The sequence below is a fragment of the Coffea arabica genome, chromosome 1e (genome assembly GCF_036785885.1).
Source record: "Coffea arabica cultivar ET-39 chromosome 1e, Coffea Arabica ET-39 HiFi, whole genome shotgun sequence".
Taxonomy (NCBI): Eukaryota; Viridiplantae; Streptophyta; class Magnoliopsida; order Gentianales; family Rubiaceae; genus Coffea; species Coffea arabica.
This window is the reverse complement of record NC_092311.1, coordinates 54,886,777-54,948,142: the sequence shown is the minus strand read 5'-3', so window position 1 is coordinate 54,948,142 and position 61,366 is coordinate 54,886,777. Positions and strand designations below refer to the sequence as shown.

Here is a 61,366-nt window from a genome sequence, read left to right as displayed (position 1 = left end):
GTTGGTCCCTAAGTTTTGAAAGCACCTATTCAGTTCCCAAGGTTTCACGTTCAGTATTAATTGGTCCTTGATTCAAAATCTGTCCTTGTTTTGTCGTACGATAAAATCTGTCCAAATTACTATCATCACGTGAATATCGCAAGGGGAATTGATAGAAGGATAAAAAACACAAGTTTAGTTGGCTCTCATTCAGAAAAAGAGTGAGTCGCCTTTTAGAAAGCTTGTATCACCAATTAGACAGGCAGCAAATCAGAGAGAAATCAATAGAAGAGATATCCCCATTCCCCCAAAGGTTCATACCTTCCTTACAGCCATCGGTGCACAAGTATCCTCAATCATTCATCTATGTATGTATATTTTTTTTCACGGTCGCAACGATAAAAATTTCATTTCATACGTAAAATATTTATGAGCAATCTGGACAAATGTCCGATTAGCAATCCGGACAAATGTCCGATTAGCAATCCCTTCTCCGACAAGGACTTCACAAGCCACACTGGAAAATCATCGATCATGTATCCAGCAAATATCCTGTGCTAAGCCTCTTGCAAACTTCGCTAGTTTGGCTACATTAATATTAAGATCCTCCCTTTTTATATCTTCAAATTCGCAGCTCAGGAATAATACTACTATATCCTGTAATACTGTACCTGAAACTGCATTGTTACCATTCATTCGTGTTCTCCAGTAGCTTTGGTGATGTTCCGCTGCTTTAGTTGCCTCAGCTACCTCCAACTGCAACTCCAACTCCAACTCCAACTCTTTCTGTTCACCGCCTCTTGATCTGGCATTGCCCGTACAGCTTTCCCGCCCAACCAGTTGCTGTAATCCCCAGTTATTATAATATGTCTTTGTTTGGGCATGGACTTGGACAATTCAAAGCCCGGCCATTAGCTCCAATTGACAGGCTTAAACTATGGTGATGATACTTTCAAAAGCAAAATATAAAGAAAAAAAATGTTTAGAGGGCTTGATTGAAACAAAAATGTTTCGGATGAACTTGATCGAAACGTTTCAATTCGGAAGATTTTGACCAGAAATGAATGAAAGAAGTACTGGAGTATGAGGTTACTCTAGAGAGTAGAGACCGGTTGGACGGGTCGTATTAGCGTCGTTTTCGTCAGTTTAGTCTCTTTTTAGAGTATAAACTATAAAGCAGGAGGGTCCCATTTGTGGCGGATCGTCCGGCGGAGAGGTATTATTATTATTATTATTATTTTTTTTTTTGGTCAAAGTCCGGCGGAGAGTTAATGAGTGGTAGAATTTAGCCGAAGGAGAGAGTGAGAGTGAAAGAGTCGTCATTTCTCCTCAAGGTCAAGGCTCAATCAAGGAAACCCAGCTACCAACGCAATTCTTTGTGTACAATTCTGTCGTCTGTTCCTCGACGACGGCCGCTAGCCAAAAGAGACCCACCCTCCCTCCCTCCCTCCCTCGCATGGACAATCTTGATTCTCGATCTTATCGACGCCTCCACCGCTGACCGCGTAAACTAAACAAAATCATCGTTCTTTCATTTCACTAAATTTCGATTACTTACGACAACAACGCTCGACCAGGGTTACGCATTTAGCTGACTTGCGAAACCCTAGAAATCGATTTTGCTTAATCACCTGGTATTTTGCTCGGGATTAGTGGATTTTTAGATTGTACTGGAGTGTCTTACGCACTGGCCATGCGACGCTGGTTCTCTGCGATCGCCCTCTCGAGAGAGGACTCCTGGATTCGAGCCTCAGTTTTTTATACCATCGCAGCCTCCACCTCTGCACCAGCTGCCACCGTTCTTTACCGAACCTCTGATCGTCGTACAAGATTCCATAATGACCGGCGATACTACTCATCTCTCTAGTTCCAGGGGCCTCCTATGCAACGCTGGCGCTGGTGCTGCCGCTGGTATGCTCTCTTATCTGGATAGCAATTCATGTATTACTACTAGTATGGGTAACTCCGGGGATGTCTTGTATTACATTTTTTTTCTCCCGCCCTTCAAGTCAATCGTTTTAAATTAGTTCCAGAATATAATTTTTCAAGTTTAAAAGGTGTTTTAATGATTTCGTTCTGTTCTTTTAGTCAGTGAAGTTAGCGTTTTAAACTTAAAAGCTCGAAGTTAATGCTAAAAATTGAATAATTGTTGTGCTGCAGGAGTAATTGCAGCTACCTTCGTCTGTCCTTTAGATGTTATTAAAACTAGGTTGCAAGTTCATGGGCTGCCAAAGCTCGCCGGTGCGAATATTAAGGGTTAGTAATTGCTGTTTTCCAGCATTGGCTATGTTCGTTGCTTACCAGCAGATGTTACTAGCTGCCAACTGTTTTCATGAGGAGAAATTGTTTTGTTTCCTTTGAAGGGCCTGAAACTGATGAACTGAGATTCATCTTTGTCAGATTCTTCTGGCTGTTCTTGCATAAGATCATTTAGTCCTCCTTTTATTCTTGATAGGCAGCATAATAGTTGGGAGTTTGGAACAGATATTTCAGAAGGAGGGATTACGTGGCATGTATCGAGGGTTGTCACCCACTGTGCTGGCACTGCTTCCAAATTGGGCTGTGAGTCATATTTCATCTTTAAGTATCTCTTTATGTTGCCTATTATTTTTATAGTGTTAAGCTAGTCGGATACTTAAATTGTCAGGTTAAATCGTTTGAAACATTTGGGGATGTGATCCCCCCCCCCTCCCCCGGGGTATGCATAAATAAGATCAGGTTTCACATGACTCATTTCCTCTTGTGCAGGTATACTTCACAATTTATGAGCAGCTGAAGAGTTTACTGTGCTCTGATGGTTAGTTAATCAACTAATATTTTTTTTAAGTGCATAGCTGGTTTAGACAGTTTGCACGATCAGTATCCATAATTACAAGTTTAAGAGTTCTTTTGTCACCTAAAAACTAATATTCTTCCTATGCTGTCCAAGCATATAATGAAGTTAAAAACAGGTGACTGAATCAGTTCTTTGAGATACTTCACATAGCTTAAATCAGATATGCATCTTATTTCTTGATGTCATGCTGATTCCTTTCTTTGTTAGCATTTGAGCTTGCCCTGACTTGACGGTCATTTATGGTGTGGCCACGACAGGTGTAAATCATCAGCTCTCCATTGGTGCCAATATGTTAGCTGCCACTGGTGCTGGAGCTGCAACAACAATTGCCACAAATCCTCTTTGGGTAGTCAAGACAAGACTTCAAGTATGTCTTTTTGGTGCAGTTTTATGTTATCTAACTGCATTTTACCATGTTTTGCCATGAAATTTTTGTGTTTTGGTAGAGTGCCAGAAAATAAAGGCTAGTTAAAAGTTTGCTGTCTGTGGAAATGAAATGCAACCTCATCCTTATGCTGATCCATAAAAAACAAAAATTAGCGAGTGAATCTAGTCAATGAACTGTGTAAAAATGTCTTCTTTTTTTTTTTAAATAGTTAGCTGTTGTTTTACGCAAAAGTGTGTGACATTTGTGAGGGTGTTGTTAATGTTCAGTGCTTACAAAATGGAAAATACAGAGGAGCTTGTTGTAAATTTTATCCTACCTCGTTGCTGATAAGTTTCAGGAGAAATATGTGGTGAAAACAGTTTGAGCTGGAATTTCCTATAATTGAAGGTTACTTATAGTTGTTGAGAGATGATTAGATGAGTTGCTGCAATCAGCATGAACCTAAGATTCCTTGTGAAGTTCCTTTCTTTGTGAGAATTAAACACAAACCTGTTTAATTAGTTAGACATATGTGAATAAAAGAAGAGATAATGATATGTGAAAAACGTGGTGGTGTAGGTCTTCTAGCTTACAATGCATTGATACATCCTTACTCTAGAACCACTTAGCACTTCTGACTAATATTTCCTAGTTTTCTTGTACCTCCATGGCTTCATCTTGATCTGGTGAACATTCACTTGCGGCTTCTATGATATCTAGTGTTTGGTTAGAAATAAGCAGCAAACTTTTGTTTTGCTGGGTGTTTCTTCTGTAAGTTGAGATGTCATTCAAATCCAGTATTATTCTGCCATTACAACTGTTATAGATATGGGACAATTTATAAGCTAACTTCTTGAAGTCCTGTATGAATTAATAAACACATAACTGACATTCTTTTAAGCGTGTGATCTTGTTTACCCATTGTCACGTGGTTGATGCCAACGAAGTTTGGTATGAGTAACATCTTCAGTTGAACAACATACATTCACCATCAGCAACATTTTAGCTTAAAGGGAAGTTTTTTGCACACTGCAAATCCACATTCTACTTGTAGTCCCATCTACGTTGTGCTCTTCTTTATTGTCACTTCTTTTACTCTTTTTGTCCCTTCTTCTCTCTTTCCTCTCTTTACTGGTCAGCTCCTTTCTTTGTTTGCATATGTTGTATGCTTTTGTGTCCTTTCTGTCCTTTTTTTAATGCTTGATATTTGACAAAATATATGGACTACTCTAGAACCTAGGAGTTATTTATTCATTTATTTTTTAAGTTAATGCTAATGGAGAAGGCATATGCATTGCTTTTTCTATTTGTTACTTTCCTTGAAAATTACGACTGACAAGGCAAATGTTAAATCGTGAGCACTTTTCTCTTCATGCAGACTCAAGGAATGAGAAATGGGGTGATGCCATACAGGGGCACTTTATCTGCCTTGAGGAGAATTGCACATGAAGAGGGAATTCGTGGTGTGTACAGGTACTTAGCAATTGGAATTGGGGCTTTTTTTGTTGGTGAATACCATCTAACAAGTTTCTGATTTTCTAATAATACCAGCGGTCTTGTGCCGGCTTTGGCTGGAATTAGTCATGTTGCCATCCAATTTCCAGCATATGAGAAGATCAAGTTATACCTGGCCAATCGAGGTGATGATTGTCTCTGTGTGTGTGCCTGTTTATTTTTCATCCTGGGTAGTTATGAATGTATCTCCAATTCCAATCCACTCCCTCAGTGCCCTGCCCGAAAAAAGGAAGTGGTTTTGGGCTGAGGGGGCTTATTTGGTGCCGGGGAAAGTGAAAGCACAAAAATGCATCCTGGTTGATATGCTTTTGTGGTTGCAGAGAACACTACGATGGATAAACTTACTGCACGTGATGTTGCTGTTGCCTCATCAGTTTCTAAAATATTTGCTTCCACATTGACATATCCACATGAGGTATTCAAAAATGCACTTTCAAAAAATTTACATTTTCTTCATGGTATCTGATGGCTTAATTTGTTCGTTTGTGAATTCTGTATAGAGCTTCTCTATATGTGTTCATTTTTCTTGGTCTTGTGAAGTTTACATGTATAATCAATCTGTTGGTGATATCTTGTACAAATTCATAGACTGCTTTACAGTGTGCTCTTTTGCCATATCTGGGCATCTTTGATCTTGCATTTGCACTTTTGGCATGGTGGGTTTTCTAGCTTTAACCACAAACCCCCCCCCCCCTTCTTTTACCCAATGGAAAAAAATTCCAAAATGTTGACCTAAATTTGGACATCTGATGAAGTTGTAAATGCAAATGAACAACAGTTGATTGACCTCCTTGCGATTCACGTACATTTTCTTCCATGCCATTCATTTTTTGGCTTTGATTATACTTCAGCATTGAGATATATTCTTGAAAAGCCAAAAACAATCATTTCATATCCCCCATGCTGTTAAAGGCCTGACACATTGATTGCCGGGGCGTATGAATGTAAAATTATAGGAGTTTTTCCAGGGGACACTGATCTTCTTAAATGGGGTCTACAAGAAAAACCTTTTTGAGTATTGTACTTTATGCCATGTGACAAATGAAAGATGAAGGGGAACTTAAAATTTTCTCGATTCGAAGAACTGCATGATTTATTTAGGTTTAACACTTGACGTGCAGGTTGTACGCTCTAGGCTTCAAGAACAAGGACGCCACTCTGAGAAGCGGTATTCTGGGGTAGTTGACTGCATAAAGAAAGTTTTTCAGCAAGAGGGTGTCCCTGGTTTTTATCGTGGATGTGCAACCAACCTAGTCAGAACTACTCCAGCGGCTGTTATCACATTCACCAGTTTTGAGATGATTCATCGTTTTCTGATTAATAATTTGTTTCCACCCGATCCGCAACGACATCCATTGTGAAGATGAAATTACGTGTGACCTGGGATCAACAGGATTCCTACAGGCAGCTTGACGAGCCAGTGTGCTCATTGTTGGATAATTGGATAACGATCACCTGCAATTGCAGCTTCACTAAGTATTTGCGGTGACCGGCAATTGAGAACATGCATGACTGACAATGATAATGATGATAAAGCATTTTACTCAAACTTACGGAAATTCTTCTCCTCCTTTTTGGACTTCGTTGATATTTACTCAAGCTTGCCTAATTTATCTATTTTTAATTGGTGGGATGTTAGAAGGGAACGGGACTTTTTCCTAAAGCAAGTGCAACGAGTCTTCTAGCCAGTGCTCTTGAATAAGGGAGCAGTTATCTTGAAATTGAACTAAAACCTGATTGCTAGGCAGGCTCCTCATTGGTCTGGCGGGAAGGTTTATTTGCCATTTCAAGCTTGGTGAGCATTTCAGTAACATACCATGGCTTGACGATTCAAAAATCTATGCTGAATGCTGCGTGATGGATCTGCCAATAGCTATTTGGCATGGGTTAGCCCCTACAGCAGGCCCATATTGCAGACAAACAGTTGACACTGCAATTGGAATGACGCATGCCTAACTGCTTCTTAAAGCTATTAGCTGACACAAAATCTCGCAAATGTTAATCCCACTTCCGAGGCTTTGGTCCCAAATCAAATTTGTAGATCATTTATCTACTGCCTCTCTCAAAATAAGCAAACTTACATATTGTGAGTTTAACAAAATCGCTCTGCCATTGACACGTGAATCTAACACATTGAATCGAGATGGGCTAAAGAAATAAAATAAATTGAGAATTAGCACTAATAAGGCTCGCATAGGATACTGCCGCCTTTTTTTTTTTTTTGGGGTCAAAAGATGCACACAGGATATGGACAAGTTTCTTAGGATACCTTGTGCACTTCCTAAATTGTAAGTAAATATTTAAGAATTACATCTAAATTGCAATTCTGATGGCTTATGTAAATGAAAATTTATGAAGGTTGGGAGGAGGAAATATTATTGTCCGCTAAATGAAGTAAAATTTGTCCAGGAGAACATAACACACCGCAAAGGATTTGGGATTGGGAAACAAGCCTATTTCATTTTCATTACAGCGTCACCTCATTGGCTCATTCCGACCTATAGCAAGAACAGCAACATTCCAGAGAATTAAAGTATAAAATAGGGTTAATAACACTTTGCCCTCTCGACGAAAACAATGGGCATTTTACCTATCTGAGAGTATTTCATTTGGTGTTTGTGTCAAGTATTCCATTCCAAAAAGTAAAAAACTAGATTGCTTAAATATATTGATAAGCAATCTAAAAAAAAAAAAAACCTATTGATAATTTCACCCCTTATCTTGTAATTTTATCTTCAGTCAAATTGATCATATACAAATATAAGTTATAGCTTATAACACCATTTATATAAATAGATTTGTCCGTGATATATATCAGTAGGCAATATATGTTAACATATAAAATTCGATAATTTGGTCGGTAATTGGGAATCAATAATCGAATTTTAATATCCATTCTCAAACTATTTTACTAAATTTTAATCAAAAATTCGATAATCGAATTTGAATATCTATTCTGAAACTATTTTACCAAACTTTAGAGTTTAAATATCAATTGATTTTTGTCGACTTCTGTTTGATCGATATCCAATCTAGATTGGATTGGCCGATTTTCGATTTTTTTTCAAAATTTGAACACCCCAAAATATGTGTTGTTTCTGAAGAAAGCCTTTGGCGTTACATATGGCTTATATTCCTCAATAAATATCCTTTATAAATCACTATTATTTATCAACAGCATAAGGGTATGTTTTTTATCAATAGCATAAGAGTGAAATTGTCAACATGTTTAAGCACTTTTATTTTCCCAACAAATGTCCTTTATAAATTTGAATTAATCTTTTATGCATTTACAGTGTATACACCACCATTATTGGATGCATGACGATTTATCTGAATTTAAAATATATATATTATTTATGTGTTATGTATCCAATCATGATGATAGTGTACATACTATCAGTGTATATAAAATTAATTCTATAAGTTTTTGTTATTTACCAACAATGTAGGGTAAAAGTGTCAACTTAATTAAGCAATCCATTTTTCTGCATTTTCAAATAGAATGCTTGCTGCAAATATCAATCAAATATCCATTTTTTAGCAATCCACGAGTCTTACGTAAATTACTGCACAGAACCCTTTGCAAAGCATCGTCATCGAACTCAAAAGTACCTCAGGTCAGTACACTGGAAAATATATATATAGAGAGAGATATATATTGGTTCTTTCTTCAGTGGGGATGTTCTTTGGAGCCAATACTCAATAGGGGTATATTATAGCATTCGCACTTTGCTTAGCTGATCTTAGAAAGGGTTGAAATGCATATAATTGAAGTCACTGATGGTATGGGAGGATGGTTTGAAAAAAAAAAAAAAAAAAAGGCGCAGTTCAAGAAAGAAATGTAAAAAAGAGCAGCAGCAGGCGCAGTAGGACGGCTTAATTCTCACTCTTTTGGGTTTTGGCTGAGAATGATGATTAGTAAGTTGCCCTCTTTTGGCTCAGAAAGTAAAAGTCCGCAAAAAATGAAAAACCGAAAAGATATAGGAGTGGCGGTGCTTTCATGATTTTATTGGTTGTGTCGTGGACCCCTAGTGTCATCATCACTGAGTATAGCATCAGCATATGGTTATTTTTCTTTTCCTCCTTTTTCAACCTTTTCCCGGTCAGACACTTCACTTTGGTTGGTTTACTGTAGCATGGAATATGAAACCCAAAAAAGATAAAAGAAAAATATGTATGTCGAAGCATCCTTTCTTTCCATACGGAAAAGAAAGAAAAAAAAAAATCTCCCGGCAAGTCTGTAGTTGTATTCAAAATATCCATTCGCTATTCTCTGATTTTTAACAATCCATACTTTGCTTTCTTCTTTTGTTTTTGGTGGGGGCTGGCATCCGAAGTGGGAAGCATATTTTTTGCCTCTGGAGAATTTGTTAAAGTTGCTGCCAACCCAAAAGGAATAATGACGAGGGAAATACTACTGATACATACACGGCCATGACAGCATCCGACCGGAACGAAAGGGCTGCGTGAGTACTATGATGACAATTATCAAAGTAACTAAAAACAAAAATAAGAACATTTAATTACCTTTTTGGATCACAAAAGATTCCTCGTGCGGCTGCCGATTCACCTAAGACTCACATTAATTAGGATTTCAACAACAGCAATAACATAACTCAGCTCCCTAGAGTACAAGAAAATTCTCTCTTCAGCAGCAAGGGAACTAAGAAAATTCTTCTTTTTTTTTTTCTTTTTAATGCAGCAGACACATAAAATTGAGTGGGATGATCTTGTTGTTGTTGACGTTGAGAGAGATGTGAAACGTGGGATTGTCGGGCAAGTGCGGTTAGCTGTGCTGTGCTCTCTTAATTTGTTATCATCGCTGCTGCACCAAGGGCTAATGGACACGAACAACCCATTCTGGCATTTTCTCGATCCGATGCTGCTCTGCATCTTCATATATTGGAACTAATTACTCCATCAACTTAACTTCTTCATCATCATCATACAAATATTGGCCCAACGCTTATGATCACCCTTCCTTCAACTTCAGCTCACCAGTCGTTCGTTCGTACGTGCTTGCATGTGATTTTAATCGTCGTTATTATTATTAATTATTATATGGCCAAAGCTTCTTCCCGTGAAATTATGACGACCAAAACAAATTTTTTTTAGTCAGATTAGATTATTAGGGCTTATGTATGATGAATCAATCCACTTAATCCTCATATGCGGTTGTGCTGATGCGGCGCCCCCCTCCCCCCTCCTAAAAAATCAGTACCGTACTGAGTGTGTTTGGATTGAAATATTTTGAGATAAAATAATTTACTTCACAGATTTCAATCTTTTTTTTTTATCTCACATATATTATATCACATCACAAAAAAATATTATAGTAATTATATCCCAAACAAATCATCTAAATAAACTCTTATCCGAACAAATTCAGTGACTCAATTTATCTTCTTTTATTACTACTATTTTATTTTTAACCAACAAAGTGGTATATTAATATAACCTTTGGGATTAGCAGCATCTGTAACCACCATTCTCAGTTTTCCCAAGACTACTACAGCAAATGCAGTGCTAAGTGCTAACGCGTTACGCGGGACGGGAGGGAGAGGAGAGAGTGACGCCATCCACTCCTCCAAAGTCCAAAAGACAAAAGCGAGATCGTAGAGCGAGTAGCATTTCCTTTTAATCCTAAAAATAAAATCGCGCGTTGGACCATCCGCGTAAGCATGTGGAGTGTCGTGCCAATCGTTGGTCGACACGTTGACATGACGAGTAACTTTTGTAGGACCTAAAAAAATTTACGTGGTGCATGTTGACTGGATTCCTTCAAGATTCTGGTATCCCGGTCCCGGGTTGTCAATTTGACCAATCGGCTGTTCCCTTCATCAGTAGGCCCCAGGTCCCAGACTCCCGACACCTACCTACGCTCCCCGCAGGCCCCCCACAGTTATCCCAACCACTTAGCTTCGGTTCCAAACCATGTATTTGAAATTTTCGAACGTTAGCTGAAATCAAGTGCTCCAATTCACCGTAATAAAATAAAATGATGTCCTCTATAGAATATCTATAGATACGCTTCCACTTTTTATGTTCAGAAGAAAAGAATACAATAATAAAATAATTTTTTCATTCATCTGCTCCCAGTAGCATCCTTTGTCCGGGGAAAAAGAAATACACGGCGGCAGATGAAGATGAAGATGCGGCAGAGGCAGGGGGATAAGAGTTTTGCTTGCATCTTAATTTAAGCAGCGTCGACCAGTCCCCAGGTAAATAAATACTCCTAGTAGATTAAAACCACCCCACCCGCATTCGTTTTCGAGTTCGTATTGGTTTAGTTTGGTAATAATTACTTCATGCGACTGCTTGATCACAAGCTAACCGTTTCCAACAAAACAGTTCATCATCGGAAAATGACCCCTAGCCTACTACTTACTATTCATTTGGTTGGTGGGCCTTTTTTTTTTTTTTTTCTTTCTTCTCTAAATCAAAATAAAAAAAAAAAAAAGAAGAAGAAAAACTGAAACTGATAGAGTAGAAGAAATTGGATTTACGGTGTCTAGTGTTTGTTATTGGTAAGGTCGAACACCCAATCAAATGCTGCATGAATCAAAAAATCCTCCGTTTTCTGTATTTTCTTTTTTGTTTCTACTTTTGCCGATAAACCTTTTCATTTCAGTCCCTTCTCCTGCTACTTTGGTTGATACTAATTAGGAAGGAGGATGAGGACGTGCGCATGTGATCACGGTCCCAATAAAATATTGTGCCTTTCTATCACTTCCCTTGATCCATACTTAAAACCTATAACTGGAAATTACAATCAATTGAGGACTTTAGAGGCATTTCTTTGTCTCCGTCAACAAAGGGTTAGCTGAGGTGTCCTCCACTTCCCCGCATATATATATATATATATATATATATATATATATATATATATATATATATATATATATAGATATGACTGCATCATCATTGGGAATAAGTAGCTGGAGTATATTTTTGATTAATTACTTGTATCAAAAATTTATGCGCACGTAAAGTAATCGAAACATGGAGGAGTAATTAATTACTTGAATATGGATATGAAAATCTAATTTCAGTACACTACTGACTCCCACTTGTTTCATTTTGATTTCTCCGAAAAGCTTAGAGTAACTACTGTCCTTCAAGCAGTCAACAAATGATGTGGATGTCTTGGGCCGGCTCTAATTAAGCAAGGATCCCAACTCAAAGCTACCTCGATCGACAAATGACATGATGATGATATATGCATGTATATCTTGGCCTTCAAGAAAACTCATTGCTCTGGCTGACTCTGCAAATAACTCAGATTCTTTTTTAACTCTTCAAGCAATAATACTACTGCAAGGTTGTTTTGTAAACTACGAGAAAGTCTTTACTGCAACCCATTCCAAGGTTGTTTAGTACAGGAACTCGGCGACCTTGTGCTTCGAAGAAAGGTATTCGACGACGTGTCATTTTGGCTGGCTCATTTTTAATTTTATCCTTACCCTTATAAATCGTACATTACAAATATTTCATCACAAACCACTCGCATTGGACTAGTGGCCACTACCAATACATAAAAGTTTGGTGGGGTGGAAGGCGAAGGTTCCCACCAATTTGCCACCTTAAAAGTGGCTTTGTTTAAAAAATTCAAACGGATGCATCGGTTTGGTCCAATAGTGATTAAGTCCCTTTTGAATTATCATTTGATCTCTTGAGATCCTCCTCGTCCCCTCCCCTGATGTAAAATAATCTATCGTATCGACAAAAAAAAAAAAAAAATCAACTCCCTGTACATTAGCTAGCGGAACTTCTTTTTCATCTGTTTCTTGAAACGTCCCGTAGAAAACAAATGAAGACAATTCTTCTATTCAGTATAGCAGAGGACAAAAACATCTACATCCACCTACTCTTATTAATTTTTTTTTTCCATTTTTCTTTCAAAGATTCTTTTTTTCCTTCTACCTTCAACAACTAATTTGAATTCTGCTTAATTAAGGAGAGGCGGGAATTTTTTTTTTTTTTTTTTGCTCTGTGGTTTAGTTTTTATTTGTTTTACTACGGTTTCTTCTTTTACTTTTTCCCAAATTTCTGGGATAATTTGCTTTTGACGAAGAGGTGAATAGTTTTTGTAACACACTTAGGCATTATTTGCCAAGTTGAAAAATATATTTATATATATAGATTAATCTTAGATACGCAATTAGTATATGCATTACTTTTACTGTTAGATACGTGACATTATTCAACCTCAATTTTGATAGGTTGAATTGTTGAAGAGTGACAGTGGATTGGTGGGATATTCACATATTAGTACTTTCAAGGTGGAGTCGACAAATTAACATGCAAAAGGCATAAAAACTGCTTAAATCCATTCGAGTCACCTATTTTGACAATTTTAATAGTGATATATTTCATTAGTACTTTTGGGGTGAATCGACGGAATTAATATGCAAAAGGCACAAAATCCGTTCAAATTTATTCGAATCACCTACCTTGACAACTCGAATAATGGAACATTCAATGAGCACTTTGGAGGTGGAGTCGACAAATTAATAGACAAAAGTCACGAACTATAGATGAGAGAATGGCATTGGATGTGGGTTCCTAAATATTGCCGTTGTTTTTAGTAGCCAGAGATTAGTCGCATCAGCGAGTCATTTTAAAAGAACGCTTGAAGCACCTAAGATTTGAGGTAACGAGGATTGGGAGAAGGCTTTGTCAATGGTTGAGACTTGAGAGTAAGATCAAAAGAGTTGATGAATTATGTGGTTTTTGTTTGAAATTTCAAACTTGCGCCAGCTTATTCATCTGTTAGTTGAGAAAATTCGGGTGGATAATAGACTGTGAAGTAGCCCCCTCATTGGATTCTTGCCGAAAAGTGGACCTTCATAGGAAGGAGGCGAGGATGCAGCTCAAAACCATCAGCCAAATATATATATATATATCTCGATCCGTTTCTTATAGTACAAGAAGAGTGAAAAAGCATGAGAACCGATTGCATTTTTTTTAAAAAATTTCCACATAAAGAAAATGAAAAAGGAAGAAACGCATACGAACGCGTTGATGAGTGTCGCGTGGGATTAACGCGCTAAGAAATTATAGGGATTTTTGTTCACACTGAAGAAGTCCGAAGCAATAGATACGGAATGAGGTTCGGAACATGGTAGCGCAGGGAGGGAAGAATTAGATATTCAAAAGTAGCGCAGAGAGACGTTTGTTGCTTTGGTTTGGTAGCAGTTTGTATCTGCGTATCTTAGTTCATGTATGTGTATGTATATGCATGAGTACTACATAATCTTACAGTCAGTCTCTGAGCGCGAGAAAGAGAAGAAAGAAAGGGTGGGGGCGGTGGCGTAGTGGAATTGCAGCAAAAGCGAAAGAAAAGCAGCAGCAGCATCATCATCTTCATCATCATCAAAAATTAAAAGCATGCCCAACTCCCTCCTTCTGCTGATCTAATCAAATCAATTACTACTGCTGCTGCTGCTACTTACCGGTCTGCTACACCATTTCATTTCGGCCATCCCCCAACCGGGAAAAAAAAGAAAAGGAACAACCTACCTTGATTAAAAAAAGTCTAAAAAACTGCATATTAGAGAGGAGTGCATTATCAACAAAGCAACGCTCTAAAATAACGAGTACTTTTTCCTCACACCAGTTCTTTCCAACTCACCCCTCCTTCCTCCTCCTCCTCCTCCTCTTTTCTCTTTTTCTCCTTTCCACCCATATTTTTATGTTCCCATCCTGTCATCTCAATTCCTAGGTCTCTCTCTGTATTTCATCCTAATTGGTTCGTTCTGCTGCACTTCGACAATTTCAGAGACTTTGATTGATGGTACTAGTTTGAAAGTTGTGCACTTCTCTTTTTCTTCCCTACATTTCTCAAAGAATTGGGAATGGCAACGGCTGCGGCGCCGGAGGGTGGAGGAGGGGCTGCATTGGCATTCTCGGTGGCGTCTGTAGTCGAGGACGTTCTTCAACAGCACGGCAACCGATCCCGAGATCTTGATTTGGATGCCCGCAGAGCAGAGGAAGCCGGTATCTTCATTCTTCTGCTCCGCTCTTTCTTAAATTTCTATTGCTAATCCAGAACCAAGATAACCTTTTTTTTTTTTTTTTTTAAACAATAACAAAAAAAGAGTGTGAAACCAAGCTGTTTGGTTGAATTCCAAATTCTCCCGACTTTTCAGGAGCGTAGTCAATTACTATTCCCACTTGGTATTCTTGAGATCGAACTTGAATTTGAATTTTAACGGTTTCTTTGTCAAATTTCTGTTCGATGACTCCTAGTATAAGTAGCACTAGTCAAAATACAAGTTTCACAATTTTTTAGTCGAATTGTAGGTTCTCTCTCTCTCTTTGAATAATGTGGAGTGAAGGAGCCCGTTTTGGTTTTGCAGCCATCCGAAGATACGAGGCTGCTGCTTGGCTGAGAAAGATAATTGGGGTCGTTGGTGCAAAAGATCTGCCAGCAGAACCTTCTGAGGATGAATTCAGGCTCGGCCTAAGAAGTGGGATAATTCTCTGTAATGTGCTTAATAAGCTCCAACCTGGAGCCGTCCCAAAGGTGAACCTCAATTTTCCTCTGATGGCTAACAAATTCAGTGGGTTGAAATTAGGAGTTTCAGGCCTGGTATTTGTTCCGGTCTTTTTACCTTGCTCCGTCCATTCAGGTTGTCGAAAGCCCTTGTGATGCCGCACTTATTCCAGACGGAGCGGCTTTGTCTGCATACCAGTACTTCGAGAACGTAAGGAACTTTCTGGTAGCTGTACAGGAGTTGGGGATCCCCTCCTTTGAGGCATCTGATCTTGAGCAAGTAGGTCTAGTTGCTGTCATAATGCTACAGAAGACTATTTTCTTCATTTTAAATTTCGGAGCGATATTTATTGGAACATAACATTGAATCTCCTGCAATGTCATCTCAGGGAGGGAAATCCTCAAGGGTTGTTAATTGTGTCTTGGCACTTAAATCCTACGCTGAATGGAAGCAGGCAGGAAGCATTGGAGTTTGGAGATTTGGTGGAAATGTGAAGCAGGTGACATCTGCAAAACAGTTTGGGCGCAAGAACCCCGAGCCATTCACAAGCTCACTATCAAGGACTGCATCACTGAATGAGAAATCTGTGAACTGTGCATCAACTGAAAATGAACCTAACAAAGAGGTAGCTATTCCATCTTACAGCATTTTTTATGCCTCCTCTACCATTTCTCAAAATCTGGGGGTTATTCATTGCAACGTCCCTCTTTACTTCTGCAGCACAACTCTTCCTTGAGTATGCTTGTCCGTGCAGTTTTGTTAGATAAGAAGCCTGAAGAAGTTCCAAACGTAAGAGTTTTAATATTATGTACATGTGACATCTGGTACTTTATTTATTTATTTATTTTTTAAAAAGATAATTTTCGTTCTGTAAATTTCTGCTTGCGTTGATATTTATCTTGGACGTTATGTCTTCTACTTGCTACAGCTTGTGGAATCTGTGTTAAATAAAGTTGTGGAGGAGTTTGAACAGCGCATCGCAAGCCAAATTCAACTGGTAAGTCTATCTTGTGAACATCATTGTTGTCTTTTGTATGTCGTTCAAATCTTTGTTCTTTGGTAACTACTTATGATTTTCATCTAGATTTCCTTCATCTTGTTTTGAATCACTAATGTACTCCGACCTACTAGATATCAGCTGCTTTTGGAATGATAGTAATTGCGGTTCATTTCTGATCTCATTTTGCTTCATCTTCTGACATCTGAAGATACATTTGGAACTGATGCTTCACCTTATCGTATTTACATGTCCAAACAGCAGAAAGCAACTTTAAAAGATTCAACTATCTGTCATGCCAATAAACCATTCTTAAACAATGCTTCTGGCAATGTAAAGGTAATTTATGAATGTTATATTTCATATAAGTAGCATGGTGGTTTATGAACTGATATAATTTATCATATAGAAAGTTTTATCAACTGATACTGATGAAATGTTTGAAACCACTAAGGTTGGAAATAAAAATGCCACATTGGTGAAGAAGGATAATTGCTTTCAGAAAAGCTATAACCCTGATGAACAGTTGAAAGTATCCATGAAGCAGCAAATGATTGTTGACCAACAAGAGAGAGATATTAAGGTAAACATTAGAGTCTGAGCCTAAATAATCTTTCTAATGTCTAAGTTCTTCAAAAATTTCTTTTGGATTTGACCAGAATTATCTTTTGTTCATTTTCTTCTAGGAGCTAAAGCAAACTCTTTCTACAACAAAAGCTGGGATGCAGTTCATGCAGTCCAAGTTTCATGAGGAAATTCAAAATCTTGGTAGGTGAATTTTTATCCTGGTTCTGTTTGGCCAATGTAACTTCTCAAAGTTTGTACTTCTTGCGGGATTTGGATAAAGGGGGGGGGGGGTGTGGTGGTGGTAAAGGCAAACTCTTTCAGGCGTACATTATTTGCGGCTTAGCTCATGTTTCTACTTGGTGGTTTTATGTAGGCCTGCACATTCATGGGCTAGCTCATGCTGCTTCTGGTTATCATAGAGTTCTCGAAGAAAACCGCAGACTTTACAACCAAGTGCAAGACCTTAGGGGTAAAATTTTAAATTTTCAATAAATCTCCTAGTCGTTGCAATGACATTCAGGTAAAAAAAAAAATCACATTTAGGCCAATAACCATATGAAGTTTAGCTTTTACTTGTTCAACCAGGAAGCATCAGGGTCTACTGTCGAGTGAGACCATTCTTGCCACGACAAAACAATCATATTAGCACTGTTGATCATATAGAAGAAGGAACTATTACAATAAATACACCAGCAAAGCATGGAAAAGGGAGGAGGTCTTTTAATTTCAATAAAGTGTTTGGGCCCTCAGCCACTCAAGGTTTTACTTTACTAGAATAAGGGCTTTTTTTGTTGTTAACATTTTTAATGAAATTTTCAGCTCTGCTAATAGCTCATTTTGCTATTGGTTTGTGGCAGAGGAAGTCTTTTCAGATACTCAGCCACTGATTAGATCAGTTCTTGATGGATACAATGTTTGTATATTTGCTTATGGGCAAACAGGATCAGGGAAAACTTACACCATGGTATGGCAACCAACATATAAATGTTTTTCCTCATTGTTGGGCGTGCAGAAGCATGAAACTATGTGATTTTCCTCTTTTCCTTTCAGAGCGGTCCTAAAGATTTGACAGAGGAAAATCAAGGGGTAAATTACAGGGCATTGGGTGATTTATTCCTTCTTGCTGAACAAAGAAGGGATACTTTCTACTATGATGTATCCGTTCAGATGATCGAGATATATAATGAGCAAGTTAGGGATCTCTTGGTTACTGATGGAATTAACAAAAGATATCCTTTGTATAATATCCGTGTACTAGTACAGTTTAATTATACTTGCAGTCCTTGACAACTGGAGCAATATATGTTCATTTCCTCATGCATTGGTATCTGAATTGCATTCTCTCCAGGTTCAGACTAAGGTTTTCATATTCATTTCAAATAGTTTTCATTAACTTTAATTACATTAGAAATTCGAAACAATTCTCAGACAGGACTAAATGTTCCTGAGGCAAGCCTGGTTCGTGTAACATCAACTTACGATGTTATTGATTTGATGAACCTGGGACAAAGGAACCGTGCAGTGGGTGCAACAGCACTGAATGACCGTAGTAGCCGCTCTCACAGGTGTAAATTCATTGCCACCTTACATGCTCTGTAGTTGATTTGCTAAATGCTGACCCTTCTTAACAAAATTTTTGTAGTTGCTTAACGGTTCATGTCCAAGGAAGGGACTTGACTGCTGGAAACATTCTCCGTGGCTGCATGCATTTGGTTGACTTGGCAGGAAGTGAGAGAGTGGACAAATCTGAAGTGACTGGAGATAGACTAAAAGAGGCACAACATATCAACAAATCACTTTCTGCTTTGGGTGATGTGATCTCTTCCCTTGCTCAAAAGACTGTGCATGTCCCTTACCGAAACAGTAAACTCACCCAGTTGCTCCAAGACTCACTTGGTAAGGGCAGACAGAAAATGATCAAGCCTGTAATTGTTTCATCTTTTATTCCTATAATGTAACTCTGGTTCTGGGGATGGGTTTTTTTAGGAGGACAGGCCAAGACACTAATGTTTGTTCACGTAAGCCCTGAGCCTGATGCCATAGGGGAGACAATTAGTACACTCAAATTTGCAGAGCGTGTAGCTACTGTTGAACTTGGTGCTGCACGAGTGAACAGAGATTCTGCTGATGTAAAAGATCTTAAAGAACAGGTTACTTCCATTTTCTCGTTGAATGTTAAACTTCCTCCACAACATGGTTGTGCTGACAGGGGTGTGTTTTCAGATTGCCAGCCTGAAGGCTGCATTAGCACAGAAAGAAGGGGATACAGAGATGAAGCAGCTAAAGATATCTAGTAGTCCATATGCTATGCGGCCTCAAGAAAGAGACATGTCAACCAATTATAACAGCCAGAGGAAACCTATGGGGGATGTGGGCAATATAGAGGTAATGTTTTTGGACCATTATGTTGCATTCACTTTCTATTTCCAGCCATTGTTGCAATTCTTGGCTTGTTGCCCTCTGCTGTGAGAACAAGTAAACAGCTAATGTTCACTATGCAGTGATGTACTAAAGTATGCATCTCCGTCTAGATAATTATTCATCTCTGGCATTGTTTGAAAGTAACAGTGTTACCTGGGGCCATGGCCTCCAACAAACATTTTCAAAAATTAGTTCCATATAACTACAGACTATGAGTTAGGATCAAATCTGGAATATACTTTTCCATCCACTGGTAGTCTTAAATTTTCTTCTTTACTCATTCAGGTTTTTATTAATCCTGATAAGTCATTCTTCTGACACGTTTACAGGTTTGTAGCAATTCGGCATTAAGGCAAAAAAAGCAAAGCTTTGATCTTGACGAGCTACTGGGAAATTCTCCTCCCTGGCCCCCAGTCACTGATAGTCGTGTAGACTACATGGAGGATGATAAAGAAATGGGCTCAGGCGAATGGGTGGACAAGGTCATGGTAAACAAGCAAGATCCTATAAAGGGGGCTGATAGCCCATTAGAGTGCTGGGAAGAAAATGGCACCAATGATTTTTACCAGAAATATCTTTCAAATTCTTCTGGTTTGTATTCGGATAAAGCTTATAAATTGCTTCAAGGAAACGGTCGGTTAGAGGTTGCTGCTACTGATGATTTGGACGAGCTTGATGCTGCAACTAGTGATTCATCTGAGCCAGATTTGCTTTGGCAGTTAAATCATTCAAGACTGAATAGTTTCACCAGTGAAAGTGGAACAAAGATCCAGAAACAAAATCCAAAGCAAGCAAACAACTCAAACTTAAGGTATTTGTCTGACCTTAGTACCAAAACCAAATGATATTACTAGTTTCCAGAATGCTAATCTTAAATTCTTTGATGATTTCGTGTGACAGGAGCTTGGTTCCAAAACTAGGCCCTTCACCATCACGAAAAATGAGTAATGGGCTTAGTCACCCACCTTTACAGAATGGGAGGCAGGCGGGTGCTCGTGAAGTGAAGAGAAAGAATGGGACAAGGAAGTAACGAAGGTGTTTGAGGCCCTTGCGATTTGCAAATATGTAATTCATGATTTTTTATTTTTTTTTCAATTATTTGTGTGTTTTGAGAGAGAAGAGAGTTTTATTGAAATTTTCCTTTCTTTCATATTTCTGAGGCTACCTTCACTATGTACATTAGTGCAGCAATAATTCCAGTTGCTTGCTTAATTCACTATACATTGTGTACAAGACCAAAGAAAAATGGAACAATGAATACCAGCTGTTGGAAGCAGAAAAGTAGATAGCAATTTTCAGATTCTGCAGCCCCATCCTAGATTTCAGCTTTTGTTTGCAGTGTTTGCAATGGTAACTTGCATCAGTGCTTCACTAGGATCGACTCTCCTATAAAGGGAACAGTAATGTCCAGATGCAGCAGAAGAGGAATGAGTCCTGACTCCTGACTTAAAATTCCTGCACATGAGATATTTGGATTAAATTTTTGGGAGGGGCTAAATCCACACCCCTTCCTACTAAATCCATGCCCCCATGCACTCATTGGAAATTGCTCTAATATATTAACCACCCGTTTGGTGTACACTACCGAATGGCAATGACAATCTCAATAAAAAATCCCTCAACGGCAATCGGTATTGGCGAACTTTAACAGTTGTTTGTTGTTGCAACTAGGGCCGCAAATAAATCGAACTACTCGAGAGTTCGAGTTCGAGCTAATCAAGTCGAATTCGAGTTTAAAAATATTGAACTCATTAACTCGCGAACCGGCTCGAGTTCAATTATATATATGGAACATGGATGTGTCGAGTTCGAGCTGATCAAGTCGAATTCGAGTTTAAAAACATTGAACTAATTAGCTCGCGAACCGGCTCCAGTTCGATGATATATATGGAACATGGATGTGTAAAAATCCAGCATTACTTGTGGAGATATCGGTGATAAATCAACCTTAACTCACAAGCGGGAATTTAAAAATAGAAGAAATGATCAAAATAGAAATAATTTTTGAATTTTATTCCATAATAATTCAAAAAGAGTTTCATTTTTGAATAATTACCACATCAAAAAAAATCCTTTTATACACAAAGTCAAAGTGACATTAAAATGCCCAATCACATATGGTGTTAAAATCAGAAAATTGGGGAAAAAACACCAATTTAATTTACTAGTTTTTGCCTATAAATTGCAAGAGCTTAAAGCCTCTGGGTTTACCCAGAAAAAAGATTGAAATCACAATGATATTTTCTGTTCTCACAAGCTGATATGTGTAACAACAATTGGTAATAAATTTATTTAAATTGAGTTGAAAGAACACTCAGAACGTAGTCACGTAAAGACGCAAACTCAGGCCATGTCGAATGGATGAGCTCTTGCTTCCCAAAATTTCCCTCACGAATTATAAAAAGAAAAAAAGACCAGAAAAGCCATCAACTCTGCCTCATGGTTTACTCCAAAAAAAAAAAATCTACCTTATGGTTTGCTTGGTTGAAATCCATTAGAAAACAATACTCAAAGAAGGCGTGAACGTACGAACACACCGTGTCACGCCTTCTCTCTCTCTCTCTCTCTCTCTGTCTTATTTTATTTCATTTTTCTTTTGCTTTCTTTTTCTGGTTCATGGGGGGAATAAAAATCAGCATAATCCGTCCGTCAGGATGATATGCCACGTCGTCGTTTCCGTGGTTCTTGTCGCGACGAAAAACCCTTCGAGGCCCATATTTCACATAAACCTCAGCTTACTGCGGTGCAGCTGTGAATTCCATCCCCACCCCCGGTTCAATTACTCATTTACTCTATACCCTGTCTCGGGCCTTGACCAGCAACACAGAAACCAAACATCGGCTATAGAAACGTAATCTCTCATTTGTCTTAGTCGAGCCGGCACGGAATAAAGGGTTCCGGTACGGGGCTTTAACTTGCCTGTAAAACAGTGGGACAATTGAGAGATAACTTAGCTTCGTCGTTCAGAATCTGTTGTAGCAAAATTAACCACCTTTGCAGTTCTCTTCATCTAGGAGAGGGGAGAGAGAGAGAGAGACCTTTCAGCTTTCTGCAATCAAATTTGTGCAGAGTATGTCGGAAGGAGAGTATGACAACAGCAGCGGCGATCCTTCAGAGAAACTAAGGACTCTGAAAATCACCAGTCTTGACGAGGAAGAAGATGAAGAGGATGCTCCCATGGTTGATGATGTTTATGAGGAGGAGGACGACGATGAGGAGGAGGAGGAAGGTGAAGAGCCGGTGTCCTTGGGCTTTGTGGAGAGCCCTAAACATTCGTGGTCGCTATCTCGGGAGTTGTTTCCTAGTGTAGCTGGTGGTACTCCTGTATGTTGTTCAAAACTACCATTACTTGATACTAATATCTAACACAAAACAACTTTCTCAAATTACCGTTTTGATTTTGTTTATATGCAAAATTTGCTAATATTTTATTGTTTGATTACGGGATAAAGCAATTACCTGTTGAAATGCAGGCATGGTTGGATCCGACAAATTTACCCAGCGGGAGGTCTTGCCTTTGTGACTTTTGCGCCCAACCTTTGCAGTTTCTGCTTCAGGTATCCATATTTCTCGATTTATGTTCCTCACTTCTGCAAATTTAAGAATGCCGTTAGACCGCCAAAAGTAGATAATCTCTTGATATTATTGTTTTTCTTTGTACTCAGGTTTATGCACCTCTTTTACACAAGGAGTCAACATTCCACCGCACCTTATTTGTTTTCATTTGTCCATCTATGTCTTGTCTTCTTAAAGACCAACATGATCAATGGAAACGGCAGCCCGAGAAGGCATTTCGAAGGTACCTTCGGTCTCCCCGCCCTCCTCCCCCCCCCCCCCACCCCCAACCACAAACAACAACAAAAAAGGATGATGTTATTCTGAAGAATTTTCGTATAATACATCTATTAAATTGTCCTCTCTTCACAAAATGGTGGCTTTCTGCAGTGTGAAGGTCTTCCGTTGCCAATTGCCTCGTTTCAACTCGTTTTACTCTAGTGAGCCTCCAAGACATGATGGTAGTGACAGACCTACTAGAAATGGAGGTTAGTCATAACTTCTGTTTGCTTCTTCCTGGGGCTACAATGAAGATAGATTGGTAACTAGCTCATTCCTGCAAAAGTCTTTTATTGTTTTATTCCTCCTAACGATGATTTATGAAGTACTTTTCCTGGCGGAGGGGAGCGGCAGAGTGGGCCTTACATGCTCAGCTTTAATTGTGTTTATCTTTTAGTTTTACCCCTGTTCATGTAAAAGTTGGAGTGCAGCTTATGTTTTATTAACAAAGGCAAGATCGTATCATTTAGATATTAATGGGACTTCCTGCTCCAAGAATGAGTGCATACATGTTCATTTGTTAAATGCAATACATTTATGCTGCATATATGTTCATTTACCAAATGCTATACGTTTATTGTGCATAGAGCTAGAAGAGAATTTCCTTTGTGGTTATGTTTTACTATGGTGTGCAAGGAACATCCAATCCGTTCTAGTTGCATTTTATTTCTTGACTGTGATGTTGAGATATTTTTTTGTCTCAGCCATACTCTGTAGCTGGTGCGGTACATGGAGAGGAGATAAAATTTGTAGTAATTGCAGAATAGCGCGTTACTGCTCTGAGAAACACCAGGTGATTTGGACACGAAGATTTACTCCTTTTTCATCTTTGAACTCTTTTGGATTTGAGTTTTAACACTAGTCGCCTCTTCGTGGACCGACTATATCCAGACAGCACACTGGCGTTCAGGTCATAAAATTGAGTGCCTACAGCCCTATATGGTACCAGTGGCTTCTGCATCAACCATTAGTGATTTACCTGCAGAAACACAAAAAGGTAAGAAGAATAATTACAGCTAAACGTCTTGTTGGTTGCCCCTGGATCATGAAGTATATTGACTTGTACTGCAGAAGAGGTCCTGATGTGATTTTAAAATGCCTGGGTCAAGCCATTTGCTTCCTGATCGAGTTAAATTAAGTCTGAAAACAAGTCCCAGGTAGAGTCTGTTATTAGAAGGTACTTATTGGCTTAAAATATTATAAGCCAGAGTCATAAAATGGTACAACCACACTTTCCTTATCCTATTGGAGGCTTTAGCTTGCAGGACTTGTAGTACCTGATGGTGTGGAATGTGCGCGTTTTGATATGTAAATTTCATTTTACTTGTTTGAAATGATATACACATCTCATAGAGTTTCCCATTGCATGCAGTTGCTAGCAATCACCTGTGGCCACAATTTGAGATTGTAAATGAAGATGAATGTCGAGATAAAAAGTCTGAGTATGATGGATTTGATAAGTCATTGGTTTCACAAAGCCAAATGGATGAAGTCAAGTCATTACTAGACACCTTTGAGGTTAGTGTTGTTGTTTAGGTAATGTGGTGTTATGGATCGGTGAATGATCTTATATAGCCTCCTTTTCATTGCTCCTGACTAGGTGGGTGGTGACAAAAGATCTTGGGCAGCTTTTCAAGAGCGAATATCCCGTGAACCTGAGCAAGTATTGAGGTTAATAAACATGAATTTATTTCTAAGCATATACATATCCATGGGAAGTGGAACAAAAACATTTATAGGTCAATCATATGGCTCAAGTGGGGTGGCAAAAAAATTTAGGAAAATTTTCCATCTCTTATTTCTTTTTTTGATAATAAGAAAAATTTCCCATATCTTGCTCTATCAAATTTTCTCACTTCCAAGAGGGGTGTCATTGCATCTGAAGTTCAGATTTTGTTGTGAAACAGGTACTATAGACTGGCAAAAACCAAACCACTATGGCCCATATCAAGTGGCCGGCCATCAAAAATGGATATTCCAAGGTGCAACTATTGTGGTGGGCCTCGAGCTTGTGAATTCCAGGTGCAGTGCTTTATTTCAGCTATGCATATGCTTTTCCTCAGCAGAAAGCTCTATAGCTGCTCGATCACTGGCCCATTAATTTTGGTGCCTGTTGCATATGTAGACGTTTTACCTGTCCAATAATGCCATACCTGAAAATTCCTGGCTTTAAACTATGATCTTATCTTTTTTCCCTTGGTTACAGGTATTGCCGCAACTACTATATTACTTTGGAATTGAAAATCATGCAGATTCTCTTGATTGGGCAACTATTGTGGTGTATACGTGCGAAGCCTCGTGTGAGAATAGAGTTGTTTACAAGGAAGAATTTGCCTGGGTTCAGCTTTTATCTCAATCAGCTGCAACATTGTGATAAATGTTATGATCCTCCCGTTTTTTCTTGTTATCTGTGTTTCCGTTTCTGTGTGAATCAGAGAGAAACAACCATTTTTTTTCCTTGGTGCACTTTTTTGCTTTCGCCACAGGGAATTAGCAAAGACGCGAGATTTATGAACCATTGTGTGTCTGCATGAGATGGTGCAACGTGGATCTAAATGCAGTTGCTGCATACCTGATCAGGGTCTCCACCTGGGATTAATTAAGAGTGTGATAAAAAAGACCACTAAAACAGTGCGATGAGAAAAACCGTTGTCTTTTTCTTTTTCTTTTTTTTTTTCCGGTGCTCAACAAAAAGCAAGCCTTACGAGCATCCGGATTCAGGAATGTTACCTTAGATTTGTCAACTAATTGATCCCGTCGGGTGTGAATTGTGTGATGACAATAATAATGTTTTCCAATGATAATCTCGCTGCAGAGATGAGGTTCGTTCATTTTGTGCATCTATTGGGGGAAATGGCGTGTTTGAAGGGTTGAAATTATGTCACGGTTTGAATAATTATCACGGGTTTTGTTAGAAGGCTGCAGAAGCATTTGGCTGCCTCGTTTTGGAATTCTCAAGGCTTAATCTCTTTTGATTAACCAATTTCCTTGAGCTACACATCATAGACGTGAGGAGGGGATACGATAGAGGAATGTACCCTACACTCGGACGATGTGCACCATAACAAACAAAATATTGCAAATGAGAAACTTCCATTGCTCGCAGCCAAGACACTGCAAATGAGAAACTTCCAGTGGGCGCAGACACCAAGCCATGAAGCGCTTGAAATTTGTCGGGAAGAAACTTCCAGCTGGCCCAGGCACGCATGAAGATTGCAGACAGGGTGTCTCTGTCTTAGCCCTTTCGGACTTGCACTAAAAACGGGACACCAAAATGCACAAACAATAGTGGAAGGTTATAGTTTTAAAGATTAAAATGTTAGTAGACTTCAAGAACTATTTAGCAAGTTGCCATAACTCTATTCGGTTGTCATGTTGGCCTGTAATTCAATCAGATATAACAAGAAACTTTATTTGGAAAAAACAATCACTCCACTCTATAATGCCCCTTTTTTATCCATCTGGACAAAACCAATCTTGAACTAGTCTCCGGTGCAGAACTTTACAATGTAAAATAATGACAAAATGAAAATGAAATAACACTAGACCACAATGTATCTGAACCGTACTGCACTACCAAAACTTTTTCTTACAAAGTGAATGAAGAAATTGATGCTGTACAAGAGGAGACAGATTTGACAGGTAACACCGCTTGGGAGAGTTTGCTCACTGGAACACCAATGTTAACCAAGCAAAGCATGAGACCGAAGTATCTAGCTCGCATCTTATTGGAAGATTATACACCAGAATCAGAGGAGTTGCACCCTCATAGAATCAGAATCGAACGAGATAATGTAGTTTTTGACACTTATATCATGAAATTGCAACTTGACTATTTGAATATAGCTGGGAGAAGCAAGTGGTTGAATTAGGAAATATTTCCTGGAGGTCTGGACAGGGTTCAGGTGAGACATTATCAGATGATCCTGACACGCTAGAGCAAATCCATGATGCAGAAGGATCAGAAGTAACAGAAAAAGAGATGTTTGAGAGACATAATGAAGTGAAAGGAGATTCATTTATGCCAGTGAAGCTTCCCGCCACGGTTATGTTTGTGCCTCTTATGTCCTTAAAAGTGATTGCACTGATAGTTGGTAAGGCATGAGGATCAAATTTGTCATCAGGATGTGAATCACACTGCCCTGTTGCTTTCAATCCTATCTGCACATTTTCCATTATCACATCTGATATCAGGATGTATTTAATATAACCACCCCTCCCTATTGAGGTCTTCAGCTCGATGCCAACAAACGAGTTGTGAATATCAAGATGCTCAACTAGTATGTTTGAAATGCCTCCAGACATCTCACTTCCAAAAGCCACACCTGATCCTGTGCCTGATTGCAAGCGGATCCCACGGATATGAACATTTGTAGTAGGCTTTCCATAGGCAATTCCATACTCATCCCAACCGCTCTTGAGTGCAATTGCATCATAACCCATACTAATGTTGCTATTCTCAATACAAACATGTTCTGAAGAATCTGAAACTCAAATTGCAGATTTATGTTTCATTGAACATCGTCACAAACATAGAGATAGACTTACTATGCGTAAGAAGATTATAAGTAGCAAATAAATTTATAACAAACCTGGGACTATTCCACTAGTATATGGAGACTCGGGAGGAGAATGAACTGTTATGTTCTGAACTAGCACATTACTGCATCATATTTTAGAAACTTATAAGTTTCATGTTCTAGCTTTCCTCTAAAAAAAGTTATAAAAGTAAAGAATTCAAGGGTACCTGCAATATGCCGGGCGTATATTCCAGGCAGGGGCATTTAAAAAGGTCAAGTTGGAAATAACAACATCATTAGAGCCAACAAATTCTACTAAATGTGGTCTACTGTAGTTTAACAAGTGGGAGTTGAATTTCTCCCACCAAATTGAACCTTGACCATCAATAGTTCCATTGTTGCCTGTATCAAATAAAAACACATAAAACTTGCATGAGAATACTGAGAAGATAATCTATACACCTAATAAATTGACGCATAAAATTAAACAAAAATGTTCATACCTGTAATCACCACGTCAGTCAAATTATTTCCACTAATTAAGCTGCGATATCTTCCACCTGAAACTTCAATAGCTCGACCGTACGAAGGTAATGGGTCAACTATATCCCAGTGAGTATAATCCTAAAGAACAAAATAAAATCCATAAGAAACTAAAATGTATATCAAATGTATAAACTTGAAAACTATCCTTGTTTATAGGCAAGTAATTGATCCTATCACGACATAAGCAAATGTGAAACTAAATGTTAGGAGAAGTAGACTAACAAGAGAACAATTTTGAACTTTGGTTTGCTATCTAAGTTCACCATGTATACTTACTTGAAATGCTGAAAAAGAATGTGTTGCAAATACCACAAGAAAACAAGTTAAAGCAACGACAAAAGTAAACATCCATAAGTTCACATTCAACCAAACGAATTAGCTAGAGGAATTCTACATGGAGTAACTATATGTGGAGGTTCCCACCCCAGCAAGACTATCACTCTAGAATGTTAAATTGTGCACCATGTTTCATCTAAGACAGGTGGCCAAATTAGAATACCAGCTGTAAAGGTTTACATCGACAAACAACGTGGCTTTTTACATTCAACAAGTTAGAAATAGAAGGCAACCTGAGATCCAAGAATAACAGCCTCTCGTTCCAGGAATAGAGTTAGGTGGCTCGTGAGATTAATGCATCCAGTTAGCCACCTACCACGGGGGACATAGAGTTGGGCACCCCCCTTGTCCGCAAAGGACTTAAGATAAAATATAGCATTCTGGAATGCTACAGTATTTGATGTTTTTCCATCCCCAACTGCTCCGAATTCCAAGACTGACACACTGTGTGGCCGAGGTTTGAGGGGCCTAATAAACTGGCATTCTCCATCGTATTGAGTCCCAATGTGCTTAGTTGCATCACAAAAAGCCAAAAGCAAAAGAAGTACTGCCTGAAGAGAAGAAAGCCAGTAAGGAAAGAATTAAAGGTCGTATATGTCAAACGTCGTTAACTAACATGCATGAATTATGATTTATGAGTACCGCTTTCTAGTGTTTCATGGAAGCAAAAACTGGTCAATCAAGCAAAAACATTTAACTACTAGATTCAATGGATGTGTAAAAGAAAATTTGAAACTTTTTCATATTGAATCTTTGATCCAATCTTCTTTTACCTACGAAAGAGTGAAACCAATGAGTAGCTTGTTCCATTATACCATGTCCGCTTTAATTGAAGACTCCAACTAAACAAAACACTAATAAATAGAAGTAGCTATAACATCTGAAATTTGAAAATTGATGGACACGAGAAGTAAAATTATGAATGAGCAATTGAAAGGCCCAAGATAGGCAAGGTTTTCTAATCTTGTTATGTTCTTTAATAAGCTGAAGTTGGAGATGGAGCCAAATTTGATACCTTTATTGCATATTTTACTGGGAAAAACTCACAACTCCGCTTGAAAGTCCAACAAATACATAGGCGTATTCCACTGTGCTAGATTAAAAGAATATGCAGGGAAATCAAAAAGAAAGGACTGAACTTAATGAGATGAAGACAATCAAGGAAGTAGATAAAACAAATTTTAGTGTTGGAGCAAGCACCATTGCCGCAGGTATACGATTTACCAAGTTTAGATGATGACCTTGTTACCGAGTACCACGTCGGAGCAAGAGAGCAATGTATGCCCAAACTAGCCGAAAACAGAATATCCCAACAGTAGTTCATATTAACAGAGAAGAGTACAAGACCAGTTCAACTAGCAAACAAACACGAGTCCTTCGTTTAAACCAAATAAACCAAAGAAAAAAATTGCAAAAAAGCCTTCGCAGCAAACAAAAAAAAAAAAAAAAAAAGCATCCGAGAATCTATCACCAGTAGGTAAATTGTGGCCATGAAACGACAATGTAGCCAATTGAAGAAGCTGCAGTTAGAACTAGAAGCTGGGATCGGCCCGATCTTGACTATAAGACGGATTCAAACTCCAGAACAAGACTTGAGCACGACAAAATTAGCACAGCCAGTAATGCACAACAACCCTTATGAACCATGATTTGAACCATTCAACCAGTTTAACATATGCAAACGCTCGAAACAAGTGATGAACACTGAACAAATCAGCGCAAAGTTGTAGCAAAAGTATCAGCATAGCAATTAAATCAGAGAACCCACCCGGAATCTATAGAGGAAGTCACTATAGAAAACAGTATTAGAGCCCAAAAAAAAAAAGAAAAGAAGAAAAAAAAAACAACGTACTTACTAGCCTCTTCACGAGTCTCTTCTCCTCTCCCATTCTTGACCACCCCTCAGTAGCTTTTGACTCTGTACAAGAATGATAGAGGGAGAGAAGAGAAGAAGAGCAGAGGAGAGAGGCGAAAGAGGTGTGATTTTGTATTTTAGTGTGGGCTTCGTATTGTGTTGTTTGGGGGAGTGATAGTCAGAGTGGCAATTAAGAAGAACAAATTATTATGCTAATACCCCCCAAAAAAAAAAAAAAAAAAAACGTATGGTAAGAGAAAGCGACAGCACGGATTAGGAAAATGACAGATGCTGGTCTTGATACATTTTGCATTACTATGTTGTTGCCTTTGTACGACACTTTTGGTGCCAGTATCACATACATAGATACCGATTCAATCAAAATACGTAAGTGGAATAAAAGTAGATAGGCGTGTATTTCTGAAAATTTTATAGAGCGTTTCAGAAAATGTACTAGTAAAATTCCGTAGGTATAAATAAATGGAAAGTGGTAGGGGAGAAATTAATGTAATACCATAATTATTAGCCATAATCGCTCTGTTAAAAATGGCTAATTTGCAAACGGGTCATTGCCGACACGAAATTAGCGCAGCAACGGCAGAGAGGGAATGGGGGAGAGAGAAAAGAAGGGGTGGGTAAAGACAAGAAGTGCGGTAGTATTACATGTAGTGTTTGTCCAAAAGTCTAAATGAGTATGTGGAGTGTGAGTTATTGTTTAGAAATGGGCTCTTGTTTGTCAGAAATTAGGATAGTGCTTAGTTGTAGTATGGTAGTATAATACTCGTATGGCAAATGGCAAAATTGGGATTGGAGCAATCTTTCTTTAGCACCAGTTGTTGTAATTACTAAAAGGGATAATTGCATAAACCTTCTCCGAAGTTTCTCGCATTAGCACTCATCTCCCATTTGGTTCCTAAAATAGTACTGACCTCCCCTAGAAGGAAATTAGACATATTGCTCAAAAAATAATTATATGAATTTACTTGTATACCCTAACTAATTACAAAAACTTAATGAACAAATTTTCACTTACTAGAGACAACTTTATCTTATTAGCCTACACTTTCTAATTACTTGTAATTAGGTTTATCTCATGCTCAGTAACTTTTAGTGATGTTTATTGGTGCTAATAACATAAATATATATATGTTAATTAACTGATTGCTCGGTGATATATAATATATATATATTTGGTGCTAATGACATAAACAATTGTGTTACCCCACAAATAACTATTCACATTGCTAATAGAGAATTTTAAGAGTGCGGTGTATTATTTATAAGTTTTGCTGCAAGAATCTGGATATATAGTCATTTAACTAGCCATTAGCATCTAACGCTACTTCATGTATCATTGGTGAACTTCATTCGATTGCACTTACACCTCTTGAATTTTACTAATTCTTAATAGCTTTTCATATTTTGTCATTTCTCTGTTAATACAATTTGGCAAGCAGCATGAATTACAAATCTGGTGCAAATTTTTCATCTTACCCCTTAAAACAAATTTTTAATGGTAACTTTTCTAGCATGGACTGAATTTGCAACAAAATTCTTAAATTCAAGGGTGATCACTGCTATTTTCTAAATCATAAGGGAGGTGAGTGTTAGTGTTAGAAACCTCATGGGAAGTTCATGCAATTTACCCTTACTAAAGGGAACGCTAATAATCATAAAAATGGGAAATTGACGGAGATGAGGACAAAGGGAATTAAATTGTGGGATGACGGTGTGCGAGTAGAGGATTTGTAGATGGAGGAGCAAATGGTGCATGGACAGCGGACAGGAGGAGGAAGAGCGGCATCTGGCCATGTGGGGGATGAAAGACAAAGGGACCCACCCACCACCCCAATGATGTATGGAAATTTGCTAGGCTGGCATCACTCACTTGCCAGATCACAGCCGTAGACGGCCTGTCCTGGGCCCCCTACCAACCTTCTTTTAGTTTTTTCCCTCTCCCCAGTCCTGACTCTTTTGAGTCCCGACCCCTGACACCTGAGCTGAGAGCCTTCCTCCCTCAGGCTCGGGCCCTGGCCCGGGCCCACGCTGTGCCCCCGCTAGCCCTGCTTGCTTGAATTTTTTTAAAAAAAATTTTTAATTTTTGGTTTTCTCGCCCTGTGACAGTCCCCGCACCTTCCTCACTCATATCCTTCGCTCCTTTCCTGTTTTTGTTTTTGTTATGTTGTGGTCATCTTCCTTGGGCATTTTGTACGTCTTGGGTATCTTAACCTACTCAAATTAATTAATGTTGAAGATTAGTAATTGGATTTTTCCTAACAGCTGCGTAATTTTGGATTTTTTTCTACTAACAGTTAATTTACTGCATGCATGTCAATGCAAACAATCACATTTATAGCCCTTTCTACATTTAAATATTATATATATTTTTTATAAAAAAAAAATATTCCTAAGACCCCTCCTTATGAATACCTGTTAGCCAAATAGTCCTCCTCCTTATGCTGCCCCGGAACTTCTTATCGGATAAACGCCCAAAAAAGACGTCTCACTCGCAAACCTGTTCCGGTTAAACTTCTACTCTTTTTTTAATGCTAAAGATAGATTTTCATTTTTAAATTTGATTACTCATAAGTATTATTTCACTATTTTGTTTCAAGTTACTTATCGACTTTATATTTTTATTTCTTTTTCTGTTTCTCCTTTCTTAATTTCTTTTTAATTTTTTTAGCAGTTGTTTCTTGTTAATGCATTCGTTTGAGAGTACATGACATTAGGCTTTAGGCTTCCCGTTTAATTAGGAAAAGATAATGTGGTAAGTTGATCAGAACGGGCATTATGCATGCCAAAAAACAAATGTACCTCAAGATGCTTTAGGTCCCATTTTGGGGTTACCTTCTGTTTTTACTACAGAAGGACAAAAGCAATGATTTCATGTGTTCGGTGAACAGCATTTATTGAATTCAGGAGTAGAGTTTTTAGCGAATGAAACATTAATTAACCTGTTTGGATTGCCGGTTTTCGTCGAAAAATTATATCGTTTTCCGTGATCACATTTCTCTATTACCTTTTTCCCTCACATACATCAAATCGCTACAGTAATTTTTCCATGAAAAATCACGGAAAATGCAATCCAAACACATTACAGAGATTTTCAAATTTTAGAGCAATTTTTGTGTTTCAATAAATAAAAATTGAAATTTATACATTACCAAATAAAAAATACTTATATAAGTGTACACCCAAACAATATGATAAATACTTTGATCAAATTTTTATTAATTAAGTACATTTTAATAAACTACAGCAACCTTAAACGGTCCTTAGCATGCAAGTAGTTGATCGGTGTTATTAGGGCTGGGGCTGAATAGAGTTGCTAACATTTTTTTGAAATTCTTAAGGGGGGAGGGGTTCACCCGATTGATATTATTATTGTTGTTGTTGATTGTGTGTGGTGCTCCTTTTATGAACTGGCCTGCTCTGGTTATGGAATTTTATACTCATTGATTGGGATTGATTGCTGCTGCAATTAACTGCCGATCTTGACTGCCACCCACCAATCCGCTGTAATTCATCCCCAAACAGAGCATCAAGCGGCTTGCCCTACCAACCGGGGCACGCTCTTCCAGCACATGATTCCATTTCAGTTTCCACTATTTGGTCCCTTGTTCTTTTTTTCGTTATCTTATATATTATATGAGTACTTGTTTTCTTTTCTTCTAGATTAAATTTGGGAAATGGCGTATGTTGTTATAGGCTTCTTTTCTTTTCTTTTCTTTTTTGGGGAAAAATGAGTTTGTTCCTGTAGGTTTTTTTTTTTTTTTTGGATATAGAATTGTTTTTCAAAGATTTTCGCTCTTAGTCCCTCACTAGTCTTTTAATTTGGCAGCCTCTATAATTTTTATTTTTTTCTTTTGGTTTAAGTTCAGCTAGAATTCAGAATTTTTCAAATACCAAGAGAAACCAGACTTTTTTTTTTTTTTTTAAAATCACCGTCTTGCATTCCCCAACTACCTTTTGGAACGTTAGTGTTTTATCACGTTTGTCTTCCTTTTGGTTTTCTAATTTAATTTGAATTATAATTATTTTGGTACAAGGGAAAGACCGATCCTGCTAGTCAAAATAGACCCTTGTGGATTTGCCGATTAATATGATTAGGATTAGATGATGTGGTTATTAGAATTTAAGAGCTACCGCCATAGTGTTTCCTTTTTTCGTTTTCCTTTGGGTCAAGGTAACCTCTAATCCTTGGGAGAGGATGGGAAGGTAGATTTTGTACATCTTGACATCTTAGGTGTCAAGGACGAATGATTTTAGAGTTTAAAATTGACCTAGCAAAACCAATATATTTGTTCGGATTGAGATGATTTTAGATGAAATAATTTACTTTACAAATTGTAATTACCTTTTTATCTCACATACATCACATCATAAAAAGTGATATAGTAATTATTTCAAATAAATCATCCAAATAAACTCATTTCTTTTTTTTTTAAAAAAAAATTTTGAACCAATAGGTGAATCGGACTAGCTTTTAGCTCATAATTCAATCGGTTTAAATGCCCATATCAAGTAATTAGCTTTTAAAAAATTTTGAATAGTCTAGATAACGGTAAACTATATAAAACAGATAGAGAAACATAATATAGTGACTATAGATTTAATTTTATCATTCTTTTATTTTGTGAGTTTAATATAAATCGAATCTCTTGTTTGAGATTCCACTAGTCAAATCGGTGTATTCCATTTGATTTTCAATCACGTTGAGTAAACAACTCGATCTTTTATAGGTTAGGAAGGAATTTGGATGAAGGATACGGTGTTACTCTCCAATCTTACAATGAAAGACAGATTTCATCTAAAAATGTTTCTTAATAGATCATCTAGAAATGTGAATGAAAAAAATTTACCAAGAAAAATGGATACGCTTTTCGTGAATACATTTTCCAATCACCTTTTTACCTTATCGTTATAATAATTTTTCTAAAAAAAAAAAGAAAAAGAAAAATGCAATCCAAACATGGATAATGGTTATCAGGAATGCACGCTAAGAATAATTCAAACAAATTATCCGAGCTCTAGTCAAGTACGGAAGCCCAATCCTGCACCTAAAGAAATTTAAGGCTACATGAATGCAGGAATCTCCTTATCCGAGTGCTGCAATATGGTATTAAACCTCCATAGGTTCACGCATGTAACTCAAAAAAAATATATTAATCTTTTATATAAAATTTATCGTGTATACACTATCACTATTCGATACATGATAATTTATCTAAATTTAAATTTAAAATCTAAATTTTGCTCACGTATCATGTATCCAATCGTGATAGTGCATGCACTGCCAGTGTATATAATATTTCATTTAAAAAATATCTAGCAATATTCCATAAGATTGTATTTAAAATATTATTTGAAAGTATTACGCGGATAAGATATTATTTAGAATAATTAATCTAACACTCTTTTTGGTCATGTATCATATGCAAAGACATATAAATTGATAAGAGGATAAGAAGGTGATTAAAAATGTGTGCGTGATACAAGCACAAATATTTTTCCAAATAATCATGCATCCAAACTAATGACAAGTCTTAAGAAGCAAAAACTCAGTGAAATGTGTATTTTTCTAATCGTTTTGATGGTAGTTTCATGAGATTGATTTGAATGTTATTCTTTTTTTAGTGGGTTTCTAAGAATATTATCTTCTTATTCTAAATTCAAGCAAATCTTTTAACTTCAAAAAACAGGGTTTTTTATTGTAACTAAAGATGTCATATATAATTTGCTAAATAAATGGATTTCTATCAAAAAGTGTATATATGTATATGTGTGTGTACATATATCCATTAAAGAATAAAGAAAATACTCATAGTAGAAGCAATCAAGTTGAAATTGAAGAGTGCTGTAAAATAAGGAAAAAAATGAATGGTTAAAATGGTCGTAATATTGTTCAAAATGGCAATAATTGATCACAAGTTTTTTTTGTTTTGACAAAAAATATTCAATTCTCTAGAACGAGCGTTTTAAATCACTCTCTCATCAATTAACCGAAATTGCCCAAATTATGAGCAAAAAATGTCCAGATTATGTCGTCATTTTACTCCCTTTCCCATTCCCGCCATAGCAGCATTCTCCACCACTTTATTGCCACCTCATCCTCTTTTCTTACCTCTGCCACGTTTCCTACCACTCACTTCTCCCCTATCTTTTACTGCTCGATACCTTTTCCCCTCTCTCCTTCACCCACCGCTCTCCAGCCACCCTCACTCCCCTCTTCTTCTTCCCCTCTCTTTCTTCCTCCTCCTCCTCCTCCTCCTTTCCAATCAGTTCTGAAAGCCATCAAAAGAAATCAAATTCGAAGTAATTATCAGAATTTTGCTGAAAGGGGATAGCTCCAAGAGTAGTTTTTTTTTTTTTTTACCAATTAATGGTGTTGGGAGGGGTAATCTTCTCAATCTCAAATAGCCTTAGGATCTCCAATGGGCTTGCACAACGAATCCGACCTCTGCCACGGCTCTTTTACTAGCAACCCTCTTATAAGATCTCTAGCCGAAAATCTGACGACAAGAGACTGGAAATTGTAGGGGCTGCTCGACAGCATTGAATAAGGTCGCTCGATTCCCAGATCCCTTGAAGGGAATCTTACCAAACAAAATAACTCGTAATGGAAATTTCCAAAAGTCCACCAGTCTATAGCACTGCCATGCCCTTCTCCATTGATAATGTCAGGTGCAAGATACTCATGGGTCCCAACAAATGACATTGATTGTGTTCCAGTTGGCTCAACAATGAGCTGTGGGCTAACATGGTTACCAATTTCGTTTTTGGGTTTCTTTTCTTTCTCTGATTTACTTGAAAAGATTTGATGAGGAGAGGAGAGAGTGCAGTGGTGAGGTTGTACAATAGGGACGGCGCGAGGGTGGTGGAGAAAGAGGAGCAGGTGGAGGAGGGAGAGGATGATGTTGTTGGTGCTTTTTTTCTTCCTAAATTAATTACGTTGACCTCATATAAAGTGTGGTTAAAATACGTGTTAACCCCTAAAGTTTGATTTTTCTTTAATAAAAAATTTGTGTCAATTAGAATATAATTATAATATTTTTTACGGATAATTTCAGAAACCTTCATTGAGATTTTTGACAATTTCACTGTCATTTCCTAAGATTTTGACGTCACTTATTTCTTATCTAAGTCATATGGGGTCTAATGCTTATCTCATGGATGGTCAAATGACTTTATTATCCTTGCAACTTGGGAAATATATACTAAATTAACCATGGTTTTGAATATAAAAAATTTAAAAATCTTGAATACCAAATTTTATAACGATAATTGTTAATACCTTAAAATTTGTTTTCTATATTTTAATAGTTCTTGTAATTTCCTTCTCCTAAAAAAGATTAAAATTCCTATTGAGATATTATCATTTCATAAATTTTTCATATGAATAACAAGCTGAATATGAAAATACACAAAAAAAATAGAGTAAAGTATTAAAATATGTTTACAATTTGATTTTATTAAGTTATAGATAAAATGTAACTGCACATAATATATTCTTTCCTTTCTTTTCCAATTTATTGTTTTTTTTCTTTTCTTCGTATGTATAATCCAAACACGATGGTTGGAAACAATATTTTCTTCTTTGATTTATTTGCTTTTCCGTTAAAATCATATATTTTCTACTAAGCCAAACATTACTTGAGAGTTGTTATTTTTAAAATTGCAATTTATGAAAATTTCTTGTTAATCATGTAAAATAATGGATCGTACAATTTAAAGAAATATTTCAAAAAATATAACATATTTTAGCATATTTTTTATTTTTTTAATCATTTGCAATCTATTTTGATTTTTTTTTCCTTGAAAAGTCCATACTTTGTTTTGTTCAATTATTGTTCAAAATCTTTCGAATTCTAATACTAACAATTTATGAGTCTTACATGTAAATCTTGATTCAAAATTAACAAGTTTTTCTCTCCAATACTCTTATTTTGCTATTTTATGCAGTTCTATGAAAAATATCATTATTACTAAATTCTATTGTGCTCATGCTAGAGTTTAGTATTTATTTTCTATTTTTAACTAATATTCCTTTTTAATTCTAAATTAACCAACTAGTAATAAGTTGAGGGCACTTTTGGTATGAAATATTCTTCTCGCTCTTGAAATCATTTTTTTATTGTTAATTTTTTTGAATTGGGCTAATTTGTTACAAAAACATTAGTTTTTAAGGGAGGTTAATGATATTTTTAAGAGAGGACAATGAAACTGTTAAAAACCTCAAGGGATGTTTCTGAAATTATCCTTATTTTTTTACCCTTGGAACCTACAATAATAAGTCAAGTTTACTCTTTTTTTTTTTCCTGGATGGTTTATTGGTTAAATTGGTCAAAATGGTCCTAAATGCCCATTTTAAGGAGTGGAATGATCTTTCAAGCCCAAAAAAAAAAAAAAAGAGTGATCAATTCTTGTTATTTCTCACTTAACCCTAGGACGAAATTACTCTTTCATTATTGTGATTTTTCATTTTTTCCCTTTTTTCCCCTTTCTTTACTTCTTTTTTCTCTCTTTCATCATTCTTAATAGAAAACTTCATCTCAACATAAATCTTTATATAAAGATTGTAATTGGGATCATGAGCACAACCTTGAAAGGATCAAAAGCCAATTTCGATCTTTTGTATGATGCTATGTGTTCCAAATTCTAATTAATGATAATTGATCATGGCATAAATTTATCTTGTGATTTTATCTTAGAATAAAATAAGAAAGTGGAATGGGAAAGGAAAAAGGCAAAAGAATTGAAAGGTCAAAAAAGGGTTTTTCAGAGAAAGGTTTTGAACATTTTATGATAATTTGGAGAAAAAATAGATATTGCAATTTTTTTTTTTAGCTTCAATCACTAAAATGAAGTTTATTGTAGAAAAAAGAAAATTCAAGGAAGAAAGAGACAAAGAAAATAGAGGAAAAAATGGGGAAAAAAATAAAAGGCACAATAAAAAATTAGAATAATGGAGGGTTGATTTTATCCAACAGGGAATAAACTAAGATAGAAACAGGGTTAGGGGATAAATGGAGAAAAGGGTATACCGTATACGTTAAGAAAATTAATTGTGATTAACCCTTTGAATAATTTTGTTACCATTTTAGCCATTTACTCGAGGTACGCAAAATAATGGAGCAATCAATTCAGAGAGGATACACGTTTATGCAGGCGTGAGGAAAATCGATATGAGCCATCCGGACCTCCATACAGACAGAAGACCTGCCTGTCTTCTCGTGCAAATCTTCTTTCGGTTTGGACATAAACCGGCATAAAAAAAAAAAAGAAAAAAAAAGCGGATTCCGGGTGGAGTAAGTGGGTCAGGTGCCCTAAGTTCGAGTTTCCCGATCCCCATTTTTCTGACTCTCTATTGGGATCCGTCACCGGCGGCTTTTGTTTTGGCGACTTCAGGTTCGCTTTCCTTTGACTAGACTGCACATCATAGATCCTCAGTGGACATTAATCCGTTTCTTCTTCTTCGTCTTGTGCTTGTTTTCTCTTTCTTCATCTTCATTGATGATTGAGTAGTCTTTTATCCTAGAAAACCTAAATCTTGCTGCTTCGAACAATGGCGATGTTGGTAGCGTCTCGTCGACTATCCATTGGATCAAGGACTGTGACGACGTCGCTCTTCAGATGCTTTTCTACCTCTTTTAGGGAGGAAAGAGACACTTTTGGACCCATTCTCGTTCCATCTGACAAGTCCGTACTTTCTTCCCTTTCTCCATTTCTTTTAGGGGTTTACATGCTTAGTACTAGGTATTTTGCTTTACTATACGGTATATTATTCTCGGTTTCTCCGCAAATGTTTCTTTAGTTTTTTTTTTGTTAATTATTTTTTATGATAACCCATTGGGTTGGACTGGTGACCTACATTCTCGGGTTAGGGTGGCGCCTTGGTCCCTGGCTTCAAGGAGCCCACACCCTCTTGGTTTGCTGCAAGCCTCCTGTTATCAAATGTTAGAGTACTGATTCACAAACACCATATGCAGAGTCATTTGCAAAGATGAACACTTGCATAATTCTTGTAAACCACTTTTTCCCCCCTCTTCTGATGAAAATGGAGAGACAGTACAGACACCAACCCGAATATGTTGGGCTTGAAGTCTCTGGAATTGCTTGCTTCACCGTAGGTTATCACATGGTCCAACCAATTGTTCTTTCACATTGGAGAAAGGGGGGGGGGGCGGTGAGGGTTCTTTTCACATTCTCTTCTCTTGTTGTTTGGCTCCTTATTATAAAACTGAGAAAACTGAGATTCTTTTGCTTGCAATTTAAGCTTCAATTTAACATCTTTTGGGGTTTCCGTAGGTTGTGTCAGAGTGAGTTGCTTCTCCTTTTTATAAAGGGTATGGGGCATTTGATATTGCTCTAATGCAGTCCTCCTTTTGACTCGTCCAATAGCATAGAGTTTCTCTGTATGTGCTTGATATGGCAAAACTAAAGATCTGTGCTACTGTCTGTGCTTCAACATTTACTGCATGAATTACCATGTAAAGTTCCAGTGAACCAGCTCAGAGACAAATTTATTTTCAATGTTTTACATTTATTGGCAATAATACTGATGCTAAAGGTTTTCTAAGTTCTATCTTGCATGCTTCCTTCTTCTCCGAGCGGTCATAAGACTTTTGTTTTCTTATTGATGCTATTCAGGTTGTGGGGAGCTCAAACTCAAAGATCACTTCAGAACTTTGAAATTGGTGGTGAGCGAGAACGGATGCCTGAGCCAATTATACGTGCATTTGGCATTCTTAAAAAGTGTGCTGCCAAGGTTGCTCATCATTTTGCACTGTTTCATCGACTTTAATGTTTCTAATTCCGCTGTCATGCACTTCTCTAAATGAATTTTTGCATAATTCTTTGACACATTTAATGTCTATTTCAAAATGAAAAAGGATGGTCAGAATTTGACACTGATTGTCTAAGCGATTTGGGTGATCAGCCCACTGGCAGCCTTTGCATGAAGATTGATTAATTTCTGTGAACTGATTCATGCATCCTTGCCGATTTTAATTCAGTTGCTGACTATACAATGTCGAATTTGTTGCTTTTACAGGTGAATATGGAGTATGGTCTTGATCCTGTTATTGCAAAGGCAATAATGCAGGCTGCGCAAGAAGTTGCAGAGGGGAAACTAAATGATCATTTTCCTCTGGTGGTTTGGCAAACTGGAAGTGGCACTCAAAGTAACATGAATGCCAATGAGGTACCTAATGCTTAATCACCTTGCCAGTGATGTTTTGTTTTTGATTTGAAATGCATCTGTTGCTACTCTGTCTTTGAGCATCTGGAATAACTTTGCAGAATCTCAAGTGTTCTGATTGTTCTATTCCTTCTTCTGAAGGTGATCTTTAATCAGGTTTCAGCTGACTTTTACAGGTTATTGCAAATAGAGCTGCTGAAATCCTAGGGCACAAGCGTGGTGGGAAGTTTGTTCACCCAAATGACCATGTGAACAGGTCTCAGTCTTCAAATGACACCTTTCCAACAGTAAGCCTCCTACTGGAACATTTCACAAATTTTAGTCATTTGTGAGTGTGAACTTATTTATCGAGCTTTCATGCTTAACTTGTACACTAATTGAGGCCACTAACAAGTTGACATTTGTCTAATGCACAGGTAATGCATATTGCAGCTGCAGTGGAAGTAAATTCGAGATTAATACCGAATCTCAAACAGTTGCAAACGAGTCTGCACTCAAAGGTTGATGTAGTGTTTATTTATTATTTACTACTTAAGTAAATTTAAAGCTGTTGGAATTCATTGTAAAGCTGCCCATGCACTTACTTAATCTAAAGATTTCTAGTCATTGAAGAATTTAAATAAGAAGTTAATTTTGAAATTTGTTGGTAAATCTCGAAGTTTTCCACTAGGGTGGCATGCAGATACACTCATTTGTGTCTCCATATCCATCTTCTTTAAAATTTCTTTTAGTTCCCGTTTTATGAAGACTTCATGTATTTATATGGATCATTTTTATGTTTGTAATTTTCCTCTCTACTTATCATATGATTTCTAATCACGTTTCAAGCTTATATTGGTTAATAACGGCTTGTATATTTATATTGCTTGTACTATTCAACTTTACCTGTAATTTTAATACTGTTTTCCTTTTTGTTCTTTATTAGTCGATTGAATTCAAAGACATAGTTAAAATTGGGCGTACACACACTCAAGATGCTACACCTTTGACACTTGGACAGGAGTTTAGTGGGTATACAACACAAGTAAGATCTTTCTGCCTCTTGTCGTGTAATAATGGTTGTGATTAATGTGGTAAATGGAATGACCTCCCATGACACTTACCTTCATCATAGGAACTCCATTTTGTCTATTAAATGATACTGACTTTTGCCTGTCTGCTCGTTCAAGTAGTTTTTATTCTGCGTGTAGATTCTCAATTATAGTCTTCGGATAGCTAAAATTTCATGTTAAGATGGACATCTTGCCACCATAATTAGTTTAAGGCTATCTCTTCGGTATGATATGAAGTCATGTTTCTTCAACTTAAGAAAGTGTAGAGGGATCCTTGTTTAGGTGACAAGTTTCATTGGAGTTCCTTGTACTTATGTTTTATTGTTATTTTTTTCAAATTCTTAAGTGTTACTAATCAGCTATGGAGTACTCATCCTAGCTGCATTCCTAATTTTAGGTGAAGTATGGGATTGATCGAGTCTTGTGCACTCTTCCTCGTCTGTATCAGGTTGCGTCAAACTTCTATATTTCCCCTTCCTCCTCCCTACCTCCCTCTCTTTGTCTTTGACTGGGAACAGGAACGTCTTTTGAACAGCTTGCACAGGGAGGCACTGCTGTAGGAACTGGTTTGAACACGAAGAAAGGGTATGCCTTACAGCGTGTGGTGAAACATGTCATTTAATTTCCAGGCACCTGTAAACTTAATGGAGCTTTATGAAGTGTGGATAAAGTGAATCTACAAATCCATGACTGTTGTTCAGGTTTGATGTGAAAATTGCTGCTGCTGTGGCAGAGGAGACAAAGTTACCATTTGTAACAGCTGAAAACAAGTTTGAAGCACTTGTAAACTCTTGATTCCCATGGTGCATTATGTATTTGCCTTTTGGCTCTGATAGCATTAGGTTCTTTTAGTTATTTATTTTTATATACGTCACTGGGGTGTTTGGTAACCGCCTTAATTAAGTGCTTTTTCTATTAAGTTTGTTTGATAATTGGATTTGCTTATATCTGAATACATTAAGGCCCATTTGATTTGTATAGAAAATTGTAAGTGAAAGTTGTATCACTTAATTTGCCGAATTGTTGAACTAGTACAGTAATATTTACTCAAAAGAATTATTCAACACTTTTATATTTTTACACATAGACGTACTTTCTCACAGGCACACTTCCACACACACACATTCTCCCTCTTGCTCTGTCTCTCTCTTTCTCTCTCACACACACTCAAAAACACACATTTTATTCTATGACATACTGAGACATAATCTCTCTGTTAAAGACACAGCATACATTTTTCTTTTCTCAGACACATTTTCACACATAAACAAACAGAAATACACTTTCCGTATTAGTATATGCTTTATTAATGTTAAAAAGTAGTATTTTAACATAGTATCACTATTAACCTATATAATATGTATAGAATGAAATATTTCATTTCAGTACTTGCATTCATCTGATTACCAAACAGATTTGACTTCATGGATTCATCGAATTAGGACTACAGCTACAGCAATTAAGTTTTAGTCTTCAGATTTCAGAGTTTAGTTTTAGTTTTATCAAACGCCCTCTAAAATCTTTTAGCCGCTTGGTCTTTTACTTGCAGGCTGCTCATGATGCATTTGTTGAAACTAGTGGAGCCCTAAATACAGTTGCTACTTCTCTTATGAAGATTGGAAATGATATTCGTTTCTTGGGAAGGTAATGTTTCTTTAAAGATTATCTTACTGTATACGTTACAGTTTTCTTGCTAAGTGCACAGTAAACTATATTTTCCTGTTACAGTGGTCCACGGTGTGGTCTGGGCGAACTTATTCTTCCTGAAAATGAACCTGGCAGCAGTATTATGCCGGTAATGTCTTTGCGCCTTGCATATATTTGAGGTGACACATGCGGATCAGTGCATGGTATGGCAAGCAATTTCTGTCCACTGATTTCTCCTGATTTTTATTCTGAACCTACTTTGTTTCAGGGGAAAGTGAACCCCACTCAGTGTGAAGCGCTCACCATGGTCTGTGCTCAGGTATATACTTGTTCCTTTTCAGGTTGGAATGGAGAACTCGAGCATATCATTTACTTTTATTTTCCAGATTGTGTTTCTTCTAGATACCTTTGCTTGTGTACTACTTCTCCATATTTGAGGAGCTGTTATTGTTATATAATTGAGAAACAACCGAAGGTGTTTACTTTAGAATACAGCTGAAAAAGCAAGGAAAATATTTGCTCATAAAAGCAGTCGATCGAACATCCCAATATGGTTTGATCCTTTAGATTCTTCTCATCTCTAATTACTTGCAGGTTATGGGAAACCATGTTGCCATCACAGTCGGTGGATCAAATGGCCATTTTGAGCTGAATGTATTCAAGCCTCTGATTGCCAGTTGTCTTCTGCATGTATGTTTTCATCTCTTGCTATTTGACAATATTGCTTAATTATAACTGTGAAGTAGCAAAACATAAAAACTTTAGGCTTTCTCATGAGTAGAAAGTCTTCCCACAATGTGCCTGCCGTGCAAAAATATTGATGAAGCGGTTCTAGAAATATGAGAGACAATGTAGGGTTTGGTTTTTTCCTCTCTTATCATATAGTAGAAGAATAGAGGTGATATGGGTTATGGAAGGATACTTGGCTTATTAAGTTTGTTGTACGTAAATTTTGCTTCTTTTACGGCTTCAATTCCATAGCTTTTGGCTTCCATCTCTGACATACTTTTTCACAAATATCTTCTAGATGTATTATTATGAAACATAAACAGCCTTTTTGAGGCCACTCTAGCAGTCCCTGTGCGAATTCGAATTCTAAATGATCTTTGGTTCATCACATATCTGGTGTCTGACTCTTGTTACCTTTGATGTTCACAGTCTTTGAGATTGATTGGTGATGCATCTTCCTCCTTTGAGAAGAATTGTGTGAGGGGAATTCAAGCCAATAGGGAAAGGATCGCTAAATTGTTACACGAGGTTAGTGAAGGCCTTGATGCATAAATGACAATGTATCTGTTTCTGTGGTCATTAACTATTGACTTATTTTGCTTTTTGCAAACCTTGCAGTCACTCATGCTAGTCACTTCTTTAAATCCTGTAAGCTTCTTTCCTAGCATTGCTTTTACATTGTACTTGTAAATTCACTAACATGTTTGATATTTTTTTTTTTTTTAAAGTTTTTGTTCTCTTTAATAATAACTTGTTGCTTTGTAACAGAAAATTGGGTATGATAATGCTGCTGCAGTAGCCAAGAAAGCCCACAAGGAGGGAAGTACTCTGAAGGTGAGAGTTATAATTCAACTGTGCAATGTGTTGGATTTCTTTGGGTTTCATTCTTTCTAGGAACCTCATGAGAGTATTGTTCCTGGAAGTTTGTTGGGAGTTTAGGTTGTCCACTTACAGAGGCATTTTTATTTTTTTCAATTACTGTTTTATTGAAAAGAAAAACATATGGGTTTGTTTGGATAGAGTATTATTTGGAATAATTATTGGATCACTTTTTGTGATGTGATGTAAGAAAAAATGGTGATTGAGTATAAAAAAAGGTGAGTTGGAAAATGTGTTTATGATGCAAACTAAATATTAAATGAATTTTGTGAATGCGAATTTGACCGAGCTTTGTGTTTCACAGGAAGCTGCCTTAAATCTGGGAGTTCTGACCTCCGAAGAATTTGACACACTTGTAGTGCCAGAGAAGATGATTGGTCCCAGCGACTAAGTTGCCACCGAAACCAAACAACTACTCGGGACTGGGACAGCTAAATTTGTTTTTTCTATTGCAATAATGGATGGGGAAATGCATTGGCTCTGTTTTATCCTATTCTAAGCAGTTCTTTATCAAAATTAATAGGATGCGAAAAGTTGGGAAAGCCTGTATACAATTTTGTAATACAATTTTGTAATAGAAGCAGGGAATAATATCAGATGCAGAGACAACGAAATGCATGTGTGACGGCAGTGTTGCAATTGCGCAAAGTTGTAGTTGTAGTTGTCACTCTGCGAATTCATTCACTTGGCGACTATGGACCTATAATTGAAATTATGGGCAGCTGCTGCTTCTAATTTCTCCACATTTTCTAGTCATTCGACATTGACGTGCTAACCTCATTCTGTTAGCCTGTGGGGAAAAAAAATCTGAATGCATGCATGTATTTGGATAAGAGATTGATTATTTATAATAATTACTATAATATTTTTACGTGAAAAGGTTTAATTAATTTATTTGTATGAAAGATAAAATGGTGATTAAAAAAATAAATTAAAAAACATATTTGTGATGTAAATAAATACTAACATTTTTGATAAACAATTCCTATCCAAATACAAATGAAAAGGGAAGGATGGGTGTCAAGAGCCTGAGTGCCATAAATGCTATTTCATCTTATAATCACTTTTTCTTTATTATGTATTGAAAAGTTATTTTTTATCAAAAAAAAAATTCTACGTTTTTTTTATGAACAGTATTTTTAATTATTTTTTACTTCATATATTACAGTGTATTTTTTTACGAGAATTTCCTAAAATTGCTATCCAACCAGGGTCATAGTTTCTTCTCCAACATGAGAAACAAATGGTGAAAACGTTGGGCGGCTAATACTATCACCTGGCGCGTGGATTCATTGAATTTGGAGACTCTCTCTCTCACTTTTGTCTTCGTGCTTGCAGAAAAGGTTGCGCATGGAAGTTGTGAGTGGAAAAGACGGTCAATCTTGGCACCCTTTTCCTTTTGAATTGGACGAATCCATAAATTTTAGAGGGCAGATTACGTAATTCACTTTCGCTTCCGACCATTCTGGAAAAAAGGTTGAAGGTGATACTTCCATTCTTATCTCCTCCCTCGAAATTCTTTCTGCCATTTAATGCTACTTACTTTGTGTGCCAGTATTCAATATAGGATTAAGCTTTCCGCTCTTATTTCAGTTCGTTTAATGAGAAATTCGGGGAACACTTGAATTTGGGTGGAAATTAGTCCTATAAATTTTCTTGGATATAAATGCCTGCTCTTATTTTAGTTCCTTTTAATGAGAAATTCTGGGAAAACTTGGATTTGGGTGGAAATCAGTTATTTCTTTAAAAAAAAAAATTCATGGCCACTCAAAGTTCTTTCTACTTGCCTGGCTTCTGCTCTGTCCAGCATCGTACTAGAACCGATCTTTTAAGAGTATGGGTCTTCTCTGGAGATATGAAGAGAGTACTCGCAAAAAGATACTAGTCTTCTGTAGCTGTCGTATAATATGGATATGGAATTCAGTATATGGTACTCCTGCATGAGTAGCATTGTCAAACTTCATACCTCATAATTATTTAGTTTATACCCACTTGTGTGGGCTGTAAAGAAATATTTTCGTCATCTCTTTATTTATTTTTTAGCATTTATCAGGTTTTGATGTTCATAGATCTTTTTGGACAAAGCTTTGCAGTATGTGCGATCACTTTTTCCCCCCTGAGTCTATAAATGATCAAGGGCGAAGTCATTATTGTTTGAGAAATGATGCTACAAAGTACAGGAGACAAAAAAAAAAAAAAAAAAAGATAAGGTAAAAAGCCTTTCAGGTTAAAAATGGAAAATAAAAATTATCATTCATACTACTGTGAGTCAAGCACTAGTACTTTATCAAACGCAGTGAAATGTTTTTTGGTATGATGGTATATCCCCTGCTTCTCCCTGATTTTTTGCCAGGTGATGATCTCCTGTGATTGTGTTGAGCCTCAGTGGGCAGCTGAGGAGCAGTTGTTAAATTTTCAGTATATTGCGGACCTTTTTATTGCATTTGCCTATTTCTCCATTCCGGTGGAACTTGTATATTTTGTCCAGAAATCTGCTTTCTTCCCTTACCGATGGGTGCTAATCCAGTTTGGTGCATTTATTATTCTCTGTGGAGCATCCCACTTTATAAGTCTATGGACATTCTCCGTTCACTCTAAAACTGTTGCTGTAGCCGTGGCAATAGCAAAAATGTCCACTGCAGTTGTGTCATGTGCTACTGCACTGATGCTTGTTCATATTATTCCTGACCTGCTAAGTGTGAGGAACCAGGAATTATTTTTGAAGAGTAAGGTTGATGAGCTGGACAGAGAGATGGGCATTGTTATAAAACAGGAGGAATCTGGAAGGCATGTTAGAATGCTAACTCACGAAATCAGGAGTACCCTTGACAGGCAAACCATATTAAGGACCACTCTTGTTGAGTTGGGTAGATGTTTACAATTGGAGGAATGTGCACTGTGGATGCCATCAAGACGAGGTCTCAATCTCCAACTTTCTCATACTCTTAACTCTCTCATACCTGATGGGTCAAGCGTGCCTATTAATCTTCCCGACGTCAGTGAAGTCTTCAATAGCGCTAAAGCAATTCGTCTTCCACATGCCTGCCCTCTGGCCAGGATCAGGCCTGCATTTCGAAGATATAGTGCCCCTGAAGTTGTTGCTGTTCGCATACCTCTTTTAAACATCTTGGATTTCCAAATCCACAACTGGCCTGAACTTTCTTCAAAAAGTTATGCGCTGATGGTATTAATACTACCTATGAACGGTGTAAGAAAATGGCGTAATCATGAGTTAGAACTTATTGAAGTTGTTGCCGACCAGGTGTAGAATAAACTCAAATTTTCCTCATCAAGTGCCTTGCTGAAATTTTGGTATTGCTAACATGTCAATATATGTTCTAAGGGCCATTACATGGTGAAACAGTACAATGTGCACTTCTACAATTTTATAATTTCGAGTTAAACTGATAATAATTAAGTTGACTAAGTTTTTTCTGCTGAACTGTTATGATTTGGTTAGGTTGCTGTTGCTCTTTCACATGCTGCAATTCTTGAAGAATCTATGTGGGCACACCACAAGCTCATAGAGCAAAATGTTGCTTTGAATTCGGCTCGAAAAGAAGCAGAGGCAGCTATCTATGCTCGTAATGATTTCCTGGCTATGATGAATCATGAAATGAGAACACCAATAAATACAGTTCTCTTGTTGTGTTCACTGCTCTTGGAGACTGAACTAACTCTGGATCAAAGGGTTGTAATAGAGATGATACTTAAGGGTTGCAATCTTATAGCAACGCTCATTAGTGATGTTCTGGATCTTTCGAGCCTTGAAAATGGCAGCCTCAAATTGGATGTTAAAGCATTCAATCTTCATGGTGTTTTTCGAGAGGTAGATAAATTTGTCTAGGTTGTTTTTATGTGACTCTGTTTGTCTGTTCCCTTTTTTGATGCAATATTTAGTTAGTGAAGCTTTTGTGTCCTTAAAATGCAGGTTGTAAATTTGATAAAGCCAATTGCATGTGTAAAAAAGTTATCGGTTAGTTTGATTTTGAGTCCAGATTTGCCTCTCTATGCTATTGGGGATGAAAATAAGCTGCTGCAAACAATATTGAATATTGTGGGAAATGCTGTTAAGTTTACAAAGGAGGGTTCTGTTAGAATTTTTGTTTCTGCTCCCAAGCTGAAGTACATTAGAGACTGGGAACTTTCGGAAGCTGCTTTTTGCAATGGCCAATTCTACTACTTACAAGCGCAGGTTGAGAATTCAATTTTCCTTTTGATAGGGGAAATTTCAGTATTCTTAATCAGTTTTATTGCTTGTCTTGTCATTGATGCACATGCCAATTGATCAGTCTGAATTTTGTGAAGGCATTGATGCACATGCCAATTGGTTTATTTGGCTTTGGCTGTCAGCACTCCATGTCTACACTTGATTAAAAATCATCACTGTGAAAAAACAGTTGTAACCTTTTGTTTCTGTGTCAATCCTTTGTCTTCACACATACTGTATGGTTTATTGAAAGGCCATACTTTATGACTAAAAGATGGTTTCTTTTAACCTAGTTAGGGTCTACTTCTTTCATTATACTCTCGTTGAAATGGTATATTTGATCAAAATAGCCATTGTTCATATCATTCACCGTCATGGTTGCTTGGTAAATATAAAACATAACGCTTTCCAAATATTTGCATTGCAGGTTATGGATACTGGGCAGGGTATTGATCCCCAAGAAATTCCTTTAGTCTTTACCAAGTTTGTCAAGCCTTATAGTTCTTCAAGTCAGAGCGGTAGTGGTGCAGGTCTTGGCCTTGCCATTTGCAAACGGTATGCATGTGACTTGTTGATTCCAGTTTGTACAGTCCCCTGCAGGATCAGTCCATTGACGAATACCTGTAATATTTAATTGACAATTTTAGGCTTACAAATCTAATGGGAGGCCACATCCGGATTGAGAGTGAAGGCCTCGGCAAAGGCACCACAGTTACATTCATCGTCAAACTTGGGATCTGTAAACCCAAATGAAGAGGTAACCTTTTGAAATCAGGACTACACAGAGATGCAGCCAAACTTTCCCCCTTGTGCCGACTGTTATAGCAGGGATAATGATCAAAATAAGCTTTTTGGATTAGCTGTTTTTGAAATATTTTACTGTAGTAATATAAGTGAAAAACTTTTACTGTAGATGAGGTTATTTTTGGTGTTTTTAATGTTACTTTTTGTGTTTTTGATATTTTTGAAATTATTTTTTATGTTTTTTATATTTTTGAGGTTATTTTTGTTTGTGTATTATTGTAACAATTGCATATGAAAAACTTGTCTTTTAAAAAATGCCCTATCCAAACTCAGCCAAAGATATTTAAATCCCCTGCACCATTATGAATAAACTTTCAAGATGTGTAATCAGAGCCGCTCAAATGGATTTCTATCGTTGAAGCAAAACCCTGTATGGTAATGACTAACCGAAAAGATTCTCTCCTCATCAGTGGGAAAGAAACTTTTCCAGCCCGGTTGCCATCTTGTTGGCATAATTGGACGACTTCTCACGAGACTATTGTCACGCTAAACTTCTCGGAGAACGCTTCCAGGCAAATAAACCTTTCCGGTAGACTTCCCCCAAAAAATGGCATTGAGCAGTGAGGACCTATGGTTGCCAAGACATCCTGGGGCGGCGATCGAAATCAAAGCCAACCAAACTACTTTGAACCCGGAAAAAAAGAGGCGCAAAGAGAGAGACTTTCCTTGCTTCTACATTTAACTGCGTGATTTACGATTTACAACTAGGCATCAATACGTGCATCGACTTAGCTTGAATGGAAATTATTTTATTTTTACAGCAATATAGCCTATCATCTCTCAAACCCCTCTTTCCCAATGCATCCGCATCCAATTGACATGAAACCAGGTCACTTGAATTTAAGAGCCTTGGTGGAAAAGCTAAACCGAAGTGAGGACGTAAAGAAACCAAGGCACAATTGGTGCATAATATTAAGATTCCAAAAACTCCTTCCATCTAAATCTGGGTAACAGAGTATTTTCAAGAAAGAACAGCAAAACAACAGTACGCAGCCAGTAACACTAAATTGCAACACTATGAAGGACTTAACGATGATACAGCGCAACAAATGCCCCCCTCTTCTCATTCAGTCACTTCTTTGATTTCTTCGATACCCTGAACATTAACAGAGCAATTCAGACAAAAATTTCATTAAAGCAAAAATCAGTAATAATGTATCAGCAACAATGCACTTACTGAGCTGTTTGTGCTGGAGGTGCTGATACTGCTGGCTGAACAGGTCTCTCTCCAGGCCCCTGTTTTATATGCATGCAAAACACCCTTAGAATTTTTACTGATGCATAAAACTTTTGCAGTAATGATAAATCAAACTACACGTGTCCAATTCATTTACATGATACAGGGAAAAACACATGGAAGCACTATTATGTAACATGTACGGTATGTAATCATTTCAAGATGGACCAACAAAGAAATCCACTCCAAACAGTTCCTGAATCTATGGTACTGATAAATCAGGGAGAAACAGCCAAGGGGGAAAACAATTAGGCAATGATCTAACCTGGGCCAAACGTTCCTCCCTCCTAGCAATCTTTCTCTCTCTGCTTGCCTTATTCTTTGCTCGTTTAGCCTCAAACTGATCAGACAAGGTCTTCTCTCTAGCCTTCTCAGCCTTGGACTTGTGGATGCTCTCCATTAGCACACGTTTGTTCTTGAAAACATTACCCTTGACCTTCATGTACATGTCATGATACATGTGCTTGTCAATCTTCTTTGACTCTCTGTACTTTCTAAGCAAGCGCCTAAGCACTCTCATCCTCCTCATCCAAAGAACTTTTGTAGGCAACCTTGCCTCCCTTGTACCCTTGCGCTTACCATATCCAGAGTGGCGGCCCTTTCGCTTGGCCTCTTTCATCCGGCGAGCACGAGACCTTGAATGAATCTTGGTAGGCTTCCTGATGATGAAACCATCCTTGACCAGCTTTCTTATGTTTTGGCCTGTATTTAACCAACCAACAGCAACATAAATCTATCAATTCTGGTGAAGTTGCTCTCAAAATCAACATAAAATAGCAATTACAAAATATGTTACAAAACAAAACCTATCAGAAACCTTGCAGTTAGTTCAGTTTAGTTGAACAATAGATTTTGCATTGTATGAATTTGAAACCCCTAGCCCACCAGGCATGTGCAGGACGAGCGTTCATGTAGCTCCCGTAGGAGGAAAGTAGTTTTTTATTTTTGGCATGCTAAGAAATGTAGTCTAATCCGATCTATTACAAGTCCCTTATTGCAAGTTCAATCTCCATCACAAAACCTAGAAAACTTACACGTAATACTTAATCCTTTTTATGCCATTTTTTGCTATTTAGATGGTTACAATATAGAAACCAAATGCACATTGACGCATGATCATTTCTTTGAAACTTCTATGCCAAATGAAACACCACACTAACCCATAAAACAGCCAATACAGATAGGACACAATTACTTCTAGGTAAGAAACGAGGCACTGGGGAAAATAGTGAACATAGAGGAAGATGGGGCAAAAGGATGTCTCAGGCATGCAAGGAAGGAATAAAAGCAGCATAAGCTATGAGGTAAAAGCTCTTAGGCGGCCACTGCGAATATTTTCAGAAACAAGCCTTCCTAAAGTTAGTCGAGACCAACAACAAAGCCTGATGACAATCCCCCCCCCCCCCAAACCCAAAAAAAATCTTTTTTTCACATTTAAGTTAGTCGATGCTTATGACTTACACATCAATCCTTACTCCTATTTGAATAGCATCATTATCCCCTCGCTAATAGTAATACAAGCCAAAAGTTTCCCTAAAGCAATCGATTGATACAATCAATCAATATCAAGACACTGAAACACTAGGAAAGAAAACACTAGAGAGTAGATGATCAGCCAAGGAGAGTGAAACAAACTTACGAGAATTGGCCATGGAGATTTCGTTGACTTCATTGGGGTCCAGCCAGACCTTGCCTCTGCCGCACTTGAGGACGCTGGCGGCGAGCCGCTTCTGAAGCTTCAGCGACACCATCCCTTCGTCTGTCGGTCCGTCTCCTCCTCCTCTTCTGGCACCTGCTCTCTGTGCCAACTAAGCTAATCCTACCAGAAAATGCTGGGTGCGGCGAAAATGAGCTTTCTTATATCACTCGACTGTAGCTGTAGGGTTTCTCTTTGGGGCTTGTTTTTTTTGGGCCGCCTTTGCTTAACCATCCTCTAGGCCCAAGTTTTAGATTTTCGGGTTGCTGAAGGTTGATTGGACAGAAGTTCGTTCTGTACCATGGTGTACTGGTCATTTCTAGCCCAAACGAAGATAGTTCGGACTTCGGTGCTTCGTCCGATTGAGAGAATAGTAATAAAGTGACGGATAGTAATTTTCTTGTTTGGACTGAGGATGGAAAGGAAAGGAAGGAAGAGGTCACAAGTAAATTAGACAGGGAAAAAGAAATTACCCAATATAGCCCTTTCTCTCCTTATACTTTTTTTTTTTTTTGTAACTCGGAACATGCCCCGACCCGATCTCTTAGGACCCGAGCCAGCACACCAAATCGGAAGGAAGCCGATAGCCCCATACAGCTATCCCAGGCGAGTCAGGATGTGCAGTGCAGCGGACACGAATTGAACCCCGATCAGTGGGGAAGCCAGCAAGTTAAAGTCGACCCCTCAACCGCTGCGCCATATGCCCTGGAGGCACCTTATACTTTCCTTTCCAAACATAAAACGGATTTGATCCCTCGTGTTCCTTTTGTTTCCTCCCATTCCCTCAATCAAAATGATGCCTTAAAAAGAAAACAAATCTTCCATAATAAGTACTATTAGTTACTCATAAGGAGTAATAAACCATAACCCGCTCACTTCCAAGTTCCATGGGGAAATGGTAATCCAGTAGTGGGGTCCAATGACAGCGCCAGCGGTCAAAAGTCCAGCTCTGAAAAACTGCTTTGTAGATATGTTGCTAATATAATTAAGGGTTATTATCATTTTATCCGTTTAATGTTTGGTGTCACTGTCAATTTTTCTCTTACCGTATTTTTAATCATTTTACCTCCAAAAGTAATGTTCAAACTTAAAGAGTTTATTAATTCAAGTGATAAGACATGTTTAACTTTTAAAATTATTATCATTTTACCCCCATAAATTATAATCTTATTATCAATTTACCTCATAAAATTATTTTTTAAGCAATATATCCCGCCATTAAACCAACTTAACAAATTCAAAAATTTTAAAAGCTAGTACCCTCTTTTTTGTATAATATAAATAATAAAAAATCTAGAGTGGCTCTTCTTCTTTTAGTATCAAGAAAAACAAAAGTCAAAACATCTTGTTTGGATTGCATTTTCTAGGATTTTTTGTTGAAAAATACTGTAGTGATTTGATGAATGTGAGGAAGAAAGATAATAGGGAAATGTGACCATGGAAAACGACGCAATTTTTCGGCTAAAAATGGCTGTCCAAGTGGAATCTTTCTTCTTGGAATCTTATTAATATTGAAAAAAAAATAGGAGAGGGAGAGAGAGAGTTCAATTCTTTTTTTTTAATACAAACAATAAATAATTCAAATATTTTTATTATTTTAAAATTATTTTAATTTGTTGTTTATTACTCAATTCCAATTATAATCCCAAGGATATTAAAGTAATACGATAATATTAGATTATTCCTTATTTTTTTCTTTGCAAAATCTAATTATTTGTCTCATTCTGTCCTATCTCCTTTTTCTTTTCCAAGCATTAATAAGGGTAATTTTTTTTTTTGAGAAAACCAATTATTTTATGTTTTTGGAATCTTAGAGTGAAAAATGAAGATAATTATTCCAACTTTTTATTTTAAATTATATATAAAAAAAGGTAAACACATTTAAATATTTTTTAACATACTTTTTAGATTAACGATAGGGTGAAATATCTAGAGAGTAAAGCGATTATATCACTATAATTTAAAGAGATAAAGTAATAATAACAATATAGTAATGGTATAAAATAAAAGGAAATTTTTATCAAAAATTTATTAATCAACTGAGTTGAACTATCTATGGGGTGAAGTGACTAAAAAATAACATTATGGGGTAAATTGATAATAGTGATATAGTTTAAAAAAGTAAAGTGATAATAACCTTATAATTAATAGAAAATAACCATCTTTTAGAGCATTAGTTTGTTGTTGTTTTGATGCTAGAGATGCTAAAGGAACCAAGCTGTTTGCAAGCTTAGCTCAATTTCGACTCATCTAAGTTCAAATTTGGCTTGTATATTCCTTCATCACTAAACTAGTCGAGCTAGATTCAATTCATGAATAATTTATTTATGCGCATCTAGATTTGTTTAACATTTGTTGGAATTCGTATGTCTATTTTTTCTTGGTGAAATTTAACTTAATTATTAGGTTAGTGAATTAGTTAAATTTTATGAATTGTGACTTTGTATATGATTTTCAAGCTCATTCAAGCTCTCTTAAATTCAAGTTCAAGTTCAAAAACAAAATTTTAACTTGTTAAATAAATGAGTCGAGGCTCAAACTCGACCTTGACTAATTAAATAATCACATTGAACTCATTAAATAATTTACTTGACTCGTTTACAACTCTACTCGATGCATAAGTTTGCTATTGTACTCATCGTCCCGAGGCAATAGGGAGATGGTGTTACATGCTACTACTTAGTTTATTAACGTGTGTTGATCACCAAGTAAGAATGGTAAATCATGCATCTTATCTTTTTTTTTTGGATAATAATCATACATCTTATGTCTTGTCTAGTTGTTGATAATTTATCACTACTACTAGTATATCACACGAAAATGCCAAATAAATAAGTTTGTTTGAATACTAAAATTATCCCAAATAATATTTCGGTTGCATCATAAACATATTTTTCAACCTAACTTTTTACATTCTCAATCACCTTTTTATCTCATATACATCACATTACAAAAAATGTTACAGTAATTATTTCAAATAATAGCTTATCCATTTAACAAGTCAAAAAAACATGCCAAATACTGCACGTCACGCATCTACTTCTTTTCCTGTTTTCCAAGCAATAGCATGAACGTTGGAGCCAACCGTGTTCTTTGATCATGGTGAATCGCGTATCAGGTACGAAGTACTGTCACAAAAAAAAAAGGAAAAAAAGAAGGTGTCAGGTACGAAAAACGGCTAAGCAGAAAAGGACCAGCTTATGCGGCCAATCAGCGGGCGCCCAAGGCGTTGGCGGCCAATGTACTATATCCAGAAACAAAACCAGCAGCGCCGGCTGAATGATAACAATGTGCCGTGTCCCCATCTCCTACGACAATCTTAAAACACCTATCTGTTTTGGGGTGCCTTCCAACCAGTGACGGAGCCAGGATTTTTTTTTTTGGGGGGCCAAAATTGAAATTCCATTCAAAGATGACTAATTTATATATATATATATATATATATATATATATATCAACTCTCATAATATAAACTAAAATTAAAAAAATTTAGGGGGGGCCAATTTTATTTTACACACATATTTACATATTATGAATTAAAATTCTCAAAACTTAGGGGGGGCCATGGCCCCCCTCTGCCCCCCCTTGGCTCCGTCATTGCTTCCAACACCCAAGTCCCAACTACAACATACTCCCTCCGTCCCATTTTGATAGTTCTAATTTTTTTTTCACACAATTTTAAAAAAAATTAATTAACTTTGTTGGAACAATCAATTAAGGTAGTTATTTTTCTAAAATACCCTCACATTAATTAGAGTATAACTTTATGGAAACTTGAATTGATGGTAAAAAAAGAATCAACTCTCATTAAATGGGATAGATTTATAGTAACAACAACTTACATTGAATAAGGGTATTTTAGAAAAATTAAAATATAACTACATTCTTCAATTGAAAAGTGGACTATAATTTAGAACAGACAAAAAAAAAGAAAACGGGACTATCAAAGTGGGACGGAGTGAGTATAAGAACGAAGAAACCTACTATTTGCTTGCGTCATCCTTTATGGACATCTTCCACTCAAGCATGCGTCTTGAATCTTGAATAGTAAGCATTAGATAAAAATTCTTGGAATCATCTAGGGCTGCAAACGAATCGAGCTGCTCGCGAGCCGCTCGCGAGCGGCTCGAGTCGAGCTCGAGTCGAGCTCGAGCCGGCTCGAGTTAAACTCGAGCTCGAGCTCGAGCTCAGAATATTAAGCTCGTTAGCTCGCGAGCCGGCTCGCGAGCTTGGGTATATATATATATATATTTTTTTATTTTATTTAATAATAAAATTACGTATATTATATATATTTTTTTTATTTTTTATTTTTATAGTAAAATTACGTATATATCCTTAATATTTTATTATTTATTAAGAAAAAAATATTATTTTATTTATTTTTTTAAAAATAAAATAATTATTTTTTATTTTTTTTTGAGCTCGAGCTCAAGCTCGGCTCGACTTGATTCGATTCGAGTCGAGCTCGAGCTTGGTAAAATTTAGTTGAGACTCGGCTCGATTAGCTCAAAACTCGACTCGACTCGGCTCGTTTGCAGCCCTAGAATCATCTTTACCGTCCTATTAGTGGAACGTCACCTGAAGTTCGCGGAATAATCATCAACAATTCCAAAGTGGAAAATTAACGCAACTAGGACTAACAAAATCAAAATATTCTACTAATTGTAAGCCCATTTATTATGGGCAAAGAATCTTCTATTATAATTTTTTCAAGGTAATGTTATTTACACTTCTATTATATTATCTGTGCTTTCACTATTTTATTTTTATTTTGACGAAACCATATTATCTCTATCCTAATTTATTCTCCTACCCTAATTGTATGACCAAATTTGGTATAGTTAGCTTATGGATAAGGAGAAGAAATTAAGGTAGGGATAACATGGTCTCATCGAAATGAGAACGAGATTGGGAGAGTGTAAATAACATAATAGAAATGTAAATTACATAACCCTTTTTCAATTATACTTTTACTACGCTATCGGATGATACTACTGTTCTATATAATTGTCTAAATTAAAACAAGCCTAAATGATTGAAAACTCAAGGAGGCTAATTTAACCAAACGCTTAAAATTAATCCGAGTTGCATTCTACATGTTCCATCACGACAACGAAAAGGAAAGTAGGGAAATCGTGGAAACAAACGTGGCTTACTAAATCGCTAGCAACTTCTTATTATCTGGAAAAAAAAAGAGAGAAGAATTTCTTATCGTCTGATAGATAATAAGATGCCCCAAATTGAGCATATATGTTAGTTTGGGTCCATACGAGCAAAGATCAGATTTATCATTGATGGGAACAGATAACAGGAGTGCTTACAAAGTTTTATGTCCACAAAAACACTAATTACAAAGTGCCAACCTACACAGGTATTTTAACTAAACAAGCCGGTCAAGAGTACCAACCTGCAATCTAACAACAATTTCCTCCAATGTTTTAAGAAGTTAATGTCAATTACACAACAAAACCTACAAAAACTAGGCACCAAAACACAATTGGGACTCCCAAAAAAAAAAAAGACCATCGAACTTGGGCGATTGGCGGTTACAGAGGCATTGGGCGATTGGCGGGTGAGACATCATCAAAGCTCCAAAGCTGAATAGAAGTTGCCAGCTCTTGAGCAGGGTTGGCCGATGCAGCCGCGGACTGCCCATCTATATAAGGAATCTGATAGAACTTCATGAAGGACTCATAGGCCAGCAGCTCCTCAGACAGCTTTTCCACTTGGTACTCCTCGCTTTCAGCTGCTTTGTTATTGTCTTTCGTATCATTTTCAGTTATAACCGAAGCCTCCTCCTCCTCCGCCTTGGCTACTTGTTTAAGGTGGCCAAGAAAACACTCATTATCTGAACTACCAGAACCACAAACCTCTTCGCCTGGATTTCGAAAACCCATCATATTGTTGATACGGACACAATCATCGATGCTGTTCGCGTGATAGCAGTCACTGGCACTGCAATCAGAAGACCCAACACGGAGCTGATTGAACTTGCCATTGGAGGAGGAGGGACCACAGAAAGTGGGAGGGCTGGGGATGTGTACCTGTTGGTACTGGGGTTGCGAAGGGATGCATGTGGGATGACTGGTCGAATCCTCGTTTGGGAAGTTAACCTTGGCTTTCTTGCCTCTGATTTTTCGAGCTTCTTTGTCGTAGGCTCTGGCAGCTTCTTCGGCTGTGTTGAAAGTGCCCAACCAGACTCTCACGCCTTTCCTAGGGTCTCGAATCTCAGCAGCCCATTTCCCCCATGGTCGCTGCCTGATCCCCCTGTATAAGTTTTTCCTCTGCCTCTTGGCACCCTTGGGAAGGACTTGCTGCTTTCCACCTGTTTGTTTGCACAAAATATCAAAAAAAAAAAAAAGAATGCGAGAGAGGGATAATAATGAAATGATGCCATGACTATTAGCTAGCGCGGAAGAGCATTAACTTACTATTGATTCTTACTTACCAGCTTCATCATGTGGATCGTGACAAGTTTCGTGCGTGGCTTTGTGGGGGGCATCAGTTGGGTTGGAGCGGCTGGGCTTGGCAAGGTGAGAGTTGGGCCAAAATTCAGCAGCGGAGGGCCAGAGGTCAGCGGAGGAGAGACGGCGAGTGCCGTCGTTGTTGTTGCGGGGCGGGATGAGGCCTTCGAGGATTGCACCGCCACACATTTTTGATGATCTAAGCTTACAAATTTGCAGTACTTTGTGGAACAGGGATGATTATGTCAAACTAAATAACAGAGACTAACTTGGTGAAGTAGAGTAGAGTAGCGGTAGCTTCTGAACAGGAGAGGAGAGGAGAAGAGATAAGGGAAGGGAGAAATTTCACAGCAGCGGTGATGATCCTAACTGATTTATGTAATGAGAGAGCCTGGGACGGGTCCGCGGTTTTATAGCAGGGGCAGGGTTGGTGAACAGTGACGCTTACAAACTAAACCCGCGTTTGGTTGAATTAGTGTCAACTACTGTATTACTTTTAGCGCGCAAGCCTTAGGTGTGTCCCACACAATCGGGTAGTATTACATGTAGAATAATTAATAATTGTTAGAGCATGTATTTGCTTTTCTTTTTTAAAAAAAAAAATTATAAATGTTACTTCTTCTTTTAAGAAAATTATTATATTTAAAATTATGATAGTAAAAAAAGAGAGAATTGAAATAGTTTGAAAATTAACTTTAAAATGATTGTGTTCGAATCCCATCTGTTGTTGATGTGAGAATTGTATTATTGGTAATAGATTTATAAGTGTCACTGCAAATGATCTATTGTTTTGGAGGCATGTCATGATCCGTCAATGTGAGAATTGTATTATTGGTAATCAATCTGTAAGTATCTTTGTAAATGACCTATCGTTCTAGAAGCATGTCTTGATTCATAATAGTGATCGAAACTGAACTCATCCAAATTTTTTATTACCAAAAAAAAAAATCCTAATGTACATAGCGCAATAATAATCTGTCTAACCCTGCTGAAATGGTTGTCATTGTCTGCAATGCTTGTTTGTATTTAAGAGTGACAATTGGCTCATACTATTTCCTACAAAAAAAAAAAAAAAAAAGGCTCAAACTATGGCGTCCCTCTTCTTTCTCATGATTTTCATTTTTCAAGCCCTACGAAAAGAATCCAGCGGTCGATGGGAATTTGAAA

At 37.2% G+C, this 61,366-nt stretch overlaps 8 protein-coding genes across 15 annotated transcripts; 5 read left to right on the top strand and 3 right to left on the bottom strand.

Annotated features, from left to right (window-relative positions):
• The first annotated feature begins 1,372 nt into the window (after positions 1-1,372).
• LOC113718414 (nicotinamide adenine dinucleotide transporter 1, chloroplastic-like) lies at positions 1,373-6,246 on the top strand. Its single transcript, XM_027243326.2, has 9 exons — positions 1,373-1,890; positions 2,140-2,235; positions 2,435-2,541; positions 2,728-2,776; positions 3,073-3,182; positions 4,561-4,655; positions 4,734-4,822; positions 5,018-5,112; positions 5,819-6,246. The coding sequence occupies exons 1-9, from the start codon at positions 1,818-1,820 to the stop codon at positions 6,056-6,058; spliced, it is 954 nt and encodes a 317-aa protein (XP_027099127.1). The 5' UTR covers positions 1,373-1,817; the 3' UTR covers positions 6,059-6,246.
• Positions 6,247-13,948: 7,702 nt separating this feature from the next.
• On the top strand, positions 13,949-20,484 carry LOC113718389 (kinesin-like protein KIN-14I). Of its 2 annotated transcripts, none has more exons than XM_072065629.1 (19): positions 13,949-14,699; positions 15,062-15,228; positions 15,335-15,478; positions 15,588-15,824; positions 15,920-15,988; positions 16,128-16,196; positions 16,461-16,535; positions 16,651-16,779; positions 16,883-16,964; positions 17,137-17,232; positions 17,349-17,522; positions 17,621-17,727; positions 17,814-17,994; positions 18,169-18,328; positions 18,406-18,659; positions 18,750-18,913; positions 18,987-19,148; positions 19,514-19,995; positions 20,085-20,484. In XM_072065629.1, the coding sequence occupies exons 1-19, from the start codon at positions 14,558-14,560 to the stop codon at positions 20,212-20,214; spliced, it is 3,024 nt and encodes a 1,007-aa protein (XP_071921730.1). In that variant the 5' UTR covers positions 13,949-14,557; the 3' UTR covers positions 20,215-20,484. The 2 variants fall into 2 exon arrangements, with proteins under 2 accessions (XP_071921730.1, XP_071921726.1); XM_072065625.1 differs by having other exon boundaries at positions 13,950-14,699; positions 16,458-16,535.
• Positions 20,485-21,789: 1,305 nt separating this feature from the next.
• On the top strand, positions 21,790-25,849 carry LOC113718379 (uncharacterized). 2 transcript variants are annotated; one of them, XM_027243290.2, is made up of 10 exons: positions 21,792-22,508; positions 22,658-22,741; positions 22,850-22,983; positions 23,130-23,227; positions 23,723-23,811; positions 23,910-24,015; positions 24,391-24,536; positions 24,619-24,689; positions 24,926-25,040; positions 25,225-25,475. In XM_027243290.2, exons 1-10 carry the CDS (start codon positions 22,257-22,259, stop codon positions 25,390-25,392), a joined length of 1,263 nt encoding a protein of 420 aa, XP_027099091.1. In that variant the 5' UTR covers positions 21,792-22,256; the 3' UTR covers positions 25,393-25,475. The 2 variants fall into 2 exon arrangements, with proteins under 2 accessions (XP_071921740.1, XP_027099091.1); XM_072065639.1 differs by lacking the exons at positions 24,391-24,536; positions 24,619-24,689 and having other exon boundaries at positions 21,790-22,508; positions 25,225-25,849.
• A 555-nt stretch (positions 25,850-26,404) lies between these two features.
• On the bottom strand, positions 26,405-30,462 carry LOC113718359 (probable polygalacturonase). Of its 3 annotated transcripts, none has more exons than XM_027243275.2 (6): positions 30,273-30,462; positions 28,654-28,967; positions 28,042-28,162; positions 27,766-27,940; positions 27,611-27,681; positions 26,405-27,502 (listed from the first exon to the last, which is right to left on the bottom strand). In XM_027243275.2, exons 1-6 carry the CDS (start codon positions 30,307-30,309, stop codon positions 26,832-26,834), a joined length of 1,389 nt encoding a protein of 462 aa, XP_027099076.1. In that variant the 5' UTR covers positions 30,310-30,462; the 3' UTR covers positions 26,405-26,831. The 3 variants fall into 3 exon arrangements, with proteins under 3 accessions (XP_027099076.1, XP_027099070.1, XP_027099082.1); XM_027243269.2 differs by having other exon boundaries at positions 28,654-28,971; positions 30,277-30,462; XM_027243281.2 differs by lacking the exon at positions 30,273-30,462 and adding an exon at positions 29,892-30,242 and having other exon boundaries at positions 28,654-28,971.
• Positions 30,463-39,409: 8,947 nt separating this feature from the next.
• LOC113718345 (fumarate hydratase 1, mitochondrial) lies at positions 39,410-46,528 on the top strand. 3 transcript variants are annotated; one of them, XM_027243258.2, is made up of 18 exons: positions 39,410-39,686; positions 39,817-39,977; positions 40,929-41,046; positions 41,332-41,481; positions 41,655-41,765; positions 41,895-41,978; positions 42,404-42,502; positions 42,928-42,978; positions 43,066-43,115; positions 43,232-43,313; positions 44,080-44,174; positions 44,259-44,325; positions 44,446-44,496; positions 44,772-44,867; positions 45,336-45,434; positions 45,525-45,554; positions 45,675-45,740; positions 46,090-46,528. In XM_027243258.2, the coding sequence occupies exons 2-18, from the start codon at positions 39,844-39,846 to the stop codon at positions 46,174-46,176; spliced, it is 1,470 nt and encodes a 489-aa protein (XP_027099059.1). In that variant the 5' UTR covers positions 39,410-39,686; positions 39,817-39,843; the 3' UTR covers positions 46,177-46,528. The 3 variants fall into 3 exon arrangements, with proteins under 3 accessions (XP_027099059.1, XP_027099064.1, XP_071921723.1); XM_027243263.2 differs by having other exon boundaries at positions 39,547-39,686; positions 39,804-39,977; XM_072065622.1 differs by lacking the exon at positions 39,410-39,686 and having other exon boundaries at positions 39,915-39,977; positions 40,929-40,978.
• A 452-nt stretch (positions 46,529-46,980) lies between these two features.
• On the top strand, positions 46,981-50,984 carry LOC113718330 (probable ethylene response sensor 1). 2 transcript variants are annotated; one of them, XM_027243244.2, is made up of 6 exons: positions 46,981-47,268; positions 48,139-49,047; positions 49,246-49,614; positions 49,717-49,980; positions 50,423-50,550; positions 50,643-50,984. In XM_027243244.2, the coding sequence occupies exons 2-6, from the start codon at positions 48,142-48,144 to the stop codon at positions 50,746-50,748; spliced, it is 1,773 nt and encodes a 590-aa protein (XP_027099045.1). In that variant the 5' UTR covers positions 46,981-47,268; positions 48,139-48,141; the 3' UTR covers positions 50,749-50,984. The 2 variants fall into 2 exon arrangements, with proteins under 2 accessions (XP_027099045.1, XP_027099050.1); XM_027243249.2 differs by having other exon boundaries at positions 46,981-49,047.
• A 695-nt stretch (positions 50,985-51,679) lies between these two features.
• On the bottom strand, positions 51,680-53,880 carry LOC113718322 (large ribosomal subunit protein eL19y-like). Its single transcript, XM_027243237.2, has 4 exons — positions 53,676-53,880; positions 52,302-52,738; positions 51,977-52,035; positions 51,680-51,895 (listed from the first exon to the last, which is right to left on the bottom strand). The coding sequence occupies exons 1-4, from the start codon at positions 53,785-53,787 to the stop codon at positions 51,871-51,873; spliced, it is 633 nt and encodes a 210-aa protein (XP_027099038.1). The 5' UTR covers positions 53,788-53,880; the 3' UTR covers positions 51,680-51,870.
• Positions 53,881-59,002: 5,122 nt separating this feature from the next.
• On the bottom strand, positions 59,003-60,579 carry LOC113718314 (ethylene-responsive transcription factor RAP2-3). The gene is made up of 2 exons (XM_027243227.2): positions 60,184-60,579; positions 59,003-60,060 (listed from the first exon to the last, which is right to left on the bottom strand). The coding sequence occupies exons 1-2, from the start codon at positions 60,386-60,388 to the stop codon at positions 59,282-59,284; spliced, it is 984 nt and encodes a 327-aa protein (XP_027099028.1). The 5' UTR covers positions 60,389-60,579; the 3' UTR covers positions 59,003-59,281.
• Between the last annotated feature and the right edge of the window lie 787 nt (positions 60,580-61,366).

Bases quoted from the DNA above. Each gene is read 5' to 3' on its own strand.
- LOC113718414 (XM_027243326.2), top strand. From the start codon at position 1,818: ATGACCGGCGATACTACTCATCTCTCTAGTTCCAGGGGCCTCCTATGC. The intron at 2,542-2,727 runs GTGAGTCATATT...CCTCTTGTGCAG, and splicing joins CACTGCTTCCAAATTGGGCT to GTATACTTCACAATTTATGA. The intron at 4,656-4,733 runs GTACTTAGCAAT...TAATAATACCAG, and splicing joins GGAATTCGTGGTGTGTACAG to CGGTCTTGTGCCGGCTTTGG.
- LOC113718389 (XM_072065625.1), top strand. From the start codon at position 14,558: ATGGCAACGGCTGCGGCGCCGGAGGGTGGAGGAGGGGCTGCATTGGCA. The intron at 15,825-15,919 runs GTAGCTATTCCA...TTACTTCTGCAG, and splicing joins AAAATGAACCTAACAAAGAG to CACAACTCTTCCTTGAGTAT. The intron at 18,660-18,749 runs GTAAGGGCAGAC...GGGTTTTTTTAG, and splicing joins GTTGCTCCAAGACTCACTTG to GAGGACAGGCCAAGACACTA.
- LOC113718379 (XM_027243290.2), top strand. From the start codon at position 22,257: ATGTCGGAAGGAGAGTATGACAACAGCAGCGGCGATCCTTCAGAGAAA. The intron at 22,742-22,849 runs GTATCCATATTT...CTTTGTACTCAG, and splicing joins CTTTGCAGTTTCTGCTTCAG to GTTTATGCACCTCTTTTACA. The intron at 24,690-24,925 runs GTTAATAAACAT...GTTGTGAAACAG, and splicing joins GAACCTGAGCAAGTATTGAG to GTACTATAGACTGGCAAAAA.
- LOC113718359 (XM_027243275.2), bottom strand. From the start codon at position 30,309: ATGGGAGAGGAGAAGAGACTCGTGAAGAGGCTAGTAA. The intron at 28,968-30,272 runs GTACGTTGTTTT...CTCTTCAGGCAG, and splicing joins ACTCGTGAAGAGGCTAGTAA to TACTTCTTTTGCTTTTGGCT. The intron at 27,682-27,765 runs GTACCCTTGAAT...AATATGATGCAG, and splicing joins ATACGCCCGGCATATTGCAG to TAATGTGCTAGTTCAGAACA.
- LOC113718345 (XM_027243258.2), top strand. From the start codon at position 39,844: ATGGCGATGTTGGTAGCGTCTCGTCGACTATCCATTGGATCAAGGACT. The intron at 43,314-44,079 runs GTAAACTCTTGA...TTTTACTTGCAG, and splicing joins AAAACAAGTTTGAAGCACTT to GCTGCTCATGATGCATTTGT. The intron at 45,555-45,674 runs GTAAGCTTCTTT...GCTTTGTAACAG, and splicing joins TAGTCACTTCTTTAAATCCT to AAAATTGGGTATGATAATGC.
- LOC113718330 (XM_027243244.2), top strand. From the start codon at position 48,142: ATGATCTCCTGTGATTGTGTTGAGCCTCAGTGGGCAGCTGAGGAGCAG. The intron at 49,981-50,422 runs GTTGAGAATTCA...TTTGCATTGCAG, and splicing joins TCTACTACTTACAAGCGCAG to GTTATGGATACTGGGCAGGG. The intron at 50,551-50,642 runs GTATGCATGTGA...TGACAATTTTAG, and splicing joins GGCCTTGCCATTTGCAAACG to GCTTACAAATCTAATGGGAG.
- LOC113718322 (XM_027243237.2), bottom strand. From the start codon at position 53,787: ATGGTGTCGCTGAAGCTTCAGAAGCGGCTCGCCGCCAGCGTCCTCAAG. The intron at 52,739-53,675 runs GTAAGTTTGTTT...GGTTAAATACAG, and splicing joins AATCTCCATGGCCAATTCTC to GCCAAAACATAAGAAAGCTG. The intron at 51,896-51,976 runs GTAAGTGCATTG...GTTAATGTTCAG, and splicing joins CCTCCAGCACAAACAGCTCA to GGTATCGAAGAAATCAAAGA.
- LOC113718314 (XM_027243227.2), bottom strand. From the start codon at position 60,388: ATGTGTGGCGGTGCAATCCTCGAAGGCCTCATCCCGCCCCGCAACAAC. The intron at 60,061-60,183 runs GTAAGTAAGAAT...GCAAACAAACAG, and splicing joins CGATCCACATGATGAAGCTG to GTGGAAAGCAGCAAGTCCTT.